Below are 71,470 nucleotides of genomic sequence, written 5' to 3'. Positions count from 1 at the left end.
GCAGCTGGGAATGTCAGAACACAGCTCATTATCTTTTTTCCCAAACCTGTGCCCCCTCCAGACTTCACTATTATTTTCACGGACACCAGCATCATTCTGGAGGCCAACATTTGTAATGATAGCATAGGTAACTAAGCTATGGGGACCACTCCTTGGAAAAGGAACATAAATATTCTTCCCAGTGAAGTAGTAATTTGGGGAAGTCTGTTTTATGTCTGTGGAGTCTACACTGTGTGATGATGATGAGTCCCTTAAGTGGGTGAAGAGCTGGCAACTTATGGGTTGTTATTGTTATTATTGCTTTTGGGAGGGGGAAAGGTAGGGCAATTGGGGTTAAGTGACTTGCCCAAGGTCACATGGCTAGGTTTTGTGTGTGTGTGTGTGTTAAGAGTCTAATATCATTGTTGTTATCCTCATTATTGGCATTATCACCATTGTTGTTATTATCACCAACATTCATCTTCGTTGTTGGTATCATCATCATCATCACCTCATCATTGTTGTTATTATCGTGATAGGAAGAAGGACAACATACAAAAGGAAGCTTGGGCAAGGCAGGGATGGAGGCTTTGGGGAGGAAGTAGCCAGCATGATGGAGAAGTCCAGAAAGGGGGAGCCAGGTGGAAAATAATGAAATGACTGCCTGAGCACCAACCTCACTGCTGGGTTTTTGGTTTGTTCTTTTTTTGGAGGGGGGAAGGCAGGGCAATTGGGGTTAAGTGACTTGCCCAGGGTCATACAACGAGTAAATGTTAAGTGTCTGAGGCTAGATTTGAACTCAGGTCCTCCTGACTCCAGTGCCGATGCTCTATTCACTGCACCACATAGATCCCCAGGTTTGGTTTTGTTTTTAATTCGATTCCACTCTTCCCATAGACCTGTGTGAATCTTGGGTAATGTATGTCCCAGGCTTTTATGGGAGAATGGTTTGTACTGACTGTCCTAGCTGCATCACATCAGTAAGTTTGCTTGCTAGAAGCTGTCCACTGGATGATTGATAAGAAGAACAACAAATAATAATAGCTAACATTTATATAGTGCCTACTATGTGCCAGGCTTTGTGCTAAGCACTTTATAATTATTATGTCTTTTGATCCTCATAACAACCCTGGGGCTTAGGTGCTATTATTGCCCTCATTGTATAGATGAGGAAACTGAGGCAAACTGAGGTTAAATGACATGCCAGGGTCTCACGGCTAGGAAGTATCTGAGACCACATTTGAACTCAGGTCTTCTTCACTCCAGGTACAGTGTTCTTATCTCCTACACAACCCAGCTGCCCCGTTAATGGAAGTCACTCATAGATGAGAAGTGTACTGGTGAGTGCTGTCAATCAGTCAGTGAATGTTTATTAAGAACTATGTGCCAGGTTCTGTGCCAAGTTCTGGGGATACAAAAAGACAAGTTCCTGCCTTTGAGGATGTCACAGTCCATTGGAGAAGACAACAAGCAGGCAAGCTATACACACAGGATAAGTAATGAAAAGAGAGAAGGCAGTATAATTTAGAGGGCCTAGGAAAGGGTTCTTATAAAAGGTGGGATTTGAGTTGGGACTTAGAGGAAGTCAGGGGAGCCAGGAGGCAGAGGAGGGAGAGCATTCCAGGTCTGAGGGACAATCAGAGAAAATGTCCAGAGCGGAGGGATGGAGTGTCTTGTTCAGACAATAACCAGGAAGCCAGGGTCACTCCAGGCAGAGGAAAGGGTGAGGTTGTGAAGGGCTTTGAATGACAGGATTTTGTACTTGATTCTAGTGGTAATAAGGAGCCCCTGGAGTTTATTGAATAGGGTTAGTATGAAGGGAAGGTGTAACATAGTCAGATCTGTGCCTTAGGATTGATGGTTGAATGGAGGATGGATTGGGTTGAGGAGAGACTTGAGACAGGCAGATCCACCTGCACCAGAGGGGTGGCAGGGTCAGAAGAAGAGGAAGGGGAGTATAGGAGAGATATTAAGAAGGGAAAATCGACAGAACAGAAACACCCCTCCAGGTCACCATGTTTCCCTATATGTGTTGTCTCCCCATATCAGAATCAATCAGTCAAGAAACAAGCATTTATTAAGTGCTTATTGTCTCCCAGGCCCTGTGATAAGGACTGAGGATACAAAAGGAAAAACAAAAAAAATAGAGCATATCTTCAGGGAACTCACATTCTAGGAGATTTAACAACATGGGAATAACTAGGTATGTATAAGATATATAAAAATATAAGCCCCTCGATGCCCATCAACTGGGAAATGGCTGAACAAGTTGTGGTATACAATTGTGATGGAATACTTTTGTGCTATAAGAAATGGTGAGTAGGTTGCTCTCAGAGAAACCTGGGAAGACCTACATGAACTGATGCAAAGTGAAGTAGGCAGAACCAGGAGAACATTGTATATAGCAACAGCAATATTGTATGATGATCAACTGTAAATGACTTAGCTATTCTCAGCAATATAATCATCCAAGACAATTCTAAAGTATTCATGATGAAAAATGGTATCCATCTCCAGAGAAAGAACTGATAGAGTCTGAATGCAGATCAAAGCATACTTTTTTAAACTTCATTTTTCTTGAGTTTCTTTTTTTGGGGGTCTGTATTTTCTTTTACACTATAATATGTAAATATGTTTTGCATGACTGCACATGTATAACCTATGCCAAATTTCTTGCCTTCTCAATGAGGGGGGAGGGAGAAGAGGGAGGGACCAGGAGGGACCAGAAGGACCAGAGGGAATTCAAAATTTTTAAAAAATTGTTAAAAGTTATTTTTACATGTAATTGGGGAAAATATATGTATGTATATGGTATATATCAACCATACATATACTTATACATGAATACATGTGTGTATAGCCCTTGAGGAGTGCCTCATTTTTATATTGATATCTCTAATACTTAGATTAGCATGTAGTAATGTAGTCATTCATTTGTTCCACCATGACTTTGAAGTCAGTGGCCTTTCCAATGAAACATGGAGCCATTTGGGATGAGTGACTGGTTGGTTGGTCAGCCTGCTGCTTAGAAACAATGACTTTCTCAAATGTGTTCCTTTACATAATTGCTTTGTGTTTCTTCAACAGAGCATCCTAGCTGACCAGTAAGACCAAACAGGAGAATTTTCCATCGTATTTGAGAAAGGAAAGTTTGGCATCTCTGCCAAAGCACAGAGAGAGGGCTATTGAAAGAGCTCTTGATTTCTTTTTTTTTCCTTGATAGTATCTGGCCCACCACCTTGGGTTCTTGCCAAACTAGGCACCTTATGGCTAAAAATACAAATTAAATTGCTCCAAGGTAACAGCCTATTGGTCTGTCTGTTCTTCACTCAAGTCTACCCCTCCTCCCCTCAGCTGCCAAGCTGACCTTCCTAAGGTACCCCTCCTCCATCCTAGAAAATCCCCATCACCTCTAGGCTCACCCTTGAGTCCCAAACCTGGGTCATGTGTTTGTGCTTACTGTTTTTCCTTTTTAAATGTTTTATTGGTCTGTTTTAAAGTAAAAAATATTATTATGAATTTAGTAATAATCATCAACCAACAAACCTAGGCTGTTAGGAAGAGTGATGTCAGGAAGACCAGAATTCAAATCCAGCCTCAGTCACTTACTAGCTGAGTGATCCTGAGCAATTCACTGTCTGTCTCGGTTTCCAAATCTGTAAAATGAGAATAATAATAACTCCCAGGAGAGTTTTGAGGATTGCTCTGTCAGTCAGTCAATAAAAACTTATTAAGTCCCTACTATGTGCTAGGTGGGTAGCTAGGTGGTGTAGTAGATAGAACTTGGGGCCTGGAGTCAATAAGACTCATCTTCTGGAGCACAAATCTGTCCTCAGAAACTTACTAACTGTGTGACCCTGGGTAAGCCACTTAACCCTGTTTGCCTTAGTTTCCTCCTCTGTAAAATGAGCTCAAAAAGAAAATGGCAAACAGCTCCAGTATCTTTGCCAAGAAAACCCCAAATGGGGTCATGGAGAGTCAGACATGACTGAAATGACTGAACAACAGAGAAGCTGTGCCAGGCTCTGCATTAAAGATCAAATAAAATGATTCTTGTAGAGTGTGTGGAAAACCTTGAAGCCTACATAAATGCTAGTTATTGTTTATTATGGACTTTTCAGTGAACAAAGATTGCATATGAACATGAAATTTTCTTCCATATAGTTTGGGGGATTTTGTAAAGTGTATATAAAATTTAACTGAGTAGCGATATTGAGGTTTAGCATGTTGGAATTTAGAGGTGTTCGGGACCCCAAAATACTGACATGCCGGATCCTGCCCAAATGAATTCAACCCAAGCCTTCTTTCAGCCAAAGAAAAACAAAGTTCACTAAAGATTCACCACCATATTGGGTAGACTCTTAAGGAGCCTAAGCTTTTGTGATGCTTGTATTGACAAGCCAGCCAGATTGAAACTCATATAGATTAAATCTGAGCTAGATTGAATCTGAGCATCTTCCTTCTTCATGGAGTCAAGATGGATGTTACATACAGAAAGACTGTGGAAGGGATCTAGGGGAGGTCTAGTAGTCTGGGGTGATGGGAGGAGGGGTCCAGGGAGGATCTTGATGGAACTTCGATGACAAGAGGTCAGAAACCAGGACCCTCAGGAATGGGATTAAGGTTGGGATCAAGGGTGGGAAGCAGGGGGAGGCAATCCAGAGGTTACAGACAATGGAGGGCTAGGTTGGGTTAAGGGTAATAACAGAACTTCTCGAATGGGAGGCTTGTGTCCTCAGGAGAACACCAGATCAAATGGGAAGATTCAATGAGAGTTCAGGGGGGTTCCCAGAGCCTGTACCCCATCAAAAACAAAATTGCCTCATTTGTATAACCTTCTAAAATTTTTGTTTTCATCTGGGTACTTTAAAAATACTTTATTGACGTTCTTTTTTCTTTTTGGGGGGTGGTGGTGGTATTTCTATTCTTATTCACACCTCCCCTACCAACAGAAGCTCTTTTTTGTGACATGTAAGTGTAATAAAGCAAAACAAGTCAACAATTGAAAATCTCCATCTCCTTTTGCACCCCTCATCTGTCATCTCTCTGCCAAGAGCTGGGAAGGATAACTCACTTTTATAGTCTTCTTGAGGCCCTGATAGGTCATTTCATTGATCAAAGTTCTGTAGCTTTTCTTTCTGAGAAAAACTAATTTTATTATGATTTTAAACATTAACAAACGTTGACATTTCAATAAACAAAGAAGAATGGTAAAGAGGATTGTATATGAAACGTGACTTAGTTTCTGAGGATATTAAATGTACAAAGCTGACCTGTTTGACTGTATCTTCTTCTGAACTTTCTTTTGTTCTGTTTTCTTGTACTTTCTAATATTTCATTGTTTTTTGTTTTTGCCTCACTCTCATAAACCACTCACTCCATTCCCTTCCACCATGGAATGGAAGCAAGGGCTATGATATCATACAGGGAACTCCCAGGTGAGGATCACTACCTTCTTTGCAATTTAACATCTCAATTGATGCCCAGAGCAGTGAGACATTAAGCGATTTGCTCAGGGTCATGCAGATAATATGTGCTGGAGGAGAGACCTGAACCCAAGGACATTCCTGGCTTCCAGTTCAGTTATCTATTCACTGAGCTACAGCCTCTCAAGTTTATTTAAGCAAAGCAGATCAGTTTACTGGCTGTTTGTAAATGCTTGCCTCTTTCCACATTTCCAATTCTACCTGCTTACTTCCAGTCTATCATCCCTCCTCTGCCAACATGTGGGAAGCATGTTGAATCAGCATTCTGAAGTCATTATTGATCAGAGCTCTAAAGTCATTTGCAATTTTTTTCTTTACATTATTGTGGTCATCATGTACAATGTTCTCCTGGTTCTGCTCACTTCACTCTGCCACAGTTCATACAAATCTTCTCCAGATTTCCTAAAACTGTCCCTTTCATCTCATTCTATCCTCACAACAACCCTCAGAGGGAGGTGCCATTTTTATCCCCACTTTAGAGATGTGATTTTCTTGCATTACTCTTATGTCCAATATTTTCCTCTACCAATCTAATCTTTTTCTTTAACTCTTCCAGGAATTCTTGTCGAATTTGGATACAGTTAGCATTTTTCTTTGAGGTTTTGTTTGCAGATGGTTTTACATTGTTGTCTTCTTCTAAGTTTATGTTTTGGTCTTTCCTACCACCCTAGTAGCTTACTCATTTTCCCGGCCTATTTTTTCACTTTGAACCTGATGTTAAAGTTGGGCCCTGCTCACCTGGGCGGAGGGGAGGCAATGTGCCAAATTTCAGGCTTTTTTGTGCTCCTATTTTCAGAGCTAATTCCGGGAGTCGGAAAGTTTTCAGTGCTTTCAGGGTGATATCCTGGGAGAGGTATAGTCAATGCTGTAGATGAGACTGTAGTCTCAGTCTGTGCTCTGCTCTTTACCTAGGAAGGTCCCCTTCTTCTCCCCTGAAACCACAAGTGCCAGAGCTCCTCCTGGACCTGGAACTGTGACCAACCCCCAGCACTTGTCTTCACCCTGGAACGGCAACCTGAAACCACATATGGGCAACAGAGATGCCAATCAGTACTAGCTGCACCCAGTGCCAGCAAAGGGTTCCCTGTGATCTCTTTCTGACCAGTTGTCAATCCCAAAGCTGCTGCTGCTGCTGTAACTGCCTCCAAGGTTCACTGCTGGTGTTGCTGCCACCTCCTTAATTTCTTACAGCAACACATTCATATACCATAACTTGTTTAGCTTTTCCCCAGTAGATGAGCATTCCCTCAGTTTCTAGTTCTTTGCCACCACAACAAAAAGCTGCTATAAATATTTTTATACATGAATACTTTTCCTCTTTCTTTGATCTCCTTAGGGTATAACTACAGTAGCAGTATCGCTGGATCAAAGGGTATGTATAGTTTAATAGCTTTTGGGGCATAGTTCCAAATTGCTTTCCACAATGGTTGGACTGGTTCATCACCTACTGTGATGAGTGTTTTCCCACATACCTATTTTCCCACATCCCCTCCAGCATTTGTCATTTTCCTTTTCTGTCATCTTCACTAACCTGATGGATGATAATCAGCTCACATCCATGCCCTCTGTCAATGCAGACTTTTTAAAAACTATCCTAATAAGCAGAGAACAGCATTTTGATAGGATCAAGGGTGGGAAGTAGCAGAAGGGATCCAGAGATAACAGACAATGGAGGGCTAGGTGAAGTTAAGGGTAACAGAGAATTAATAAGGGCAGTGATAATGAAAGGCTTATAGCCTCAGGCCCATAGAGAAATGGGACCCAAATCCTTTTGGGGCAAGGGGCAAAGGTCTCTGCTTGGTTCCCATACCCCATCAATAGGAGAATATACCAGACAATACAGACTGAAGGAACTCTCCCATTGGGAGCAGAGTGACTCAGCTCAACCAAGAGAGTCCTGGATCTCATCTAAGAGGAAAACTTCCTTCTGTCTCTGGTGAAGCAAACTAGAAATAGAGACATGATGGAGCCTGTTGGTTCTGATGAGATATAGGCTCTGGGAGCCCCCTTGAGCCTTCCTTGAGTCCTTGAGGTATAGGCTCTGGGAGCCCCCCTGGAACCCTGATTAAATCATCCCATTTGATGAGGCATTTGCATAAGGCTGTAAGCCTTACATTGTGGCTAGGTCCAAACCTCAGTTACTAGACTTCCCATCCTAGAACTAGCAAAATATCAATCCACCTTGAAATGGCCTAGTCCACCATTGTCTGTAGTCTCCAGGTAGCCTCCAGCAACTTCCCACCCTTAATCACTCATTGACCCTCCCCAAACTCCTCCCCTAGACCACCCCTAGATTCCTCCCACAACCTTCTGTATATAAGACCCCATCCTGTCTTCATGTTTGTGAGAGCGCCGCAGAATGACCTAGTAAGGATTTACTGTGTCTAATACAAGCGAACTTTTAATAAACTTTACTTTTCTTTGGCTGAGAAGACTTGAGTTGAATTCATTCGGCAGGATCCAGCATGTTGGTATTTTGAGGTGTCCTAACACTCTTTATGGGTAACCTCTTCAGTTCCACTCATGTCTTTCCAGTCTTTTCCTTCAACAAGATGAAGTGGGGTTGTCCTTGTCCATCTTCTCTCTCAAAAGTGGAAACCAGAAGGGTAGGGCATTTATCTTCACCAATAAAAAGACTTCTATACCAATGAACGTTGAGACAGGGGTTACAAATAACTTGGTCATTGGTTGTTTTTCAGCTGTGTCCAATCCATTTGACCCCATTTGGGCTTTTCTTGGCAAAGACACTGGGGTGGTTTGCCATTTTCTTCTTCAGCTCATTTTACAGATGAAGAAACTGAGGCAAATAGGGTTAAGTGACTTGCCCAGGGTCAGGAAGATGAGTCTTCCTGACACCAAAACCAGCACTCTACCCACTGCTGTCTAACTAGGCACAAATACTATAAGGAACAAACAATTGATATACAGAATAAATGGGAAATAAACAAGGGAGGGAAGGCACTAGAATTAAAAGGGATATTAGAAAGGCTTTCCTGTAGAAGGTGAGATTTTATCTGGGATTTCAAGGAAATCAAAGAAGTGGAGGAGAGAGAGCATTCCAGGCATAGAGGACAGCCAGTGAAAATGCCTAAAGCCAAGAGATAGAGGGTCTTGTTCAAGCAGTAGCCAAGAAGTCATTGAGTCAAAGAGCATGTGGAGGGGTGGATGAAGTGTAAGAAGAATGGAAAGATGGGGTGAGGGGAACTAGGTCACAAATGAATGGGAAAGGTGAACACTTCTCAGCCCATAAGTTTTCTTGTGGGAGTCAGCCAGAGTTCCGGCTCCCCCCTTCCCCCTTCTTTCCCCCTTCTTTACTACTGCCACATCAACAATAGGCCCCCTTCAGAGGTTTTCGACCTCCACCCTTGCTTGTGACCTATTCCCCTCCATGGCTTTGGCATTTGCCATATAAGGACATGAACAATACCCTGTTCCCTGCCCACCTCCCAGTCAATAGGCAATAGTGGCGGGCTTCTTTTGCACTCAGATTGTAAGCCTGCCTCCCAGCCAACGGGAGAAGGGACGGCGGTGGGAGGGGGCTTGACTGCATTCCTTGATCCACCATGGAGAAGACCGTCCTCTTCATGGGGGAAGAGAATAAAAATTTCCTGTTTTTATCCTGAGAAACCTCCATGTTCTTTTTGTTGTTGTTTTTGCTTTTTGGAGAGGGGAAGGTAGGGCAATTGGGGTTAAGTGACTTGCCCATGGTCACACAGCTAGTTTTGTGTTAAGTGTCTGAGGTCGGATTTGAACTCAGGTCCTCCTGACTCCAGGGTCAGTGATCTATTCACTGCTCCACCTAGCCGCCCCTGCCTCTGTGTTCTTGATTAAATTTTGAATGGAGTTTTTCACCCAACACACAAAGGACTTTGAATGTCAAACAGAGGGTTTTATATTTAATCCTGGAGGTGACAGGGAGCCATTGGAATTGTTCTGTGTGTGTGTGTGTGTGTAAGATGAGCAGACATGCATTTTAGGAAAATCACTGGTGGCTAAATGGAGGATAGACTGGAATGGGGCCAGGCTTCTGGTACACAGACCAAACAACAAGGCCTTATTGCAATAGTCCAGACGTAAGGAGGCCAGGGACTTGTTTTCTAAGAGGACCCTTGTGACACAGGGGTGATGCCTTCATTTGCAAGTGACTTGTATTTAAGTGAGGTAGAGTGGCACAAAGTCATCAGCCTCACTCCCTATTCCTGAGTCACTGGCAAGACAAAAGTCAAGACTACTGGCAATGGCTCAGGATGCAGAGGATCACAGTTGGCATCTTCCATGTCTGACCAAGTTCTAAGTGCCCGACAGAGCCTGCTTCAGCCACCTTAATGGCTGTTGGAACAAACAGTTCTCATCTGCCCATTCTGCTGGAGGAAGTCTTCTCATGCTTGGGGAGACACCCCCCAACTCACTGATTAGTTTGAGGCCTTCAACCTGGTTTAGCCCATCTGCCAAGATAGTTACTGGAATGTGCCCTCTGTGCCTGCTACAGCGTCTTGGGGCCACAGGGGAGAGTAGAGTGGACACCAAGAATGGTCCAGAAAAGGGCAGCAGAGGTATGAGGCCTCCTTAAACACCCACCTGTACCAGAGTGGTGGCAGAGGAGGGGTACCAGAAGAGACAAAGGAATATATCTGAGGTGGTGGCAAAAGAGAAACCAGTAGGCTTCAGCAGCAGATTGAATATGGGCACAATGAGAGAGAGTGATGAGTTGTGATGAGACCTACTGGGTGCAAGCCTGGGGGCCTGGGAGGATGGTAGTGCCCTTGACAGCAGGAGGAGGGAAAAGTGTTTGAGGAGAAAGATGATGAGCTCTGCTTTGAACATATTGAGTTTAAGATGTCTAGGGAACATCAACTTGAAGACATCTTATGGGCATTTGAAGAAGTGAGACTGAAGGTCAGCAGAGATCATTAGGGCAAGATAAATAGATTTGAGAATCATCAGCATGGACATAATAATGGAATCCAAGGAAGCTAATGAGATCATCAAACGAAGTGCCTTAGAAGGGAAAGAGGACCCAGGACAGATCTCTATGGAACTTCCATGGTTAGCAGGCATGACCTGGATGAAGATTCAGTAAAGGAGACTGAGGAGGAGAGATTGGAGAACCAAGAGAAAGCAGTGTCCCAAAAAACTAGAGAGAAGAGAATATAAAGGAGAAAAAGGTGACAGAGTCAAGGGCTGCCGAGAGGTCAAGAAGGATGAAGATTGAGAAAAAAACATTGGATTTGCCAATTAATAAATCACAGTGACTTTGAAGAAAGGAATTTCAGTAGAATGAAGAGGTTGGAAGCCAGATTATAAGGAGTTAAGAGGATGAAAGGAGAATAAACAGAGGCATTGATCATAGACAGCCTTCTCAATTCATTGAATGGAAAATGTTACCTGCTAAAGAAAATCTGTAAGAGCCTATCCTCCCTTCTCATATTTTCATCCAGGATACTCTGTATAAGTGTGTTGACCATTCTTTAAAGATTTTTATGGAGATAAGACTAGGTCTACGGCTTGGTAGTTGCTAATTCTTCTCAATCACAGAGTTGTTATAATATTGCTTATTATTTGTTTCTTTTCTTTTGCTAACCTCCCTTCTTTGAATTATTATGAAACTTGATTTTTCAGTGTTTTGAAAATATGCTACCTCCAGTACAGATCTTTTTAGTATCTTCTCAATCTGGTCCAGTCTCCCTTCCCAACTTCGTTTCCTTAAAAACTACATATAAATTGGGTACTTACATGTTGAAGTCCAAACATGGTGCTGCTGCTGTCATCGATGACGAAAATAGATCACTATAGAAACTATAACAAACCTGTTCCATTTTTGCATCTTTCTGGATTTTGTCCCTCTTCCAGTTATATCTATAAATGTTCTTGGGATGATTTGACTTAATAGAATCTCATACTTTCTTCAGACTTGTTTTCTTTTCCACTTACTTTATTTTTTAAAAAAAATTTTTGGTCTTTATTAATTTGTTTACTTTTAGTTTACAAGATTCAGTCCCACAATCCCTTGAGTTCCAAATTTTCTCCCCTTTCCTCTCTTCCTCCCTCCCCCTCCCCCTCTCCCCCATGGGATGCGTGCAATCAAATATAGGATCAGCAAATACTTGCACATTAAACATTAGTCAGGTTGTAAAGAAGGATTGTAACCAATGGAATGAACAATGGGAAAGAGGAAACAAAACCAAACAAGAAAAAGAAAGAAAGCACTTAGTTTGCTTCAAATCTTCAATCTGCATTCAAACTCTGTTCTTTCTAGTTCTTTCCCTGAAGGTAGACATCTCTCTCCATCATGATGTCTTTTGGAGTTGTCTTATAACCTTGCATTGCTGAGAAGAGTCCAGTCCATCAAAGTTGGTCATCACATATATATTGTGTCTGTAATTGTGTACAAATTTTTCCTGGTTCTGCTCTTCTCACTCAGCATCAGTTCATATAAGCCTCTCCAGGTAAATATGAAGTCCATCTGCTCCTCATTTATTATAGCACAATAGTATTTCATTACATTCATATACCACAACTTGTACAGCCATTCCCCAATTAATGGGCATCCCCTTAATTTCCAATTCTTTGCCACCACAAAAAAAGCTGCTATAAAATATTTTTTGTACATGTGGGTCTTCCTCCCACTTCTATGATCTCTTTGGGATACAACCCTAGAAGTGGTATTGCTGGGTCAAAGGGTATGAAATCATTTATAGCTCTTTGGGCATAGTTCCAGATTGCTCTCTAGAATGGTTGAATCAGTTCACAACTCCACCAACAATGCATTAGTATTCCAATTTCTCCACATCCTCTCCAGCATTTGTCATCTTAGACAATAAGTGAGATGTGGTACCTCAGAGTTGTTTTGATTTGCATTTTTCTAATAGTGATTTAGAGCATTTTTTCATATGCTTATAGATATCTTTAATTTCTTCCTCTGATAACTGCCTGTTCATATCCCTTGACTATTTATCAATTGGGGAATGACTTGTATTCTTATAGATTTGACTCAATTCTCTGTATATTTTAGAAATGAGGCCTTTATCAGAGACACTGGTTACGAAAATTCTTTCCCAATTTTCTACTTCCCTCATAATCTTGATTACATTGGCTTTGTTTGTACAGAAACTTTTCAATTTAATGTAATCAAAATTATCCATTTTGCATTTTATAATGCTCTCTAATTCTTGTTTGGTCATAAAGTCTTCCCTTTTCTGTAAATCTCACAGGTAAACTATTCCTTGCTTTCCCAGATTGCTTAGAGTATCAGCCTTTATACCTAGATCATGCACCCATTTAGACTTGATTTTGGTATATTGTGTTAGATAATGGTCTATGCCCAGTTTCTGACATACTATATTCCAGTTTCCCCAGCCGTTTTTGCCAAATAATGAGTTCTTATCCCCAAAACTGGGGTCTTTGGGTTTATCAAACAGTAGATTACTATAGTCATTGACTACTGATTCTCATGTACCCAATCTATTCCATTGATCCCCTACTCTATTCCTCAGCCAGTACCAAGTAGTTTTGATGACTGCTGCTTTATAATACCGATTAAAATCTAGTATGGCTAGTCCACGATCCCTAGCATTTCTTTTCATTAATTTACTTGATATTCTGGACCTTTTGTTCTTCCAAATGAATTTTGTTACTATTTTTTCTAGCTCTATAAAGTACTCTTTTGGTAGATTGATTGGTATGGCCCGATCCTGGAGTCAGGAAGACCTGAGTTCAAATCCAGCCTCAGACACTTAACACAAAAACTAGCTGTGTGACTTTGGGCAAGTCACTTAACCCCAATTGCCCTCCAAAAAGCAAATATACATATAAATGTAATTTAATTTAGGTAAAATTGTCATTTTTATTATATTAGCTTGACCCAGCCACAAGTGATTGATGTTTTTCCAGTTAGTTAGATTTGATTTTGTGTGAAAAGTATTTTGTAGTTGTGTTCATATAGGTCCTGGGTTTGTTTTGGCAGGTAGATTCCCAAATATTTTATAATGTGGACAGTAACTTTATTTATTTATTTTGCTTTTTGGAGGACAATTGGGGTTAAGTGATTTGCCCAAGGTCACATGGCTAGTAAGTGTGTCAAGTGTCTGAGGCCGAATTTGTACTCAGGTCCTCCTGACTCCAAGTACGCCACCTAGCCGCCCCGACAGTAAATTTAAATGGGATTTCTATTTCTATCTCTTGCTGTTGGATTTCGTTAGAAGCATATAGGAATGCCGAGGATTTATGTCGGTTTATTTTATATCCTGCAAGTTCACCAAATTTATTTATTATCTCAAGTAGTTTTTTACTTGATTCTCTAGGATTCTCTAAGTATATCATCATATCATCTGCAAAATGATAGCTTGGTATCTTCTTTGCCTAATTTGATTCCTTTGATTTCTTTTTCTTCTCTAATTGCTACTGCTAACATTTCTAGTACTAGATTGAATAAGAGGGGTGAGAGTGGACATCCCTGTTTCACCCCTGATCTTATTGGAAATGCTTTTAGCTTATCCACATTACATATAATACTTGCTGATGGCTTTAAATAGATGCTACCTATTATTTTAAGGAAGACTCCATTTATTCCTATACTTTCTAGTGTTTTTAATAGGAATGGATGTTGTATTTTGTCAAAAGCCTTTTCTGCATCTATTGAGATAATCATATGGTTTCTGCTAGTTTTATTGTTGATATGATCAATTATACTGATGGTTTTCCTAATATTGAATAAATCCTACCTGATCAAAGTGTATTATTCTTGTTCCACTTTATTAAGCAATAATACTTCTAATTTTATGGTATCCTCACTAATACCCTGCTGACAAGCTTGTCTTCTAAAACCATTGTTGCCCTTGGCTATCATGTCTCTCTGTTTAGCAAGGGGGCAAGGATTTCCTGGAAGAGAGGCAATTTCTTGGTCTTCTTGCTATGGTAACTACAGTGGTTGAACTTCTATAAGGAATGGTGATAATTGTTACCAATGTGTATGTTTGGAGGATTTCGATAAGTGATTTGTAGAATTTTCCTACCAAATGTTATCTTCCTCTCCTTTTTGCAGAGGTGGGGAACTATCAGTATGGAACAATACACATACATTTGGTTTTGATGATGCAGTAGTTAGTTTTTGTGATACAAAACTGAAATATATTAATAACTTAAAAAAAGAGATTTCTCTACTATTTTGTCCTCTGATGCAGAAGTTAGCACATAAGCTAGAGGTGGTACTTTGGTCTGCTCTTGTCCATCATGAGCATTGCAAGACAAGATAAAGAAGTGTCCCATGGAATGATGCTCCTCATTGCCTTGGAGCCCACAATGAAACCAACTCCATCCTGTCTTCACTTGTCTCTCTGCAGGAGAATCTGAGTCACCACTGTATTTGACCTCAACTACTTTGCATCTTCTGGTTTCATTTATAGTGGGATTGTCATTATGACAGATGAGTCGTGTGACTAGCAATATGGCAGAACAGGTATTCAGACAAAGCTTTTCAATTCAAAGGCTTAAAAAAGGAAAATAACTATGTGCCAGAGATAGGAGGATTACAGCTGATTCCAGAAGATAAGACAGAACAACTCGTACTACTTACAAACCATTTGAGTTTACATCTGAGAACTTGAATATTTAGAACTCTCATTCAGTGTCTGCCCCTCCCCTATTCAACTTCACAGGCTGGCCACAAATAATACTAGGAAATTCATAGACTTATGCCTGGGGAGGGCCTGGCCCTATGGATTTCAGGTGGTTCTAGTGATTTTGCCCAACACTGACCCCCACTCTATACCCACACTCGGCAAAGAAATGGCAGACACTGATTCTGCAAAAACTGGAGAGCAAAAGGAGGATATGGGGGGCTGAAAACATGCTATGCATGTAGATCTGCTCAGAATTACAGGCTGAGGCAAACAAAGCATTGGGCCTGAGGCCAAGGAGACTAGAAAACCACCTGGGGTCAGTCATCTCTTCTCAGAGATTCCTTTTTTCCTGTAGTTTATTTATTTTTAATTTATTTAGTATTTTATTTTCCCCCAGTTACATATAAGAACATTTTTTAATATTCCTTTTAAAAACTTTGAGTTCCAAATTCTCTCTTTTCCTCCTTTCCTAGCCCCCCTACCCTCACTGAGATATTGGTTATACATGTGTAGTCATGTAAAACACTTCCATAATAGTCATTGATGGGGTGATGGGACCTGGACCCCTAACAGGAAAAGAACCCAGTCCCTGAATTTCCCCACACATTTCAGCAGCCGGTGTCAGGACATCTCACTGAAGGCATCTGCACCACCCCAGTCCACCTAGATACTTGATAGTCCTTTCACAGACTTCCTCTTGGCCTACCCCAGGCTATTTACCACTCAGTCTCATCCAGATCTTTCCACTCTCCGTTTTTTGTATATAAGTATCAGCCTCACTTCCTTTAAGTTGCAGATTCACTAGGAATCTAGCCTATACTCTTTTTTTTTTTTAAGCAATCTGGGTTAAGTAACTTGCTCAAGGTTACAAGGCCAGTTATTTCTGGGTGTGGTGCTGAGTGTCTGAGCCCGGGATTTGATCTCCAGGTCGTCCCAACACTGGAGCTGGTGCTCTTACTCGCTGAGCCACCTGGCCGCCCCTAAGCAATTGGGGTTAAGTAACTTGCTCAAGGTTACACGGCCAGGTGTTTCTGGGTGGGTGCTAAGTGTCTGAGCCGGGGATTCGATCTCCAGGTCTTCTCAACACTGGAGCTGGTGCTCTTACTTGCTGTGCTACCTGGCCGCCCCTAGCCTATACTCTTGACCTTGCCACTTTGACTGGAAGAAGGTTTAAGCTCATGAATTCTTTCCAGGTGGAAGGCGCCCTGTACCATGACATTTCAAGGTTCCCAGCAGCCCAGATGCCAGACCTCAGATAGATCACTCAAAATGAGAACTCAGAAAGACCTTAGCTTAAAAAGGACAAGGTCTCCCACTGAATTCTGGGCCATATCCAGTCATCCTGATCTCTACCTGGCCATGGGACCCAGATGGCTCTGGAGGAGAAAGTGAGACTGGTGACTTTGCACAGCCCTCCCTCACTCAAATCCAACTCAATTGCAAATCATGTCATCATTTTCCTGATGTCATATGAAGGACAAACCACAACTATGCAAGGCTCTGTGCTAAAGAGTGAGGAACATAAAACACTTTAAGGATTACAAAGTGCTTTGTTCACAACAAGCCTGTCTTCTTGCAATTTACAATCTGCTGGAACTATAACTAGGGCAGAGCTACAAGTGCTAGTCCTAAGGGTTAGTAATATTAGTTAGACTAAGAAGTTCCAGCAGCCCCCTCTCCTTCAGGTGGTCATTTTTCTCAGACCCAGCCCTGCTACACCCAATCAGTATCTTCCAGAGCAATGGCGTAGTAGTGACTCTGAGTTCCCCCTACCCATGTATATTTCATGTATCTTCTCCAGGGCTCAAGCATAATGAGCACTTAACACCCATTTTTATTTTTATTAGGTGATGAATTTTTTTTTCAGTCATAGCAGCCCATGAAAGCATGAAGTTTAGAAGGGTTTTGATATTCATGGTGGTAAACTGTTTAAATTTTTAGTCATAGAGGCAGCTAGGTGGTACAGTGAATAGAGCACTGGAATCAGGAGGACCTGAATTCAAATCTGGACTCAGACAGTTAACACACTTAACTAGCTGTGTGACCTTGGGCAAGTCACTTAACCCCAATTGCCCTGCTCTCCCCCCTCCGAAAAGCAAAAAAAAAAAACAAATTTAATCATAAACTTAATTTTTTTTGGAGGGGAGAGACAGGGTCAGGATCTATGATTTTGTTTCAAAATCCATCCCCATGAATTTCATCTCTGTGAGGGCCTCCCAATCTGGAAACTCCATCTACCAATGCAGAGCAGAAACTCAGCTGAAGTTAAGGGACTTGTCCAAGGTCTCAGAGGCACTATGTGTCAGAGGCAGGATCTGAACCCAGTTCTCCTTGGCTTCAAAGCCAGCTCTCTATCCAAGATGTCATGCCATCTCTCACATACATTTTAGCCAAATAAAATCAAAGAATGGTATTGAACAACCCACTTGAGTAATTAAATTGCATCCATGCTTCCTTCCAAATTTGGCAGTCTTTTTATTACCTTTTGTTTAATATTCTGTTTTCTCCAGTTCCTGCTCTGCTCTGGTCTCACTGGTCTTACTTTTGCTTCTATCTCTTCCTGGATTTCCTTGGATTTTTCACATTTATTGCTTTTATGGCCCCAGAATGTCCTATTACATACATTTAAGAGAATTTTTAAAGCCATTCTCCATATATTAGGTATACAGACTGCTTCTTCCTGCTTACCCCCCAATAAAATTGGATGCCCCCTTTTGAAACATCTCTCAATGTCTTTTATGGGAGACTTTTCAATTTGGTTCAATTTAATACTCATGCCGGTCAATAAACTCAGTATGACACAGGTCTAGACACCCTCAGCTTTTTCCAAACCCAAGGATAATGCCAAGGCACCACTGATTCCCTAGCCAAGATTTGGGCGGAGTACCCCAGCTAGGTCCCTTCTTAGGTCATAATCAGCATCTGTGATGTCATCAGCAGCAGATATATATGCATGATCTTGGGACAGAGGAGGCCAACCCCTACATGGGAACCCAACCAGGTGGCTTCCTGCCTTATTGTCTAGAATTCAAAGTACTTCTCTGCACTCACCAACTAAGTAAAAGATATTAACATATTGTGGGTCACTCCTCTGCTCAAAACCCTTTCCTAGCTCCCCTTTACCTATGAGATAAGAGTTAGAGACTCCCTCGCCTGACATTTGAGGTTCTTCATATGACTCTCTCAAACACTATTCCCTTTGACAAGATCTTAGGTGTGGGGTTTGCAGGTACCTACGAGGTCATCTAGTTCAACCCCTTTATTTTATAGATGAGGAAACTGAGGCCCAGGGAGGTTATTTTCCCAAAGTCACACAGGTAGCGTCAGAGGCAGGATTTGAACCTGGGTCTTTCTGAACTCTAGATCCAGGGCATTCTTTACTATACCATGTTACTTCCTATAAGCCACGGTCCAGATAACCTTGTCTAGCCCTCTTTGGCCCCTAGGAATTCCCACAGGCTGTCCCTTCTCCCTTCTATTTGTTGTAGTTCCTCCAGTGGCAATCTCAAACCCGGGCAAACATTAGTCACTTAAATAGAAAAGGCCTAGCTTTGAATTCAGGGTCCAACACTAACTGTGATTTGGAACAAGTCTCAGTCTGCCCATGAAAGGTATAATCCTGGTGCTGATGCCCACCTTACAGAGTAGTTGCAAGGAGAGTTTTAGACTTGAAGATCCTATGGAAATGAGTGTGATTGTGAGAGGCAGCGTGAATGGAATGCCAAACTTATAGCCATATGATGCCCTGGGTTCAAATCCTGCTTTTGATACATTAGCTCTGTGATCATGGACCTGTCTGAGGCTCAGGCCTCTTCCTAAGGCTTATCCACTAAGTTATAGATGGACCGTTCTCATCTCTGTTCTTCAAACAAGGTCTTTCAGTCTCCTCTCTGTATGCCTTCACAGAAGCTGTCCTCCATGCCTAGAATGTCCTCTTTCCTTTTTACTTCAAGACTCAGCTCTGCCTTCTTGAAGCCTTTCCTATCCCTCCTGTGCCCCCCAATTATTCGTATCCCTCCCAAGCAATATATATAAGCATCATACACCCTGATAGAATGTAAGCTCCATGAGGGCAGGGACTGTCCATTTCCTCATGGACACTGGAGAATTCCTCACCTTTAGCCTCCGAACCCTCCAAATAGCTTATAACTATTCTATGATATACCTTATACTTTAGGGTTTGGGGTTGTTTTGGCATTGGTCCCAATAGCAGTTTCATTAGTAGGGAAACCTTAGTGAAGAAATCAGTGGATCAGTCAACACCAATCACACAGGCAGGTCCCACATTAGGTGCTGGTGACAATGAGACAAAACAGAGGCACTGTTCTATTCTAGGAGCAATGGGGTCAGCTCCTCTTGGTGCCCCATCAGCTTTGTCTAAAACTCTCCATGCTTGAGTCCTTAGTAGCTTGGGGCTCAGGGTCAGAGTATGAACCTTGTTATACAGCTCAGCTGAGCTAGTGGAGCTGAGGATGGTGGCAGTGGGGAGGTAGGAGGAAGGGGGAACAGCTGCCTGTGCTGTTCCATCAGCATTTGTCCCTCCTTCAAAAATACTGGTTCTAGAGGCAGCTAGGGCCTGGAGTCAGGAAGACCTGAGTTCAAATGTGACTTTAGTTACTGCCTAATTAATTGTTTGACCCTGGGCAAATCACTTAACTTCTCCTTGCCTCAGTTTCCTCAACTGTAAAATGGGGATAATAGCACCTCTCACAAAGGGTTGTTGGTAAGATGAAATGAGATATTGGCAAAGCAGTTAGCACAGTGTTTGGCACATGGTACATGCTTAATAAAAATTCTTGTTTCCTTCCTTTCTCCCAGAAAATGCATGGTGGGACAGATACCTCCTACTGTATTGGGATCTTCCATTTCTATTGTATTTAATACTAAACACTAAAGTGTTGAGTATTTAGTGTTTAGTATTAAACACTAAATACTAGAGTTTAAGACTAAAGAACTTTGATCAACACAATGACTGACCATGATTCTAGATCAGAGGTTCCCAAACTTATTTGGTCTAACTGCCCCCTCTTCAAAAAACTACTCAGTGACCCCTGGAAATCTACTTTCTTTAAGCCTTTAATGGCTTTTTTTTTAATTGCATCATTTAAAAAATATATGATACGGGCAGCTAGGTGGTGCAGTGAATAGAGCACAGGCCCTAGAGTCAGGAGGACCCAAGTTCAAATGTGACCTCAGACTCTTGACACTTACTACCTGTGTGACCTTGGGCTAGTCGCTTAACCCCAATTGCCCTGCCTTCCCCCCTTCCAAAAAAGATATATTTTTTAAATGATGCATCTTAAATTTAACAATTTATTGTAAATTTGTGTGTTTTTTCCCTGCATTGAATTGCATCATGTAACTGTAATGGAATCGTACTGTAAACAAGTTATTACATGCATATATTCCTGCTGTTACATGCTGGACTTCCTGACAATGTGTGACATACTCACCTGCCAACACTTGCTTGTTAAAACCTGTCAGGGGACTTGACCACTGATCAGTTGTTAGAACTTGGATTTTGTATGTTTATTTGGAAAATAATGTAATCACTACGACTTTAACTCTGTTATACAACAGATGAAACATGTATGGTTTTTCAAAATTTTCTTCTCTTCTTTCCTTATGCTTCCACCACCCCTTTATTTTTATTCAATGCCCTCCAATTGTACCTGAGGCTACTACCACTCCCCTGGATCAGTCTAGTGCCCCCCAGGAGGCAGTATTGTCCACTTTGGTAACCTACATAAGATGATCAATGATAAAACATGCTACCTTCTGACTCAGAGGTGGTGGACTCAGGGTGCAGAGTTAGACATATCCAAGTGATAGTGTTACTCTTCAGGAACATTCCCTCCCCTTTCTGCTACAAGTCTATCCAAAGAATATACAAAGTCAATGCAAAGTTAGTTAGGAAAGGAAGGTGCTAGCATCCCTACAGGATTAAATAGTTGAGGGTTATGTATGATGGGAAGCAACACTATATTCTTGATAACACTGATAACATCATATCAGGCTTTTTTGCAAGATTAAAAAAACCAACCATTTCAGGTGATATTTCATTATGATCATTACAACTGACTATTGTTCAGATTGAAGGGGGTTGGCTTTTCTATAGAGGTATTTATATCTTTTATTTTTACCTTACCATCATTTTCAATTACATCCCTCTTCCTTGGCCCAGAGAACCATCCCCTGTAACAAGGAATAAAGAAAGAGGAGGAAGAAGCACCCTAACAAGTCTTTAACCTTCTTAAGATCCCTTTCCAGGACCTCGTTTTATTCACTTTTATTCATTATTTTAATATTTTTTAATATTATTTAATCTTTTATTCATTATTTATTCATCCATTCATTCAACAGGCATTTATGGAAGCACCTACTATGTGCCTGACCCTTTATCAGGAACTGCTAGGGACAGAGAGACAAAAGTGAAACCCTTTTTGCCCTTAAGGGAGAAGAAACAAGCATTTATTAAGTACCTACTATATGCTAGGCACTGTGCTAAGCACTTTACAAATATCTCAGTTAATTCTTACTTACAACAAGCCAGTGAAGCAAGTGCTATTATTGTCTCCATTTTACCATTGAGGAAACTGAGGCAGACAAAAGTTAAATGACTTCCCCAGGATCACACAGTTAGTATAAATGTCTGAGGTTTGATTTGAACTCAGGTCTTCCTGATTTCAGTGTCAGTGTTCTATCAGCTGTTGCCTATTTGGGAGCAAACAATATAGAAATGCAAATGCAAACTATGTACAAAATATACTTGTAGTAAGTGGGGGTGGAGGGGAAGGGGAGAAGGATGGCCCTAGTAACTTGCTTTGTCATTCTGTCATTTTTTTCATTCGTGTCAGACTCTTTGTCACAAAGTTACTTGGAGTGGTTTGTCATTTCCTTCTTCAGCTCATTTTGCAGATCAGGAAACTGAGGCAAACAGGGTCAAGTGATTTGCCCAGGGTCACACAAATGCGTGAGGCTGGATTTGAACTTGGGAAGATGAGTCTTGCTGACTCCAGGCCTGGCCCTCTCTATCCACTACCTCACCTAGCTGCCACTTGGGATCTTATCTGGCTAAACCTCTTGTAGGTGGTGGTAGTTCAACTCACCATAAGCAAAAGTGATTGACAGATGAAGAAACCTCAGAGAGGGGCAGATAAATTCAACCAACAATGTGGTCAAAGTCATTTTCCTGCTGAACAGGTCTGAGTGTAACTGCTCCGCTCAGGAATCTTCAGACACTTCTCTCTGCCTACAGAATAAAATGCAAAATCCCAAGCCTGATATTTAAGACCTTCTATGACCTGCCTCCAAGCTACTGTTCGAAACATAGCCCACACTCCTGTCCTTCCCAGATCCCCTGTACCTTTCACTCTCCCTGTTTTCCTTTGAGACCCAGCTCAAGCACATTGGGTTGCTCTGATCAATTCAATGATCCAAGACAATTCCAAAGGCTCCAAGATGAAAAATACTATCTACCTCCAACTGCTGAACACAGAAGGCAGATATTACTTTTTTTTACTTCCTTTATAGCTTTTGGTGAGAGAGTGTGTGTGTGTGTTTCCAACATGGCTAATATGGAAATGTTTTGCATGACTTTACATGTATAATTGATATAACTTTGCTTGCCTTCTCAATCGGTGGGGGAGGGGCAGAAAGAAGAGAGAATTTGGAACTCAAATTTTTTTTCTTTTTTTTTTTCAAATGCTTTATTAACTTCTGGTTTACATCATTCATTTCCGCCAGATTTTGAGTCACAAATTTTTCCCCTGTTTTTCCCCTACCCACCGCCTCAAAATAGCAGTCCCACAGGATATCCCCTCCTCCAATCTGCTCTCACCCATATCTTCTCCCATACCCCCTTCGACTTTTCCAGTGGGCATGGTGGATCTCTATGCCCTCAGTGCCTGTATATCTTATTTCCCAATTACATATAAAAGAGTATTAATAATAGTATATATATATATATATATATATTTTTAAACATTTGATTTTAAAACTTTGAATTCCAGATTCATTCCTTTCCTCCCTTGTCACCCACCCTTACTGGGAAGATAAGCAATTTAGTATAGGTTGTACATGTGTGCTATGCAAAACATTACCACAGAAGATATATTGTAAAAGACTGACTATATTTCCCTCCCTCCTATCCCAGCTCCCACTTGTTCTATTCTCTACTTTGATCCTGTCCCTTTTCAAAAGTGGGTGCTTCCAACTTCCCTCCCCCCCAGCCTGCCCTCCCTTCCATCATCCCCTTCCCCCCTACTCTCCTGAAGGGTGAGATACCCTATTTAGTGTGTATGTCATTCCCTCCCTGAGCCAAAATCAATGAGAATAAGGTTTTGCCTTTTTGCCTTCCTGTTCCCCTCCATTGTAACCATTTTCCCTTGCCTCTTCTATATGAGATAGCTTACCCCATTCTGTCTCTCCCCATCTCCTCTCCTTATATTCCTCTCTCACCTTTTAATTTCACCTTTTAAGTATTATCACTTCCTATTAAATTGGTCCTGTGCCCTCTATCTATGTATACCTGTAAACATGTAAACATATATACATACATTCACATATGCATTCATACGCCCATATACCCTCCGATATATATATATATATATATATATATATTCCCTTCAACTATTTTCATACTGAGAAAAGTTTCATCAGTTACAATTATCGTTTTTCCATTAGGAATGTTAATAGTTCAACTTTAATAAGTTCCTTATGATTTCTTTCCCCTGTTTACCTTCTCAAGCGTCTCTTGTTTCTTGTATCTGAATGTCAAATTTTCAATTCAACTCTGGTTTTTTCATCAAGAATGCTTGAAAGTCCTCTATTCCACTGACTGACCATATTTTCCCCTGAAACATGATACTCAGTTTTGCTGGGTAGGTGATTCTTGGTTTTAATCTCAGCTCCTTTGACCTCCAGAATATCATATTCCAAGCCCTTCGATCCCTCAGTGTAGAAGCTGCCAGATCCTGGGTTATCCTGATTGTGTTTCCACAATATTCAAATTGTTTCTTCCTGGTTGCTTGTAATATTCTCTCCTTGATCTGGGAATTTCAGAACCTGGCTATAATATTCCTAGGAGTTTCCTTTTTGGGATCTTTTTCAGGAGGTCATCAGTGGATTCTTTCAACCTCTATTTTGCCCTCTGGTTCTAAAACATCAGGGCAGTTTTCGTTGAGAACTTCCTGGAGGATGATTTCTAGGTTCTTACTCTGATCATGGCTTTCAGGTAGTCCAATAATTTTTAAATTATCTCTCCTGAATCTATTTTCCAGGTCAGTGGTTTTTCCAATGAGATATTTCACATTACCTTCTATTCTTTTATTTGTTTGGATCTGTTTAACAGCATCTTGATTTCTCATAAAGTCATTAGCTTCCATTTGCTCCAATCTAATTCTGAAGGAATGATTCTCTTCAGTGAGCTTTTGAGATTCTTTTTCCATCTGGCAAATTTGGCTTTTTAAGGCACTCTTTTCCTCATTGCCTTTTTGAGCCTCTTTTGCCATTTGAGTTAGTCTATTTTTTAAGGTATTATTTTCCTCAGTCAGGCTGTTGACTCTCATTTCATAATTTTCTTGCATCATTCTCATTTCTCTTCCCAATTTTTCCTCCACTTCTCTTATTTGCTTCTTAAGGTCCTCTATGGCCTGTAACCAGCTCATATTTTTCTTGAAAGCTCTTGGTGCAGGAGTTCTGACTTCACTGTCTTCCTCCTGTTCCATGCTTTGATCCTTTTTGTCCCCCAAATAGGAGTCTAATGTTGGATTGCTTTGCTTGGTTTCCTTCCTTTGCCTGCTCATTTTGCCACTCAATTACTTGACTTTTGGGCTTTTTGCCACAGTAGGACTCTGCCACCAGACAGGGGAGTTTCGTACCAAATGCTGTGGTTTTCTCAGCTGCCAAAGGTATTTTTGTGAAGCCTCCACACACTCTGGCAAGCTGGTCACACACCACAGGACCTCCACCCTAGACTGCAATCCAGATCCAAGCAGGTTAAAGCAAGAGCAATTACCCCTCAGACTGGTCGCTTGGTCCCCATGAACTCTGCAGGCCAGGAGCTGAAGCTGCCACGTGGGGGCGGCTGCATGGCCAGGGCTCCTCAGCAGCTTCTCGCCCCGGGGGAAGAGGCTGACACACTCCCAACTACTGGATCCCAAAATCTACACTGCCCTGACCTCTCACTTTGTCCTTCGCATCTATGTGTTCATAATTTTGGAAAGGGCCACAGCTGCTGATGATCTGGAGTCCTTCCAGCTGGTGGTTGGTCAGGCCACCTTGGGGCTAAAACACAGCGTGGGTCTGGGCTCAGCTCCCAGAGCACTGCGCTGGCTGATTCCTACCAGCCTGCCGGGCCGTCCTCAGTGGGAGGTTAGCTTCTCTGTGTCATTTGGTGGGTTCTGTAGCTCCAAAGTTTGTTCAGAGTCCCCTTTTATATGAATTGGGGGAGGTGGAAGACGGAGCACTGAGGAAGTCCTGTTTGCTGAGAGGTTTTCTTAAATATTTTTAAAACAGTGAACATTATAAGGATAGTTCAAGCACCACTTTCTATGCCCAGTGAAAATGCCTTCCCTTCCAAATTGAACTTGTATTGCTTTTATACATTTTTTGGAAATATTTGTAGAACAAAGGAGGAATGTTCCTTTAGAGTGACACTATCAGTCATGTATGTCTCACTCAGCACCCTGAGTCTACCACCTCCCACTAAGGAGGTGGATAGCATATTTCATCATAGATCATCTGGCATCATGATCTGACATTGTGTTGATCGAAGTTCTCTAGTCCAGTAGTATTAAACTCAAATAGAAATGGATCCTTGGAGGCAGCATATCAACTTAGAAAACCACAAATTCACATTATCTATGCTTTACTGTATTTTTATTTATTTTGTTGACCATTTCCTAATTATATTGTAATCTGGTTCAGGCTGCACTGGGGAGTCAGTTTGATACCTCTGATACAGTCTCACAGTTGTTTGTCTTTGGAGTCAGGGGGTCACTGGATAAATTGTTTTTTTAGTTCCTCTCATTCACTCTGCATTCATTCATGTATCACTTTATCCTTTTCAAAGCAATTTCCCTTCTGACTTGTCATTTCACTTTTCCTGACACATGGCGCTGAGAGGGGAGGCAGTCACCATTACCCTACTGTATAGCAGAAGAAACGGAAGCCCAGAGAATTAAAATGGCCTGTCCAAGGTGGTACCCTAGGTATGGCACAGCTGGGGCCGGAAGGGGGGTCTCTGGTGCCTTCTTCAGCATTGAGTGTTCCAGACTATCGGTCCAATTGACAACAAACCTCCTATTTGAAGAGCCAAGCAAGGGTTTGCTTCCTAGGGTAAGGCTATTTCCCCTGTCATATGTGTGTGGATACACACATGCATAGACATACACACACTGATCCTGACATATGTATATAATGGCCACATGCCACCCTAAGACCTCCACCTGCATGTATACCCCCCCTTTCCTTGATGGGAAGAAGATGTGTAGAATGTCAGAGCTTAAAGGGATCATCGTGATATTAAGCAATGAGTATTGACAATAATTATCATAGATAACATTTATATAGCACTTATATACCAGGTTCTGGGCTAAGTGCTTTACAAACAACCCTGTGAGGTAGGTGCTATTATTAATATCTCAATTTTGTAGATAAGGGAACAGACATGTCCAGAGTCAGACTGCTAGTAAGTGTGTGAGGTTGGATTTGAACACTGGTCTTCCTGCCTCCAGGCCCAGCGTTCTATCCCTTGTGCTACCTGCTCATGACAAGCATAGATCCAGAGCTGGAAAGGACTTTTGGGATCACCTATCAACCCCCTTCATTTTATAGATGCTGAAACCAAGGCCCAAAGAGGGGAACTGATATGTTCAAGGTCTCACACATGTTAACTGGCCGGATTAGAACTCAGGTCCTCTGATTCCAAATCCAGAATTTTGCATGCAGCATCAAATTGGAGTCTCAAAATAGCCCTGTGAAGTCGGTGTTATTATTCCCAATTTGCAGATATGGAAACTCAGAGAGCAAAAGTAGCCTGCTCTGGTCACATAGCTTAGAAGTGCTAGAGGTAGGATGTAAGCCCAGATCTTCCTTACTCTAAGTACAGCATCGGATTCCACACTGCTGGATCATCTAAGAAAATAGCCTGGCAACTGGAAGAGACCTTGAAATCATCTCATCCAAGGCTTCCTTTTTAGATGGGAAAAGTGAGGCCCAGAGAAGGAAGTGATTTGCTTCTGGATACACAAGCAGCATCAGGGCAGAGGTGGGATTTCAACACGTTTTCTTGACTCAGGCCTTCTATTCTATCTACTACATCCAGCTGTTAGAACATACCTTAAAGCAGACTGTAGGAGAAAGAAGGGACCTGGAAATCATCAAATCCTACCCTTTCTTTTACAGATGGGGGAAATGGAAGCCCAGAGAGAGTGTGACTTAACAGATGTCACACAGCAAGATAGCATCACAATCTATGTCTTTAGACCAATGGGAAGTATATAAATTTGAGCACAATTGGGCATTGTCTTGTTCCCCCTGTGCACAGAAAGGGATTTATTTTTTCTAGGATAGTTTTTTTTTAATTATTTATCTTATTTTCTTTACTCTTCCCTCTTGAGACAGCTATCATTAGACACAAATATGTATCTATATTAATATATACACGTACACACATGTGCATATATGTGTACACACATGTACATACACATACCCTTTTTTTCACCAGTTCTTTCTCTGGATGCTGATAGCATCTTCCTTTGTAGTTAGATATTTATAGTAGTCAATATGACTTAGTCACTCAAAGTTGTTCTTCATATATATAGCATGTATATATGTGTGTACATGTGTATGTGTGTAGAAGTATATATGTGTGTATCTATACATACATACACATACACTTTTTTTGTTGCTTAGGATTTAAATTATAACACCAACCCTGCCCCCCATCCCTTTCCTTGCCAGTCGTACGCTCGTAGACTCAAGCATTCCAAGGAGCAGCACCCCAATTCTAGGATATGATTATATTGAGGAAAGCACTCAAACTCACAGATATTAAGCCTCAAATTAGAACACAGGGAAGGGAAGGGGACTTCTCTGCCAATTTGATCAGTATTCAGCTCAGCAGTCCTAGGTTCCATAGTGAACAGAGTGATTAGAGGGATCTGTTTATTTCAGCATTTCCACCCACCCACCCTGGTGCCTTCTGAAAAGCAGGCCACAGCCTTGACTTCTCCCTTTGCAAGGAACAAATCCATTTCCAGACTGGATCAGATTGACTACACAGGACGAAGGATTTGACCATACTCACCCTGAAATCAAGAAGTCATCCCTTATGAAACGTGTGCTCCAGAGATTTGAATCAATCAATTTATTAATCTAGCTTTTATTAAGTACCAACTACATGCTGGGGAAACATATGAAAGTGAGACAGTCCTTACCCTCAAGAAACTTACAGTCTTGGGTGAGTAGGAGAGTGGCCATCCTATTCACAGATAAATAAAACTCTGGATACCCACAAAATAAAGGTAAAGAATGGGGGTGGGGGTGGAACAGATAATTATTGGATCACAAAGAGAGGCAAATTTCAGTTCTATACAAGGAAGAATTTTTTTTTGGAGGGGCAATTGGGGTTAAGTGACTTGCCCAAGGTCATATGGCTAGTAAGTGTTAAGTGTCTGAGGTCACATTTGAACTCAAGTCCTCCTGATTTCAGGGACGGTGCTCTATTCACTGCACCACCTAGCTGCCCAAGAATTTTCTAACAATTAGAAATGACCAGCCCTTAATTACCTGCACCATCTACCTATCCCACTTCCATTCATGCACACTGGCTTGGTCTACAAAAATGTGTGTTATCTAATTACTACTGGGCCCTTATTAAAGCAAAACAATCCTTCTGCTCTTCCCTAGTTGACTACCAAGGCAGTTTGGTGGCATAGTGGATAGAGTGCTTGGCTCGGAATCAAGAAGACCTGAGTTCAAATTTGGCCTCAGACACCTACTAGCTGTATGACCCTGGGCAAGTCAGTTCACCATGTTTGCCTCACTTTCCTCATCTGTAAAATGATCTGGAGTAAGAAATGGCAAAACACTCTAGTGTCTCTGCCAAGAAAAACCCCTGTAAAGTCATGAAGGGTTGAACACCACTGAGCAAGTTAAAGGGATTGACAACCATTCTCCCCAAGCTGGCCCTTCCAAATGTTCACTTCTCTCCTCAAAACTACTACACACCACTCCTGGCCCTGCCTGCTGAGAGAATCTTGACTCATACTTTACTGGGCCAATGGAAGCCATTTGCTATGGGCTCCTTCTTCGCTCTGTCATTCTCTTCTCCTTTGTCCCAGTGTCTGATGAGAGGGTGGGAGGTTTCTTCCAGAGCTAAACCAGAGTTCTTCATCTAATCCCTTCCATTCCCTCCAGCATCTTGTCCCTTCTGTTATGCCCCATGTCTCTCTCTATCTCCTGGTTCCTTCTTGCCACCTACAAATGTGCCCAGGTGCAGCCCTTTAAAAGCCCTTATATAACCCTAGCATCCTATGAAGCCATGATGATCTTTTCTTAGTTCTCCTCCTTTGACCTTTCTACAATTTTTGACACTGTTGACCACTCTGGTGACTTCAGGGCTCAGCTAGGCTTTTTCTGATTGGCTGATAACAGGTGCTTTATCTTTGCTTAAACAGCCTTTTAAAAGAACTTCAAGGGTGTAAATTTCCATTTAACCAACCCAAGGGATGGTTCTTAAATCGATAGTTGTTGACCCTCAAAACCAAGACACAGTCGTGGAATGTTATAACTGGAAGGTGCCCTCATGGTCCACCTTCTCATTTTACACAAGAGGAGGCAGCTCCCAGAATGCAGGATGGAGCAGTAGTAACAGATTTGGAGTCAGAGGATTTAAAACTCCCAGAGCCTTATTTTTGATAGTAAAATGTTAAGGGTTTAGGGCTAAATGACCTCTGAAGTCCTTTCCACCTTTAGATCCCAGATCCTCTGATCTATGGAGATAAGAAATCATTTAGGAATTTGCATTATCACATGTTTAACTGAAGTCTCTAAGGTAAACCTAGATTAAAGTGTGAATATGCACAAATTTCATCTCTGAGGAACCAAATCGCCTCCTTTATCAAACGGAGAGGCTGGACTAGATGGCCTCTAAACTCAATGATCCTAAAAAAAACCCTCCCAGGCATCCTAGAAATCCGAAAGGTGGTGGTGGGTGGCAGTGGGGAGTAAGGGCTTTGCAGGCAGGGCCCTGCACTGAAGGTTGGACATATTTGTATTTCCTCAAGCCTGGGGGGAGGGGGTGCTTTCTAGCCTCCTGAAGCCTGGGGGTGGCATGCAAATTAGCACTCTGGGCTAACCTTTTTGCTTATCTTCTTCATCAACAAGCTCAACCCCCAGCAGGCACTTGACATTTCATGGTCTGCACCGTGAACAGCATTCCCAGAACCCCTGGGGCAGTTACAGCTATAACCAATCAGGAGGAAGATCATTTGGTGACTGGTCCAGGCTAACAGAAGGATGGAAAGTTGTGGCTCCAGGAATCAGGTTTGTGTTTGCTGTCTTCTTCCATCTGTGTTCTTCCTCACAGACCAACACCCAACCCCCCAGCACTTTTCCTCTTCCCCGGGGGTGTAGTCCTGGGGTATATCTATGCTCAAAGGGATAAAGTCAATCAGCAGATAAAAAAGTAGGATGTCAGAGCTGGGAGGAACCTTAGAACACAGAACTTGGAACAGCAAAGGTAGGAGAAACCCAAGAATAGGTCAGAACCAGAGAGGTTCTTAGAACATAGGAGACAGTGTCAGAGCCTGAAGGAGTTTTCTAGAGCCTTCTGTTACAGATATTGGAGTACTGTCTTATCTCCTCTCCCAAACTGGGAGAGTTTGTACAATTTTCTTCTGTACAATTTCCTGGATCCTACAGCAGGGTACTCAAGACATGTTTTGAAAGAGATCTGGGCTCTTTTTGCCACGACTTTGCCCTGTGACCTCTGGCAAATCCTTTCCCCAACCTGGGCCTCAACTCACACTGATTAAGCACCCTTGCTTAAGGAACATTGCCAGCAGTTGGAGACATAAAGACAAATCTGAAACAGTCCCTGCCATTTTGGAGCTTACTTTCTACTGGGATGCTTACATGTAGAAGTAAATAGGTGGGAATTTGAGGACCGACAGAGCAGCAAAAATCAAATACATGGGAAGCCTGGGGGACCTAGAAAGGCTTCACTTAAGAGGTGGTGGCAAAGCAGAGGTTTAAAACTAAGGATTCCAAGGGGTGGAAGTCAGAAAGGGCTGTATACAGCTAATAGAGGGGGTTGGGGACCTGACTTCGAAGGGAGAGGCGTAGAGTGATATAAAATAGGTAAAATATGGAGGGACTTGAAATACTTCAAGTTTCCCTATCTGTTTAAAAGAGATCATTGAACTAGATCCCCTCAGATTCTAATAGTAGTAACACTATGTTTTCTTAGGCACTATTTATTCTCTAAGTAGATCTGAGGAAGACAGTGCTGGATTTGAAAGTACACAGCCTAGTTTCCCAACAGGATATTAGAACTCCCCTACCTTGGAGAGGCAAGCATGGTACAATGGAAAGAATACCATCTTGCTATGAAAAGACACAGGCTCAAAACCCACCTCTGTCGTTTGCTACCTGTGATCCTGGACAAGCTGTTTAATCTGCCCGAGCTTCAGTCTCCTCAGCCTCTGAGGTCCAGTCCAGCTCTAGAGGTAGGATCCTGGGGTGGTGGTGGTGGGGACACTTTTTCTCCTTTTGAACAACGAATCTGCATGCCCTGAGTATCCACCCCACCACCAACTGGCAGCGGAAGGGAGAAAAGGGGACACGAGGGAACCGGCCTAGGATTAACAGCCACAAATTGAGCAGATGTTGGGCACCAGCTTCTCACGAAGCGCCAGCCAACGTGCATGCATGCACACCCAGCCCGAGGGGACCCTAGTGCCACCCCCACCCCCAGTCGAAGGAATAAGGAGTTGGGTGTCTATCTACCAGGGGTGTCTTTGGGGTGCGCAGGGGCGGGCATCCTAGACTTCGTTTCGCGTGGGCTTGGTGATAGTGGGAGGTCTACATCAACGGGAGGAGGTCCTGTTTATAAGGGGGCTCTTTGTGCATCTGCCCCACCAGTCTTGGTGACCTAAAGGCGTGTTCGAAGGTCGGTATCGTCGCGTGAGAGCGTGAGGAAGCCTGGGCGCTGTTCCTGGACTGACCAACCCAACTACCGTCCGGGCAGCCAGTCCCGAAGCCTAGGCAGCCCCCTCCTGCCCCGCCCCTTCCCGACTCCCATGACTCCCTACTTCCCTTCTCTTCCCCCCTCCCCACTCCGTCCCGTCCCGTCCCGCCCCGGGCCCCGCCCAGCCGCGCCGGGCCGCCTCTCCGCCGACATGTGGGACGGTGCAGAGCCCGCGCGTGCGCCGTGTCCCCTGACCCATTGTTGGGCTGAGGGGTGACGTCACGGGCTCCCGGGAAAGGCGGGGCTGGGGGGGGCGGCCGGAGGAGGAGGAGGTGGAGGAGGAGGGAGCTTCCAGCCGCCGCCGCCGCCGCCGCGCTGCCCACCGCCCTGCCCACCGCCGCCGCCGCCGCCGCAGCCCCCGCGACCGCCGCCGCTTCCCGCCCCGGCAGCCGCAGCCCCGCGTAGCCGCCGCCGCCGCCGCGACGAGCCCCAGCCTCAGCCCCAGCCCCAGCCCCAGCCCCAACCCCAGTCCCAGCTCGAGCCCGGAGCGAGCCCGCCAGGCAGCGGCCGCGGTAGCGTCGGCGGCCGCGGCGGCCTCGGCGGCGTCGGCAGCAGCGGCCGCGGTAGCTTCGGCGGCGTCGTCGGCGGCAGCAGCAGCAGCGGCGGCCGCGGCCGCGGGCGCAGCTGAGCCTCCTGCCGCTCCCCCGGCCCCCTTCTTCCCCCCGCTGCTGCTGAATGCAGGCGGCCGGCTGGAGAGGAGACAAAGGAGGAGGAGGAGGAGGCGGGGGGCGGCGGCAGGAGGAGCAGGAGGAGGAGGGGGCGGCGGCGGCGGCGGAGGAGGAGGAGGAGGAGGAGGAGGAGGGGGCGGCGGCGGCGGAGGAGGAGGAGCAGCAGCAGCAGCCCGGGGAGCGGCGGCAGCGGCGGCAGCAGCAGCTGCAGCGGCGGCAGCGGCTGCGAGGATCGGAGCCCCGAGCCCTGCCCGGGCCGCTGGCCGCCTCCCCTCCGAGGGCCCGGCTCCCGCTGCTGCAGCAGCAGTGGCAGCAGCAGGAGCGGCAGCGGCAGCAGCAGCAGCAACAGCAACTCCGGGGCTAGCGAAGCCCGGCTCCCCGCCGCCCTCCCCGCACCCGGCCATGCCCAGCTCCATCTACCAGCCTGAGGGAGGGGAGGCGGCGGCGGCGGCGGCAGCGGCGGCCGCGGCGGGACCTCCCCACGGCGGCGGCCTCGGGATGCTCAGCCCCGGCCCTGGACAGCAACAGCAGCAGCCCCCCGCTCCACCGCCGCCGCCCCCTCCCACCCCACCGCCGCCCCCGCTCCCGGACCAGGGTGCAGAGGGGGCCGCCCCGCCTGAGCAGGAGGAGGCGGCCGCCGCCGCCTTGAGGTTCGCCCTGGACCAGCTCTCCATCTTGGGGTTGGAAGAAGAGGAGGACAACGAGGAAGAGGAAGAGGAGGAAGAAGGCGGGGTGAACGGCGAGGCCTGCGCTGGGGAGGAAGAAGAAGAGGACGACGATGAGGAGGAAGAAGACGAGGCAGCCGACGGCGCCTTGGAAGACCTGGACCCCGCTACGGGGCCCGGCCTGGACGCCCCCGGAGGGGTGGCCGTCGGGGCGGGGGGCGTGCTGGGAGCGCTGCAGATGCTGGACACGGAGGTGAGCCCCCCGGCCTCCACCACCACATCCCCACCAGATGTGTTCAGCAACTTCCACCACCACCCTCACCTGAGCCACCACTCCATCCTGGCCGAGCAGATGAGTGTGATCGGCAGCCGGAAGAAGAGTGTCAACATGACCGAGTGTGTCCCCGTGCCCAGCTCGGAGCATGTCGCCGAGATTGTGGGGAGACAAGGTAAACTCCCTCCCTGGGCTTGGTCGGTACCTTCTTCCCCTCCCCCCGCGGCGCCTGGGATCCCTTTATCCAGAAAGTGACACTAGCAAAAGTGGCTTGACCGCCCCTAGCGTGGAAGTTCTGCCACACTGACACTCCCTGTAGAATCGGGGGCATGGAAATGACAGGGGATGTAACTCTCAGGAGGGGCCCACGGCAGCCCCCTAGCAGTGGAGTTTGGGGTCAGCATGTGGCCCAGAGGCTTTGGTGAGCTTGACATGACGTGCACCCCCAATTTAGGACAGGAGATCTGGGCTCTCCGGGAAAGAGGTGCACCCCCCCCCTTTCTGTATCTGGGTCACTCTTGTTCCCTTTGTGCAGTGCCTGGAGAGTTTAACTTGGCAGAAACCCTCCTCTCACCCTGCCAGCCTTGATTCCCCCCTCCCCCCATTCCCCTGTCCTTGGCCCTGGCTGCCCTCCACCTTTTGTCTGCTGCGTGGGTTTGGTGGTCCCGGGCTGGAGACCTCGCCTCTCTAACTAGGGGACCAGCCAAAGTTTGAGATCGTGTTAGTGATCTGAAGAAAGAGTTCCAGGGGATGAGTGGGAGAGGTTTTGTTCTGCTTGGGGCTTCAGCCCTTTTTTTTTTTATTTTAAGAACCATCCTCCACCCCACCTTGTAAATAGAATTGTCAAAAAACTGATGGAGAAGGGAGGGGGGTGTCATCTGCTTTGCAGAGAATCAGTCACAAAGACCCCTTGTATCTCAACAGCTAGGGATGCTACAGGAATAATGAGGGGGGGGTATTGGGGGTGGGGGGGCGTTGATGTTTTTGAGGAGATCTTTGAGTCGGACGCGGATTATTTGATATTACAGTTGGGGTTGTATGTGTTCCTAAATGTATTGGTCTGGTAAGCTGGTGGGTATCTGGAGTGTGGTGCCTTCACCCCCCCACCCCCACCCTGCTTTGCACAGTCCCTGCTGGGGTGGAAGAGGGGGTGGTCTCCATTCTATCCCAGGCTAGAAGGCTGGGGCCAGCTCTATTGTCGGAGGGGCCTGGGTGGCTGGCTGCCCTATTGTTCCCTTTGTTAGAGGACCATGCTGCGATTAGCATGGTGACATCAGGCCCAAGGCTTCCCATTGGTGGCTAGGCTGCCCTGAGCCAGCCCACTTCCCCCCCTCCCCACTCCTTCCTAGCTCTACTCAGCCCTGGCCCAGCCCAGCCCAACCCAGCTTGGCTGCTGGTCTCAACTTTCTGTTCCCCCTTCCCGAACCCCTCTCCTGCCATGGATTCTCCCCTCCCCCCCCCCATTCCCTTGCTTTGCCTAGCTCTTTCTTTGTGTCTGGGGGGGTGGGCTGGTTTGGGAAGCAGGGTGGGGTCAGGCTGGCAGCATTGGACTTGGAAAAACTGCCCAACTCCCTTTCTGCCCTCCATTGTGGCATTCCAGGTCTGGGATAGAACTCCCGAGGTCAAGCCGGTCCCAGAATGACAGTAACCTTGGTTTCAGTCTGGCTTGTCTGCTCATTATCTCCATGGCAAAAACAGATTTATTGCTGTGTGACTGATGAGGAAACTGAGTCCCATATGGGATGGTTATTCAGTCCATCTTTCTCATTTGACACATGGGGAAACTGTGTCCAAGAGAGATGAAGTGATGCCCAAAGTGATGGAAATCTGGATTTGAACCCAGGTTCTCTGCTGTTCCCAATCTAGAACCCTTTATTTTATTTTATTTTGCATCTCGCTGGTATTGGCTCAGTTTGGCCTCATTTCTCCTTGAAACCATTTGCTCCCATGTGCCCGAGTGTAGGGAATGGGCTGATGGCTGGACTTGGGGTCAGCTCCCTCCTTGGGAGCTAGCTTTGGGCTGGCTGTTGGGCAAGCCAATTATGCTCCTTCAGGTTCGGTTTCCTGCAACATCTGACTAAGAATAGGACCCAAGTCCCGGGGTGGTTGTGAACTTTAAGGGGGATCTTGGATGCTGGTTCAGTGGATCGCCCTGCCACTGTTGCTACTACAGCAGGGTCTAGTTAAGGCCAGCTGGTTGCTAGTTTAGGTTTAGGATTCCTGGTGCTCAGAGAGATATCTTGGCCAAGGTCACTGGGCAAACGTGGTGGCAGGGGAGCATGGAGCTCCCATCTGTGGAGCATCTCTAGTAGCTTTTCTGCCCTTGGCTCCTGAGTGCTTGGGGCCCCACCCTAATGGGCACTGGGGAGTCGACTGAGCGATCAGGATGGAGTGTCAGGAGCCTTAGATTAGTCCCCTGTGCCTCTGGGCTTCCCTCAGGACCCCTGGGAGCTGGATATCCAGGCCCTTTCCCAGTCAAAGGATCACTGATCCAGAGGTAGAAGGCACCCCAGAGGGCAAGGTCACACAGGTCATAGGCATCAGCATAGGCTGAACAGGGCCAGCGCTGCAGCTGGTATATTCAAACCTAAGACAACCCATAACCATTGCTAGTGACTCCCCAAATGACCTTGGGCTAATCATTTTTCAATTAGGTCTCAGTTTCTCTGTTGGTCATCCAGGGGATTTGTCTAAGGTCACTTGATGAGTCCCAGTAAATCTGGGAGCAGACCCATGAAGGCCCGAGTTCTTTTCTTACCTTGGCCTCCAGTCCAAAGGTCAGTCTCTGGTGCCCTAGATGAAGCTGACTGACATGCCTGTAGTAGCTAAAGCCTGGATTTCTATTTAGACAACCTCTTCCCCCCCACAGACAGACAAACACATACACACACACACACACACACACACACACACACATACACACATACCTTTGTTTCCCTGGCTTCCTCCTTGTCTGCCTGTTCTCAGGTTAGGCAGACATATGACTCCCACTTTGGCCAAAAGCAAACTTATTCTATGAAAATCTGGGTTTTATACAAAAAGAAAATAGTCCATTCTTTTGTAGTGCTTTACTTTCTACACAGCCCTGGATAATGCAAGGATTATTAACCTTATTTTAGGTTGAGGAAACTGAAGCCCAGTGCCCAAAAGTCAGTAAATGACCTGAGGCTGGATTAGAACACATCTTCTGAGACTGATTCCAGGGCTCTGTTCTGTTGCTGAGATTGACAGAGAGGATTCACTCCCTAAATAAAAGCATCCTTCTATGCTAAAGGAAACCCCACAGGAATGGCCAGCTCCCCTTAGATGCATCATAAAGCAGGAACAATTTCTAATATCTGTCAGCCAAGTATGTATTAATCCTCTTTATGGGCAAGATATGGAGAAACACTTCTGTTGGGGAAAGCAAAATAATGAGCTTGGAAAGTCTGCTCCCCAGGGGTCCCAATCCCCAGGAAATTCATGGCTTCCACCTTAGGAAGGATGAAGTCAGCTCTCTCCCTGGCAATCTGGGGTTCACACCTGGGCATTGAAGGTGGCATGAATTAGAGCTCTGTGCATGTTTCAGAGGGGCCTGGCCTTGGTAGCTCACCAAGCAATAAGGTGGGGAAGAAAGGGTTGTTGACCAGTGAAGGTCCCAGAATGGAGGAACATTTATAATCTAGGGCAGGGGTGGAGACCTGTGGCCTGGATGCCAAAGGTTCCCTACCCCCGATCTGGGGGATTCTCTGCCCACTCTAACTTGGAAGATCTCTTCGTGAAAGAAGGCCATGGGTCTAGGTAAGGTCAGGATGGGGATAGTGTGATTGGGCTAGGGGGTTGGATCTCATCTTCCCAAACTCTGTTTCTTCCCCCAGCATTCTGACTCCAGACCTGTACCAGACCCCCAGTGGGCCAGTTTTGCCCTCAGAGGGCAGCGTGGCATAGCAGAAGTACAGGTTTAGAAGGGTGGGGCAGGGGGTAGGGGTCTATACTACCAACTTACTGTATGATCTTTGGTAAAATTACTTTTCTTTGGGCCTTGGTCAAACAAGGATAAATCACAGCACCTGCTGCACAAGGTGGTTGTGGGAGGATCCTTCTCAGACCTTAAAATGCTATATCAGTGTGAGATGCAGCCAGTACAAAGCCCTAAGTGCTGGGAGAGGAGAAGGGGGCTCCCTGATCTTGGAGCCTAGGGAAAGCCAAAGGGAGGTAGGTGCCACCTACGGGAGTAAGAGACTCAGTCCTTTGTTCTTCTCCTCCTTGACTTTGAACTTCCCCATCCTCCCCACCCTCCCCACCTCTGCCTTTGGAAATCCCTTTCAAGCTCCCTGCCTCCTCTGGGAGGCTTGCCCTGCTAGGTTCCCTCCATTCTCAGGAATGAAAAGCCATCTGAAGGATGGTAGGGATCAGGAAAGTCTGGGCCCTGAAGAGAGGAGCTTGTTTCCCTTTGGAAGGAAGAGAATAAATATTTATTAAGCACCTGCTTTCTGCCAGGCACTTTGCTAAGCATTTTACAAATATCCCATTTGATAATTAGGGGAAAGGTAGAATTTAAGGACTTGTAGAAATCAGGCCTCTGAGGCTGTGGCAAAGGGAGGAACCTCAGGATTATAATTTTAATTTTATTTATTTTTTGCAAGGCAGCTGAGATTAAGTGACTTGCCCAGGGTCACACAGCTAGTAAGTGTTAAGTTTCCGAAGTCAGATAGGATTGTAATTCTTGAAGGGTTTGGAGGAGAAGCCCCAAACAGGCAGCCTAGAGACTCAGTCTTGAGTTCTAGGCCCTTAAGCAAATGCCTCCCTTTTCTGAGCCTCAGTTTCCCCCTCCAGATGGGGGAGGAGAAGAACCATTCTGCTCCCCTCTTCCCAAGGCAGTAGTGAGGAAAGTGACCTTGAAAGAGTTATTGTTGAGAGAGGTGATTGTGGGGTATGGGGGAGGGACTGGGACCTACCCTGCTTGTAGAGGACCCTTTGGTTTCTCTGAACCACCCCTAGCTTCTTCCAGGCTACTCCTCTTGAAGGTGATATGTCCTACTGAGAACCCAAAGAAGTAGTCAGGGATAACTTCCAACTACCTCCCCCTCCTCCCATGGCCCCGTCCCTTCCCCTCATCCCCCCAGCTGCCTGACTGTGCTAGGGCAGATTCCCAGCAGAGTGTCCTCTTCCCTGAATCCTCTGACCCATCTCCAGTGCCACCTCTGGGAAGTCCCTAGTGATTTAACCTTCCAGGTCCCAGGGAGGGAGGGAGGGGATTCCTGGTAGAGGCACATGGGTCTTTTATAATTTATTTATTTTTAGATTTCACATTCATTTCCACAAGATTTTGAGTTACAAATTTTCTCCCCATCTCTCTCCAACCCCCCACCCCAATACGGCAAGCATACTGATTACCCCTTTCCCCTTCCCCCAGTCTGCTCTCTCTTATATCCCCTCCATCCCCCCCCCTTACTTTCTTGTCGGGTAAGATGGATTTCTATACCCCATTGCCTATATATCTTATTTCCCAGTTACATGTAAAAACAATGTTTTAACATTTGTTTTTAAAACTTTGAGTTCCAGATTCTCTCCTCACCCACCTCCACTTGTAAGGCATGCAATTCAATATAGGTTGTACATGTGTAGTTATGCAAAACATTTCCATAGTAGTTATATTGTGAAAGACTTTCCCTCCGTCCTATCCTGTCCCCTATTTATTCTATTTTCTCCTTTGACCCTGTCCCTTTTCAAAATGTGTGCTTCTAACTACCCTCTCCCCCCATCTGTTCTCCCTTCTATCATCCCCCCTCTTATCTCCTTCCCCCCTACTTTCCTGTAGGGTAAGATACCAATTGAGTGTGTATGTTATTCCCTCCTTAAGCCAGGTCCAATGAGAGTAAGGTTGACTCATTCCCTTTCACCTTCCTGCTCTTCCCCTCCATTGTAACAGCTTTCTCCTACCTTCTTTATGTGAGATAATCTACCCCATTCTGTCTCTCCCCCTCCCAATATATTCCTCTCTCAGCTCTTAGTTTTACTTTTTAGATATCATCCCTTCACAATCAGCTCACGCTGGAGGCACGTGGGTCTTAAAGGGCATTGTGACTCCAGTGAGCCTAGGATGGGATGTGCAGGAGGGTGTTCTGGCTGCGTGGGGGGGAAGCAGAGATGAGATCTGCAGAGGTAGATGGGGTGTGTATATGGGGGGGAATACAGGAAGGTGCCAGCCAGGAATTGACTGGAGCGGCCCCTTTGCACAGGCTGCTCTCTCTGCCTGAGATGTGTTAGCTTCCTTCAGAGGCATCTGGGTGGCCCAGTGGATAGAGTACTAGCCTGGAGTCAGGAGACCTGAGTTCAGATGTGACCTCAAGACACTTTCTAGCTGTGTGACCTGGACAGATTCCTTCCTCTCTGTCTGCCTCTGTTTCTTCATCTGTAAAATGGGGATAATAATAGCATCTCCCCTGACAGGCGTGTTGTTGGGATCAAATGAAATATTTGTAAAGGGCTTAGTGCAGTAGGTACATACTTGTTGTTCGGTCATTTCAGTGGGGTCTGACTCTCTGGGACCCCGTTTGGGGTTTTCCTGGCAAAGATGTTGGAGTGGTTTGCCACTCTTCCTTCTCCAGCTCATTTTACAGGTGCATACAGTATGCTGGTTTCCTAACTTCAAGGCTTAGCTCAGGTGCCTCCCAGGGAAACCTTCAGGTCCCCTCCATGCTCCAGGGCCCTCCTACCTCCTGTGCATACTTGTTTACCTGACCTGTCCTAGCAGAATGTAAGTTCCTTGAAGGCAGGAACTATTTCTCTTGATTTTTGTGTCATGTGCCTTCCATGTGGTAGATGTTTAATAAGTAAATGCTAATCAGATTGCATTGGCTTCAGAAGGAGGAGGCCAGGTTGGAGGCAGGAAACCTTAGTCACCTCTGTCCTTACAACTGTGTGATCTTGGCCCTGTAGCAATCCCTCCCCTCTTTGGGCCTCAGTTCCTTTTCTGAGACTAGGTGCTTAGGCTAAATTTGCAAAGCCCTTCTAATTCAGAGAATTCTGCTTGTGGGGCTTAGTGGACTAAAAGGAGCTAATGCTGATTTTGGAGGAGGAGCCACATTTTAGGAAGGTTCGGTCATTAATTATTAGGTGCTTACTCTATGCAGAAGCCTAATATTGCCAAAGCTGGAGGTAGAAGATTCTGTGGCACTCACAGTTGAGTAGGATGGATACTGTACTCAGACACTCATAGATCAGACACACCCTGAGAGGGAGAGGGCTGGTTAGAGATGTTAGTGGTGTTAGAGAGGGCAGAAGGGATGGTCACTGGGGTTTCTGGGGTATCTTCTTAGAGGAAGTGTCTGGGCCTTAGAGAATGGGAAGGTATTGGACATGGGCAAAGGACCGGAGGTGGGAGAGCTGTATCTACACAGGCTGTGTATGCACTGGCTTGGCTGGGGTATAGTGGAGATGATTCCAGCACTCACACAGAATGGCTGGAGTTGGGAAGACCAGTGAAAAAGCAGGCTTTGTGGTCTCGGCAAGAGTGGCTGAGCCCAGGCTAGGGAGGGGCTGGATGGGACCAGAGAGAAAAAGAGGTCTGGGGGTGGTTTTGTGGCTGGGGCAGAGGCAAAGGTGGCTTCAGGAATGTGCGTTTGAGGGAGCTGGGATAGCAGGTGACAGGCATGGACAAAGCAGGGAGCCCCTGGTCCAGTGTTCATGCCAAGAGGCACTTGGGAAGGGGAAGAAACACTGGATTTAGAGGTGGCCTAAATCCTAGCTCTACCACATATGGCCTGTGGAAAGTCATTCCTGTTCTCTGGACTTCATTTCCCCTTCTCTAAAATGGGAATATTCATCCTTCCGTTGCTTACCTCATGAGGCCATGTTTATAAGCAAATGTAGCAATACACATAAAGTAGGCCCCGCCGTACATAGAAATGGGAGATGTTGCCGTTCTTTTGTTAGGGATTCAGCTGTCGATGCCCTATTGGCCACGGAGTGACTCCATGTGCTTGGAGGAAGCATGGAGTCTGATCTGGACTCCCAGCTGTGCTGTGGGATCTTGCCCCAGTCCTTTCATTTCTGTTGAAGAGAATAAAATTAGCCCTTCCCTGAGCCTTGGCCTCACTCGGCAGAAAAGGTTACTTTGGCCTCCTTTTTAAAAAAATGTATATTTAGTTTTCAGCATTCGCTTTTATTTGGTCTTGTATTTGGAAAGGCCAGTGTGGCGTGGTATTGTGGACTGAGCGCTGGGCTTGGATCAGGAAGACTATGGTCCAGGTCCCAAACTCTGACTCTCATTGACTGCGTAACCTTGGACAAGTCACTCTCAGGCTCATCTATACAATAAAGATCATAGTGACACCTTACTGTCAGCAGTGGTTCTTAACCTGGGGTCTCTGGATAGATGTCAGGGGATTCACTGAAAGTGACATCTTGATTTCAAAATAATTAATTTCCTTTATAATCTTGTGTATTTTATTTGATGTAAATAATAATATCCTTCTGAGAAGGGGGCCTCAGGCTTTACCAGACTGACTGCCACAGGGGTCCAGGGGTCCACACAAAAAGATTAAGAACCCCTGCCTTATGGGTTTGCTGTGAAGATCTGTGTCCACAGAGTGCTTTGCAAATCATAAAAACTATAGATGGTGAAAACTGATTATCACTGACCCCTTTTCTCCTTGCACTTTCCCTGCTCACCTCTTTCAAAGTTGGAGAGTTTCCCTTCATCCGATCTTAGAGCCCTGAGTTCAGATCCCCTCTCTCTACTGCTTAGCTGTATGACCTTGACCAAATTCCTCACCCTCTCTGGACTTTAGGCTCCTCATCTGTAAAATAGAGATAATAATTCCTGCACTACTTGGCCTCCCAAGGCCAGCAGGAGGAAAGTGCCCTGTCAGCTGTGAAGAGCTCTGAGAAACAAAAGCTGTTATTATTTGCTGCTGAGCTGAGGGAGTGTCTGGGGGATATAGGAGGGCCTGGGGGAGGAGGGAAAGGGTCATGGACTTCCAAGTGGCAGCCTCTTATTTCAGAGGCCGTGGGTACAGTGGAAAGAAAAGGGGCTTTGGAGTTGAGTACTTGGGTCCTTCACTACCTATGTGACCATGGGCAGCTCAATGAACCTTTGCCTGTCAGATGCATGGTTGGTTGGTCTATGGGTTGAGCTCTCAGTCTGGCTTCTCAGTCTGGTCTTCATTTCTAAGAGCTGTCTTTAGAAGCCTCTTCTGGGGGCTGCTACAGATGGACCCTAGGCTAGGCACTGTGAGGAGAGGGCTGTGAAGATAGATATGCTCTGTTCCTTTGAGGGGTTGGAGTGTCTGGGGAGAGCTCAGCTACCCAGAGGAGTACAGTATAATCAGAATGTGAGCGCGCCTGTGCCTGTGTGTGTATAATTAGAATCAGAGGACCTGGATTCAAATCCTCCCTCCAGCACTTATTAGCCATGTTGCCAAAGGGCAAGTCACTTCTCTGAGACTGTTTCCTCTTCAGTAAAATGAGGATGGTAATGGATGCATGATCCCTCTCACAGAGGGGTCATGAGGGGAGGGAGTTAGGGTGCTTCAGGGTGGCATGACCGTTCTGCTGCAGATTGCTCCGCTGGTGTGGGGGATATGCATCCCCAGCTTTGCCCTTGTGGCGGGGTTCAGTCATGTCTGACTCTTTGTGTTCCCACGGACCACAGCCTGCCAGGCCTCACTGTCCTCTACTGTCCCCTGGAGTCAGCTTTGCTCTCTTTCTGACCCTAAGCCTTCTCTGGAGTCCTTGGTCTTAGGCATTTAACATATCAGGTCCCTTCTGATTTTTTGTGACACTTCTCCCTCTCAGCTCTGCTTCCAGCTGCCTCTCCATTCCAGCTTGGCCTAATTTGCTGGATTGCACACCTCATAATTGTGGGGTATCCCTGGTCTGTACCCTCTTCTCCTTCTGTTCGTTCTTATGTGACCATCTCACTATTTCCCATGGGTTCAGTTCTCATCTCTTGTCCTGAATTATCACCTGCCTGTTAGACATTTCAAGCTGCATGTCCTGTAGGCATCTCCAACTCATCATTGTCCAGCACAGCTCAGATTATCTTGCCCTCCCAAACCAGCCCTCTCCTGAATCCTTCTACATCACAAGTCTGCAGCCTCAGGGGACTCCTCATTCATCCTGACTCCCAAGGATCTAACAATTGCCACATTTTCTGTTCCCCCCACCCCCATCTTTCAGACACACCCTCTTCCCATTCACATGGCTGTCACCCTCATTCAGCCCTTCATTGCCTCTTGCCTGGACTTTCTTTTTTTCTTTTACTATTAAAAATTTTTTAGAAGTATTTTAACCAATTACATGTCAAAACAATTTTTAACATTAAAAAATTTTTTTGAGTTCCAAATTCCCTCCCTCCCCTCCCCAGTAAGAGAGTAAGCAATTTGATATGTTATGCATATGCAATCATGCAAAACATTTCCATATTAGTAATGTGTAAAAGAAAACACAGATCAAGAAAAAAAATATGGGGAAAAAAAGTGAAAAATTGATCTCCATTCTGACTCCCATCAGTTCTTTTTCTGGAGGTGGATAGAGAGCATTTTTTTTTTAAGCAATCCGGGTTAAGTAACTTGCTCAAGGTTACACGGCCAGTTATTTCTGGGTGTGGTGCTGAGTATCTGAGCCTGGATTTGATCCAGGTCATCCCGACACTGGAGCCGGTGCTCTTATTCGCTGAGCCACCTGGCTGCCCCTAGAGAGCATTTTTTTATCATGGATCTTTTGGAATTATCTTGGATTGTTGTGCTGCTGAGATCATTCATTATTGATCATTGAACAGAGTTCTCCTGGTTCTGCTCGTTTCACTTTGCATTAGTTCATGTAAATCTTTCCATTGCCCACACTGTTTCATTAGCCTCCTAGGGGCCATCTTTGCCTCAAGTCTCTCTACTCCAGTCTGTTACCTGCACAGCCACCAAAGTACAGATCTAACTTTGTCATCCTTCTGCTCAGTTAAGTCCTATGGCTTTAGAATCAAATATAAACTTAGCATTTAAAGCTCAGCACTTCCTGACCTCCTCCTACCTTTCCGGCCTTCTTCCACATCACCCCCCCTCCATACACTCTATGACCCAGCCATCTGGGCCCACATAGGATGGCTCCCCACCACACATGGTCTTCTCCCCTTCCTCACCTCCAAGTTTTATCTTGAGCCAGATTCCTTTTGTAGAAGGCCCTTCCCAATCCCCACCCCCCACTCTTAGGCTACCTTAAATCCACTCCATGGAGCTGTATCTGCTCTTTCTGGATTATCCAGTAGGATACCATTTGTAAAACTCTTAGCACCTTGCCTGGCACCCAGTAGGTGCTTAATAAATAATACAATGGAGACTCTTTTCCTTGAATGTATGACTTGCATGAACCTATGTATATTTATGTTGTCTTCCCCATTGACATGTAAGCTCCTTGAGGTCAGTGACCTTCCCTTTTTATTTATATCTCCAGGGCCCAGCCCAGTTTGTAGAAAGCACTTAATTCTTGTTGAATGATTGATTGATTTCCAGAGCCCAGTGAGCAGCAAGCCTTCTAGGTCCTGGGAGCTCCCCCTGGATTAGGAGGAAGATCAGGCTTACTTATCTCTTAAGCTAGGGCTTTGGGCCTCCTGACCTCTGAGGTCCATTCTCCAGACTACTCTTTAATTCTTGTTGGACTTTCCTGGGTAAATCACCACCAGCTAGTACCTCCCTGAACCTCAGGCCTCTTTTGCATCAGGGCAAGAGAAGATGGGCCTTTGACCAAATCATTGAAGGGAAAGCTGAGGCAGGGAAGGGACTGGGCCCATAGTGGGTGGATGGGTTCGTGAGTCAAACTGGGGACCTTTCCAGACACCAAGTCCTGTGTCATGCATGTACCAAAGAAGGATGCATGGAGCTCAATGTGTAAACTGAAGTGTGAAGGGCTTCTTGGGGGATATGGACTAATGCGGAGTTTGAAGACGGGATGGGATCAGGTCTGGAAAGGTGAGGTGGGAGTTGTGTTCATAGACTAGAGTCAAGACCAGTCTGGTGAGAGCAGAGGGAGATGAGGGGGCTCTGAGGGAGGATTGAGGCCAACCATGGATGGCGCGGAAGGCCTTGAATGACATGGTTAGAAGTCTGGGTCTCTTCCTGTATAGGTAATCAGTCAGTAAGGGTTTATTCAAACATGTGGCTGTGCTATGTCAAGCCCTAGGATATGCTTTTTCCTAAAGAGCAGGACTGGTGGTTTCATCTCCCCTCTAATCAGTTAAATACAGTGGCTCCCTATTATATATATATTTTTAAGGCCTCCCCCCCTTTTTTGGAGGCAGTTGGGGTTGAGTAACTTGTCAAGTAAGTGTCTGAGGCCAGATTTGAACTCACATTGTCCTGACTCCAGGGCTGGCTCTCTATCCATTGAGCCCCCCTGCTGCCTCTAGGATCAAGGATTCTAAAGTCTTCTGCTGAGCATTGAAAACTCTTCACCCCCAGGCCTCTTCTTATCCTTCCAGTTGTATAATTTACTCCCTCACACATTCTAGGCTCTATGAGCCTTCTTGATGTTTCTTAACCAAGATACTCCCATCTCTCCTCTCCAAGCCTTTGCCCTGGCCTTGCCCCTCACCTGGGAATGCTCTCTTTGCCTCCTGCCTTGCTTGGTTCAGATCCCCTGTGCTGGAGGAGGTAAACCCCCCCCCCCCCCCCCGCCCCAGGGTCTTCCTTCAATGATTACCTCACACCTTTTCTCTCTCTTGTATGAGTCTTGTTGTTCAGATATCTTTCCCTCTCCCATTAGACTGAGTGCCTGGAGAGCCTGATCTTATTTTGGCCTTTCTTTGCATCTCCATGTTTAGTAAGGTGCCTAACACATAATAAGTGAAGTGTCTGGCAAGCAAAGATGTGATCGTGGAATTTAGAGGTGAAAAGGGATCTTAAAAGTCATCTAGGACAATTCCCCCCTCTCAACTCCCCACTTTATAGATGAGGAAAATAAGGTTCCAAGGATGGAAGTGACTTGTCCAAGGTCACTCTGACTGAGCTTTAAGAGATAAGAGCTGACTTTTATTCTGTACTTTGGGGTTTGCTGAGCATTTTGAATGTCTTTTGAGCCTCCTGATCCCCCAGGAGAGATAAATATCTGGGATAGAATTATCACCCTTTAACAAAGGAAGAAATCATAGCTATTAATAATAGCTAGAATTTCTGTAGCCAAGTAAGGTTTGCCAGGCTCTTTACATCTTAACTGTGGGGTGGGAGAGAGGTACTTGATTATCCCCATTTTACCCTTCAGGAAACTGAGGCAGAGTACCCTATGTCATACACATTTCATGGGTGTACTGAAACCTAAATCCTCCCAGCTCCCAAGTCTAGCCCTCCGTCCACTCCGTTGTGGCTGTGCTGGAAAACCCTGAATGGGAAAAGGCCAGAATTGGGGGAGGTCAGGGTGGCCCAGCAAGGGCAAAGGCAGAGAGGAGGCCAGGTCATTGGAATGGAGAGCAGGTCAGGGTCACCTTTGTAAGGGAAGCTTGGGGAAATGCCGTGAGCCTGCCTCCATCCTCGTAGGGGCACTGTGTCAGCCTCTGTAGCTTTTGGTTATGGTTTGGAAGGATTGTCCATGGGCCCTGATGTTCCAGCTGCAGGCCTTGCTAGCTGTCAGACCCTAGTGCCCTGGATTGCCAGCATGTATTGATTAAGCACTTCTTGTGTCTAGGCCCTTTGATAAAGGAAAGAATGCTTGGGAACCCTTGGGAGGAGGGTTGAGTGCCCTTGCTTGGGTCTCAAAGACATGGACTTCGGGGTTGTATTTGTAGGGGGAGTCCTGGCCTCCCCACACTCTTCTAGGACTTCTAGGTCTCAGGACCTCCCCTCTAGCCTACCCATAGGCCCTTTTCCTAGGTTGGTTCATTGACAAAGAAAATGAAAGGGTCTAGATCTGGAAAGAGACCTAAGGAGGTCTGGGATTCAGCCCCTTATCATCCAGAGGCCTCCTCACAACATCTGAGCACATGGTCAGCTGGCTTCCTGCTTAATCATGGGAAACTCACTACCCTGGTAACATTTGTATTGCATTTTTTAAGGTTTTCTGAGCACTTCATACACACACACACTCTCTGCGTGCTCTCTCTCCCTCTCCCTCTCTGCTTCTCTCTTCCCTCTCCTCTGTTTCTGTCTCTCTGTCCCCCCCCCCCCACTGTGGTTCTCACCATAAGCCAGGCAACCCATTTCCACTCTGAGATAAATGTTAGGAAGCTTTTCCATGCCTTGGCTCCCCTAACCCTTCCAACCACCCACCTAAGCCAGTCCTCCCCAGATTCTCTTGTTTCTGCCACGGAGCAAAACTTAGATAAGATATCTACTGAAAATGACCTCAGAGACTGTCCTAGCCAGCCCTCCCCCTTTTAAAGATGGGGGAATTGAGACAAGAGATACTAAGTAACTTCCTCAAGGTCACACAGCTAGTATGTTGCAAATCTGGAATTCCAGGGCAGGGATTTGCATTCTGAATCTTGTGGCTCAGGGCCAGGGCTTTCTCTGGGTTCCAGCCTTGTTGGTCTGAAAGCTGCTGGGCCTCCTGCCCCCTCCCAGACTTTGGGGTGATGTCTGGGCTGGAGCCTTCGCCCTGCCTCAGAACCTGCAGTGCCTACATGGCCTGATGCCTGTTTCTCTGGGTACTGCTCACTGTGGGAAGATGGTGGAGGGGCCCAGGAGGAGGCAGCCCTGACCAGGTCCTTCACTTAGGAAGGTGGCAGAATGAGAAGGCACCCCAGAGGCCATTGAGTCCAGCCCGTTCTTTTTATAAGTGGGGAAACTGAGTCCCACAGAAGGGAAGTGATTTGCTTCAGGACCTGTTTTGTTTGCATTATGTAAATTGGAAGTATTCCACCTAGGGAAGGCATTAGCATTAAGTAGACTTGGGGAAAGCTTCCTGTAGAAGGTGGGGTTGTAGCTGGGGCTAGTAGGAAGCCAGGAGGTAGAGGTGAGGAGGGAGAGCATTCCAGGCATGGGGGACACCAGAGCAAATGCCTGGAGTCTGGACATGGAGAGTCCAGTGGGAGGAAGAACCAAGAGGCCAGAGGCTCTGGGTCAGAGTACATGGATGGGAGGTGGCAGAGAAGCCTTGGGGGTATCAGAAGACTAGAACAGAACCAGAGTATATAAAGGACTTTGAATGCCAAGCCAGATTTTACATTTGATCTAGAAGAGGTGATAGGAATACCCTGGAGTGTGCCGAGTAGAAGTCAGCCTTAGCACCATAGGCAAAGAGCCACCCTCAACCTGGAAAACCTCAGGTCTCACCTGTGGCCACATGCTGGCTGTGTGACCCTGGCCAAGTGCACAGTGGTCCAGGCAGACTCACGCAAACGTGCCAGCATTCCCCCATCCAGGTATTCCCTTTGCCACCAAAGTTACAAGGGCAGCCCCTATCCCTGTATAGTGATTTAAGACTCTCCTGTGACTGTCCCAGCAGGCTTGTCAGGTAAATAATGCTGGTGCCCTCACCCCCATCTCATAGATGTGGAAACTGATGGCAGTAAGTGGATTTCCCCTCTTCCGTCCTTGACAGTGTGACCACCCCCCCACCCCCTCCCAGCCCCAAGAACACTCCAATGGAGTGGTCAGTGACCTCAGTTCTATTGAACTTAGAACTGGCCAGGGATCCAGAACTCCTCCGATCCTCACCTTGTGCTTTCTCTGTCACCTTGAGGAAAGAGGTGGGGAAGGGGGGCCCACAGTGGAAAGAGAACTGGCTCTGGCTTCCCAGGACCCGAGTTCAAATCCCGCTCCAGATGTTTATGATCCATGTGACCTTGAGCAAGGCTTTACCTCTCTCTTGGTCTTAGTTCCCTCCTCCATAAAATGAAGGGGTTGAGCCAGATGGTCTCTGAGGTCCTTCCCAGTTTTGGAGTCATGATCCTGATTCCTCCGTCAAAACCAAAGCCAGGAGGAATTACATTAATTCAGTGGCATCTGAAATCAGCCCAGATGCTGATCTCTTTCCCCGTTGGTGGCTCTTGGGGTGCACAAAAAGCTTTTTTTCACAATAATTCCCTTTCAGGCAAGCAGTGCAAGTTTCATGATTCCCATTTTATAGAGGAGGAAACTGATTCAAAGGACTTGTCTCAGGTCAGATGATCAATAACAACAACAGTAGTATAACCTGCGTTTGTATAATGCTCTAACCTTTGCAAAGCACTAATACAAAAATTCTCTCATTTGATCCTGACAACAGCCCTGGGAAGTAGATGCCATTATTATCCCCATTTTAGGGTTGAGCAGACTGAAGCAGGCAAAGGTTAAGTGACTTGCCTAGGCTAGTGATAGAAATCAGGGGTTCAATTCCCCATCTTTTGGTCCCAGGCTGGGGTTTTTGCCCAAGAAAGCAGGTGACTACCTTGTTGAAAATCATACCCAAATGTCATGTCTTCAGTCCAGCCTTATTAAATAGCATTGCTTCCTCCTGTCCGCCACCCCTCTCTCTTTGGGGCACATCAACATCTGTGCTGAAAATGGGTGGGATTTAAGGCTGAGAAAGTGAACCAAGGATACCCCCGGGAGAAACACACTCAACAGACGGCTCTTCCAACTGGGGACTTTACCTCATACTTCACTGAAAGAAACCGAGGCCCTTCAGGAGAGATCCCTTCTTCCCCCTCCTCCTTATCTCCACCCTCTGATGTTTTCTGTCCCATCTCTGCTATGGCATCCCCGCCACACACACAGGCGATCGCATCTTCTCTCCCCTCTCATCTAGCATTTCTCTCTAATCTTCCATCTTGCCTGACTCCTGGCTTATTTTTACTGCTGCCTATTACCGCACCTATGGTTCCCTTAATGATCATTTCAGCCATCCCCACTAGCTTCATCCTGTATCCCTCTTCCCCTTCTCTGCCAGACTCCTTGGAAGCTATCTTGAGTGCCTCTACTTCCCTTTTCCTTCCTCATTGCTTAAGTCTTTGTGGCCTGGCTTCCAGCCTCATCGTTAAATTAAAGTGAGCAGTGATCTCTTAATTGCCACATGTCATGGCTTTTTCTCAGTGTGTGTTGTTCTAGAGCATTCTAGAGCTTCTGGAGGTCTGCTTTTTCTGGATATGCCTGCCTGGGTTCTCTCTTCTGGTTCTCCTTCAGTCTCCTCAGCTGGATCTTCCTCCAGGCCCTGCCCACTAAGCTATGTCTTCCAGACCTCTGTCCTGGGCCCTCTTCTTCTTCAGCTGGTGACATCAGCTTCCAGGCCTCTCCATCCAGCCTCACCCTCCCTCCTGACCACATCCCACCAGCTGCCTCTAGAATACCTCAAACTGGATGTCTCCTCAGCATCTTAAACCCCGTGTGTCCCAAACAGAACACATTCTCTTTTCTTCCCAACTCTCCTAACTTTTCTGTCACCATCAAGGGCACCACCATCTTCTGTCACCAGGGCTCGCAACCTAGGGCTCATTGTCAAGCCTTCTCTTGTCCATTCTGTCCTGTTTCTCCCTTCACAAGGCCTTGAGGATCCAGATCCCCTTCTCTTCATTCACATAGCTGCCCCCCAGGACAGGCCTCATCACCTTGGCTAAGCCAGTGCAGTAGCTACCTTCTGGTTGGTTTTGCTGTCTCAGGCCCCTCTCTGTTCTCTCAGTTCTCTCAGTAATTTTCCTAAGTCACGTTTGTCTCACACCCTTGCCCCAAATCAATAAACTGGTGGCTCCCCACTCCTCCCCGATGTAATCCTGTTTCCCATTGGGAGTCCTTCACAGCCTGTCCCTGTCTTACACTTTTCTCCTCTCCAGTGATATTGGCATCCTTGTTGGCTCTCGAGCAAGAGCCCCTGTCTCCTGGTTCTGTGCCCCCTTCCTGGAATGCTTTCCTTCCTCCCCTCTGCCTCCTGGCTTCCTCCGAGACGTAGCTCAAGCCCTGTCTTCTGCAGGAGGCCCCCTCCCCTCCACACACGTTCTGCTAATGCCTTCCCTCTGCTGCTACTTAGAGGTTCTTTTCTCTGTCTTATATAGACATGGCTGTTTGTGCGCTGCCTTCCTCAGTAGAATGTGAGCCCCTCTAGGGCAGGGATTGTGGCTTTTTGCTCTCTTTGTAACCCCCCCCCCTCAGCACAGAACCCAGTACTTGGCACATAGCAAACACAGAAGAGACGCTTGTTGACTGACAGCCACTAGAATTAGCCTTGGGCCATAGAACACAGTATGTCAGAAAGAGCAGGCCCTTTGAACAGAGAATGTCAGAGCTGGGAGGGGCCCCATAGAACACAGGATGGCAGGGCTGGGAGGGCCCTCAGAACATAGGATGGCAGAGTTGGCAGGGCCTTTAGAACACAGGATGTCAGAGCTGGGAGGGCCTTTAGAACAGAGAGTGTCAGAGCTGGGAGGGCCCTTGAAACACAGGATGGAAGAGCTAGGAGGGCCCTTAGAACCCAGGATATCAGAGCTGGGAGAGCCCTTAGAATACAGGATGTCAGGGCTCTTAGAACAGAGAGTGTCAGAGCTGGGAGGCCCCTTAGAAGACAATGTTAGAGTTAGAAAAGGACCACCTAAGGCTGGTTTACTGGACTTAGGGTTGAAAGACCTGGATTTGAATGTTGCCTCTAGCACATGCTAAGTGTAGTCTTGTATAAGTCATTGAATGTGTTTCTGAACCTCAGTCTCCTCATTTGTAAAATGGGTCTAATTATATCTGTAGTATTTAACTTGCTGGCTTGTTGTGGGGGCTCAGATGAGTTTCTGGGCCTGTGATTTCATGGGTAGAGGAAACTCCCAGGTAAGTAAGTTCTGTCGTACCGCACCCTCAGTCTTAGAGAATTGCTCACAGCAGAGGGGTCACTCGTTCCCTTGGGCCTCGAGGCCTACAGAACTGGACTGCAGCCCAAACCAGTTGAGAATGTCCTTGGGAAAGGTTAAACAGAAACAACACGTACAGCCAGTGCAACGTAGACATTGTGGGTTTGTGGTTTCACAAACAATCTGTAGCCCACAGGGACCTTTTTTCTGGTTGAGTTTGCCCATTTTGGCCTAGAGCGCTGAGAAAGTGAAGTGACTTGCCTGGGGTGACTGAGCCAATATGTGTCAGAGTTTAAATTTGAGCGTGGATCTCTCTGGCTTTGAGTCCAACTCTCTCTGAGACAGACAGTACTGAAGGGACTTGACTAGAGTCACACAGCTAGTAATTGTCCGAGGCAGGATTTGAACTCAGGTCTTCCTGAATCCAGATTGAAAGCTAACTTAGGAAAGGCTTCCCAGCAGCACCTCAGCTGAGCCTTGAAGGAAACTAAAGATTCCGTTGAGGGGTGCAGTCATATTCTAGGTATAGGTGAAATGCCTGTGCAAGATGCACAGGTAGGAGGAGTTTGTGGAACAGCTAATGGACTGGTTTTCTTTGAGCCTGTAAGCAGTAGGGAGCCATTGAAGATTCTAGCACACAATCACAGCTGCAATGTCAGGAGGAAATAAGGGACTAGAAGAAGAAAGAGAAGCTGGGCCCCAGCACTCCCATGACTCAGTAGGTCCCTCTGTTCAGTAAGGACTGAGGATTCTTTTATGAGGTAAAGGGTATGAGCTGTGGGGTCAGCACACATGGGTTCAGGCTCAGTGTTCTGCTGCCAGCTGACTGACTTCGAGAGCCAATGTGGTGCAATAGATAGTACTTAGAGTCAGGGACCGACACCCCCCACCCCCGCCTTCTACAAATGACAGCCAGGCAGTCAGTGACCATTTATTAAGCACCTACTGTGTGCCCATTTTTAAAGCACTGCTGACATGAGGACCCGGGGAGGGAAAGGGCCTGACTCCAGGTCCACCTTGCAGGGTTGTTCTGAGACTCCTCTATTTTTCAGGGGGCTAGGGAGAGGTTGGAGATTTTGGGGGGTGCAGGGTAGAATGTGAGCGTGTGAGAGCTTGGTATGAGGTTCTAGAAGTGGGAGTCTGATCATTGTTTTTCTTCTCCCACCTCAGGATGCAAGATCAAGGCCCTTCGAGCCAAAACCAATACCTACATCAAGACCCCTGTGCGAGGCGAGGAGCCGATCTTCATTGTGACTGGGCGCAAAGAGGACGTGGAGATGGCGAAGCGGGAGATCCTGTCGGCCGCTGAGCATTTCTCCATGATCCGGGCCACACGCAACAAGGTGAACGGCCTGACGGGGGCTGTGCAAGGGCCTCCCAACCTCCCCGGGCAGACCACCATCCAGGTCCGAGTCCCCTACCGAGTGGTGGGACTGGTGGTGGGGCCCAAGGGCGCCACCATCAAGCGGATCCAGCAGCAAACCCACACGTACATCGTGACCCCGAGTCGGGACAAGGAGCCTGTGTTTGAGGTGACGGGCATGCCTGAGAATGTAGACCGGGCCCGTGAGGAGATCGAGGCCCACATCACCATGCGTACGGGCTCTTTCATTGATGCTGGTGCTGAGAACGACTTTCACTCCAATGGCACTGATGTCTGCCTCGACCTGCTGGGCGGTCCTGCGGGGCTCTGGGCCAAGGCGCCAAACCCGGCCCGGCGGCCGTCAGCCGGCCTGCGCGCAGACAGCCTGGCCCCGGCGGAGGCCTTCTACAGCAGCCGGGCCCCTGCAGCTGAGGCCAGTCCCACCAGTCCGTATGGTCCTGGCCCCGGCCCGGGGGGCGGAGGCGGATTCAGCTTTGGGGGGGATAGTCAGTCTGCTGCCCCACCTGCCCCACCCCTGGGCTCTGAGGACTGTGACTTTGGCTTTGACTTCCTGGCCCTCGACCTGACCACGCCAGCTACCATCTGGTCTCCCTTTGAACGCACCAACCCCCTGCAGGCCTTCGGCGGCTGTCCTTCGGTTCCTGGCTGCCCCCAGCGGAGGAACAGCGGGCTCAGCGGTGCCGCCACCCCACGTCACTCCCCTACGCTGCCTGAGCCAGGGGGCATGGGCCTTGAGCACCCGCTGGCCCGGCGCATCCCCAGCGAGCCCGTCAGCGCCCTCTCCTGGCTCCCGGGGCCCCAGGGCTCTCTGTCATCCTTCTCCAACAGCACGGGCTACTCCTCCTCGTCATCTTCCTCCCTGCCAGGCAGCGTGTCAGCAGCCTCGGGCTCCCCTACAGACTCCAGCAGCTCGGAGGGTGCCCGCAAGGCCTCCCGGGACTGCATGGTGTGCTACGAGAGTGAAGTCATTGCCGCTCTGGTGCCCTGCGGCCACAACCTCTTCTGCATGGAGTGCGCTGTCCGGATCTGCGGGAAGGCTGAGCCGGAGTGCCCCGCCTGCCATACCCCAGCCACCCAGGCCATTCATATCTTTTCCTAGCTGCCCCCGCCCTTCAGCTGGGGGGGAGGGGGGACTAGGGGCCAGCATAGACGAGAGGAGAAAGGGGGACCTCCCTGTCTCCCACTCCTCCTCCTCCTCTTCTCTTCCCCTTCCTTCACCCAAGCACCCCTTTCCACTCCGACCTTTTTATTTAAAAAAAAATGACTCCCAGGGGGAGGAGGAGGAGGAGGAGGGATGGGGGGAAGGGAGAGGAGCTTTGGGGGAGGGGGGCTGGGGCTGGGGGGGAGGGAGAGCTGGTCAGGGGGAACAGGGGGAGGTATGTGAATTGGGCTTGGGTGGGAGGAAGGGGGGAATAGAAAACCACAGAGAAAAAAACAAACCTCCAATGTTTACAGAATAGCTTTAACTTGGACCCCAGGTGTGGAAGCTGCCGGGACTAGGCAGACTGGCTGTCCTACAGTTATTTCCAAATAACAGTATTCAGTTGAAAAGTTAAAATAAACAGAGAGAAGAGGTCCAATGGCACTTTTTATTTAGAACACACAAGGGTTGTCTTTTTTATATTTCTAAACCTTTTGGGGGGGCGGGTTTTATACAAGCATTCTTTGCTAGGCTTTCCAGTCACTCCTTCAAGGGCCAAGGGCTCTCTCCGCCTGGTTGCCCACCTGCCTGCGGAGAACATCGTCTTCCTTCTTTCTTTTTTTAAGAGAGGGTTTTCAATTTGGGGTCCCTGGGCAGTGTGGAGGAGGCCAAGCTGTCCCAGGGGGGGGAGGGGAGGGGGGAGGCGGGTTCCAGTGCCACTGGGGGGAGGGGGACTTAGCGAGGATGGAACCACAAGGATCGGACAGCAGGGATGGGAGGCAGTACAGACCACACCTGGGCGGGAGGGGGGGCCACTTGGGGTGGGGAGGGGACAGAACTGTCATGTCACAAACAAAAGAAACCTACCTTTTTTTAAAAAGAAAGTTTCTCCTTTTGCTGATTATGTCTTTAAGTTTTTATTATTTTTTTAGTTTTATTTTTTTATTTTTTACCTTGTGTATATGTAGGGAATTTATAGGAAAATATGTACTTTATTGAATAAATTTTAAGAACTAAAATATATTTTATTTTAAAGAAAATAACGGACCTTTAACCTTACACAGCTAAAGTACTGATTATATATTTGCTGAGCTGACTTGACGGTTAAGAAAATTGTATCAAGAGTTTTATTTTTTGACTTCAAAGCCTTCTTAATAAAGTCTTTTTACTCTATATAAACATTCCTGCTTGGCTTGCTCTCTAAGGCACAGAGGGAGAGGAGGCGGGGGCCCTGCAGTTATTGGAAGGTGAGGGGCACAAGTCCTCTAGTCTCTTCTCATCCCCTTATACACCATTCCCATACCCTATACACTGGACAAGTTATAGGGGCTCAGACCCTGAAGGAACTTTAGAAGATTGAATCCTCCCTGGGAGGGAAGATATAACATAGAACGTTGGTGCTAAGAGTGGTCCTAGAACACAATGTCAGAGCTGGGAGGGCCCTTAGAACACAGAATTTCAGAGCTGGGAGGGCCCTTAGAACACTGGATGTCAGGGCTGGGAGGGCCCTTAGAACACTGGATGGAACAGAGAATGTCACAGCTGGGAGGGATCTTGGAACATCCAATGGCAGAGCTGGGAGGACCTGTAGAATTTATAATATACACTAAGTATAGTGTTACATGCTTATAATCTCTACTGGTGGATCTCTTGAGCTCTGGGTTTCTGAGCTACAGTAGGGCCATGCCAATTGAGTATCCCCACTAAGTTCAGCACCAGCATGGGAGGTCCCTGGAATAATGAGACCACAAGACCTGAAGAGATCCAGGTTGGAAATAAGAGTAGATCAAAGCTTCTATGCTGATCAATGGAGAGATTGGCCTATGCCATCCTAGGGGAGGATAAAGGAGACCCAATTTCAAAAAAAATTTGAACATGACCGTGGAATGTTGGAGATAGAGACCTTGGAACTCTTATTAGAATTAGGGTGGGGATGCCGGGGGGAACCACAGAAGTTAGAAGCTACAATATCAGATCTGTGAAGGGCCTTAGACTATCCAAGGCAGAGCAGAACTGGGAGGAATCTTAGATCTTAGAATGTTAGAGTTGGCACCATGGATAGAGCACTGGACCCAGAGTCAGGAAGACATGAATTCAAATTCAAGCATTAGCTTTGTGGCCCTGGGCAAGTCACCTAACTACTATTTGCCTCAGTTCCTTATCTGTTAAATGGGGACACACTAAAGAAGGAAATGACAAACCAGTATCTTTGCCAAGAAAACCCGTGGATTTTTCATGGAGTAACAGAGTCAGAAATGACTGAACAACAATATGACACTATAATAATGCCTACCCCGCTCCCCCAGGGTTGTTGTAAGGATAAAATGGGATCATATTTATTTATAAGGTGCTTTGCCAACTTTAAAGCTGTAAATGCTGACGACAGAATGTTGAATTGGGAGATGTAAGATCTCAAAATGTCTGAGTAAGGAGGATGTCCAAAGATCAAATCTTATGATTTCAGATGAGTAAACAAGTCTAGAGGGAGGCAGTATCTTGGCCCAGGTCACAGCACGTGAGTGAAAAGTTAAAAAAAAAAATCCAGATTTCCCGAGTGGGTCAGTAGCTGTATTACCTCTGGGTTCAGCTGTGTTCATACATTTGTGTGTCTGTGTGGTTTATTTCCACCTGAAAGTGAAAATTTCGACTGAAAGTATGAGTGTCCAGTAGGTGGGGAGGGTCCAGAGTCCTGGTGCTCCTTAATGAGAACCAGAATGGATGGTGAGGAAGGTCAGGGGGCCTTGTGGGCTGCTTCCTGGGAGCAGAAACTGGAGGGGGCCGAAGGCAGCTGAAGTCCTTGACAGAGGTCCTCCTGTTTGGGATGGGCCTCTCCATAGAGAAGAACCACTTAGAATTGGAACAAAGCTACAGTAGAAGGGAGGGGGTTGGGAAGGAGAGACCATCAAAGTGCAAATCCATAGAGTCAGAGCCATGAAAGATCCAAGGTCCAATCAAAACTTGGAGAGATCAGGTTGGGAAAAGGGCCTGCCCATCCATTCCTGGCCTCCTGGGATTTAGACCTGGAACAGCCCCTCAAAGTCAAGCCCCACCCTGCTCTCAGGCCAAGAGGGAGGTCAGTGGACTTGTCCATGATCACACAGGTCAAAACCTGGCTGGAATCCAACCCAGTTCTGCTGATATCACCTCCAGCCTCCAGCCTTTCCTCCAGATTCCACCAGGGATGGACCATAGCAGTGTTCTCCCATAACTCCCCACCCCCACCACTGGAGTTAGTAACTGAACCAAAGGGAGCCTTCAGTAATCTGGGCAGACCCAGCCATGAAGAACCATAGAGAACGTTTCTGGGAAAACTGTGGCCGACAACTACACAGTCTGAGAAGGTGCAGGGGTGGGGAACCTGCAGCCTCCGTGCCACATGTGACTGTCTAGGTCCTCAACTGCGGCCCTTTGACTGAATCCAAGCTTCACTGAACACATGAAGGGCCACACTTGAGAACTTAGAGGGCCACATGTGGCCTCGAGGCTACAGGTTCCCCACCCCTGGTAGAGGAATTTTCTGTTCTATCAGAGTAGAAAGAAATACAGGTCCTGGATTTGTGAAGCCTGGCTTGTGGGGAATATTTTTTGAGAACTTTTCTATTTCCTGATTCAATTAAAAGGGACATTTTGAGATTGGGTAGAAGAGGTCTCCCAAAGTGCCATGTATCTGGAATCAGAAGACACAGGTGTTTCTTACCATCTGTGTGACCTTGGACAAGTCACAGTTTCCCTGATTCTCAGTTTTGTTACCTTTAAAATCGGTAAAAATAATTTCTAAGGTCCCTTCCAACTCTAGAGGGTATTCCTGCTTACATGGATTTGACGGCCTCTTGAGAGTGGCTTCTGAGTCCAAGAGCCTATGACTCTGCTGTTGGATTGATCAGGGAAGACTTCCTGGAGGCGGTGAGTGGGTGAGCCAGATCTAGAAGGAGATGATGAACCTGGGTTAAGGGAGGATGTCAGAGCGGGGAGAGGGGTCCGAGAGTGCCTTTAGATGTTCTTGGAGAGGCAGGTTTTCCAATACTTCTCAGACTTGATTGGGAGGCCTGGAAAAGCATTAGGTAGTTAGGTGGTACAGGGGATAGAGGGCAGGACCTTGTAGTCAGGAAGACCTGAGTTCAAATTCAGCTTCAGATACCTACTAGATGTGTGAACCTGGGCAAGTCACTTGATCTCAGTTTCCTCATCTGTAAAATGGGGATAATAATAGCACCTCCATTCCAGGGTTGTGAGGATTGAATGAGGTAACATTTGCAGAGCATTTATACACTGCCTGGCACAGTGCTATATAAATGTCAGCTATTACTTAAAGCTTTATAAAGATTTGCAACAATCTCACCTTATCCTTACAACAGCCCCAGGAGGGAAGTGCTATTTTTGCAGAGGAGGAAACAGAGGCAGACAGGAGTTAAGTGACTTGCCCCAGGTCATACAGCTAGAAAGGGGTCAGAACTTGAACTTGGGTCTTCTTGACTCTCTATCCACCCTAGTCTAGACACAGCTTTGGTTCATGGGCAGAAACTTCTATCCATCCATCCTTTTATCATAGGATCATGAATTTAGAACTGGAAGAGGCTAAAGATTCCCATTCACTTTATAGATGAGGAAAGTGAGGCCCGCAGAAGTTAGGTGACTTGCCCAGGATCACGCAGCTAGAAAGTTTCTGAGAAATAAGCTTCTTGACCTTAAATCTAGTACGCAGCTTCCTTGTGCACGCTGTACTTGGGGTGCCTGGGGCCCAGAGCTACCCCTCTGCTCCCAACAACCTTCACAAAGACAGCAGAGTGTAGTGGCCTTGAGGGAGGAAGGCCTGGCTTCACCTTGGGACACTCATTGCAGCTATACCACCAATCATTTTTCTAGCCTTCTGTTTCCTCATTTCGAAAATAAAGGAATTCGGTTCTATCCCTTCCAACCTCCTTCTAATTCTATATGCCTGATCCTAGGAGGATTGGAGCAGCTATGCCCTCATAGAACCTCGTGGGCCTTGGGTTCACCCTATGCAGTGCTGGCTCAGGTGCGGGCACATGGAAAAGCTTTGGAATCCCAGGTTGGGGGCGGTGAAGGAAGGCTGCCTTCTGAAGACTTCATTCTTTTCTGGGGGTGATGTTGTGGGATGGAGGTGTGGTCAGGGGTGTCTGCTCATGTGGGCACACATGGGATTATTTCTGTGGGGGCCAGGGTGTGGATGTTGGATGCACATGTGTATTTACGGGTGTTAACTGTCCTCTTGGAATATATGTGTAATGAAGGCTCTTTCCCACCAGGAGGCGCCAGAGCCCGCTCTTTGGGCAATGGGACACCTCTTTAGACTCCTATCTGGACCAAGGATGCCACCGACTGTGGCCTAGGTGGGCCTTCTTAGGAAGGTTTCTTAGAACATCCTGGAGAGGGTTGATTGAGGTGGGAGAGAAGCTGCTTTGGAAGCATCCTATGATTTTCTAGGTTTGGGCCCCAATTGGAAAACTCAGAAAACAAGTACTCATAGGGGATGATAAGATTCAGAGCCAAGAAGGACTTCAGCAGTCATTCATCCAAGTCCATCACTTTACAAATGAGGAAACTGAGACCCAAAGAGGTTCCCAGATCCCGGATCACATTCTTCGTAGAATTAAAGTTCAGAGGGCTCTTCAAGGTCACATAGCCCAATCCCTTCATCTTTTAGATGAGGAAACAGACCCTGAGGATAGATCAGACACTTAACTGTGGTCTAGAGTGAGGTGAACAGGATGGTGAAGGGATTCCAGTTCTTGCCATGTAAGGATCACTTGAAAGAACTAGGCAGGTTTAGCTTGAAGATGAGAAGACTTGGGAGATAGACATATAGCTGTCTTCTTGGAAGTCTGGTGTGCAGAAGAGGGATTGGTTTTATTTTGCTTGGCCGCAAACGGGAGAAATGGGAACAAGGGGTGAAAGCTGCCACAAAGTACATTTAACCTTTATAATAAGGGAAAACTTCCTAAGAATTCTAGCTGTCCCAAAGTGGGATGAACTGCCTTGTAAGGGAGGGAGCTGTCCTTCACTGGAGGAATCCAAGCAGGGGCTGGGTGAGATGATCTGTGACATACTTTGATTCTGTGTCCTCTGGGGCCATCATGTCCAGGTCCTTACTGAACAAGAATGTCCTCTGTAGCATCCCTCTCCAGTGGTCATCCAGTCTTTGCTTGTAGATCTTCAGGGCTGGGGAATTCACGACTTCCCAAGGTAGCCCCTTCTTCTTTGGGGATCACTCCCATTCTCAGGAAGCTTTTCTTCACATCTATGAAACTCCCAGTTTTGCTCTAGGGGGTAGCTTCTTGAGAGTAGGGCCTGGGTTGTAGCTATCTTTCTGCAGCCCCTAGTCTAGAATCTCAACTATGAATTTATACAGGTTTAGACTTGGGGAGCTTCTCGCAGATCTTTGGTCTGTGTCCTCAGGTAGGCTGAAAATTCAGGATGTGAGTCGTTTTTTCCCCTCCTTGAGAATCCCTTGGGAACATCAAAATACAGTTCTACAGAAAAGATAAAAAGTCTTAGCTCCTGTTCAAGCATTCAGGCTAACGACATACTGAATATAGGACAGTCTTTATTTCCCCTCATTTAGATAGCACTTGAACAGGAGCTTATACAGAAACAGTGAAGGACACTCACTATCCTCCCTCTCTAATAGCTCCCTATCCGTCAGAAGCCTAGATAGCCCTCCAGATGTATATGGCATTACCCCATGGTCTGGGCTCCTCTCACATAGAGAAAGAGCACCACGGGTTACCAGAGTTGGCTCCCTTCCCCCAGATGTGCATAGTTCACATAACTCAAGGTTGTAGTTAGTGGAGGACAAAGTCCAGTTTTTTTTTCTCCACTTCTCGCTGCCTTTCCTGGACCTCTCTTGGTCCCAGAGCTTTTACACTTGGTCCTGAAACTCAGCATTAAACAGGAGCTTTACCATTTCTCTCAGGTGGTTTGGTTTAAATCACTGCCTCTGGCTGCAGCCATCTCTAGGACCAGATGGTTCTGGAGCCACACAGTCCATGCAGACTTTTCTCTCCTTCGCTCCCTCAGCTCTGGTTCTCTTCCTTCCCTCCAGCTCCATGTCTTCTCTCCCTTCTGGAGGTTCAGAGGTTTTAGAGTACGCCGGTCCCTTCAATCCATTCTCCAAAGGATTGTCAAAGTGACTTTCGTATAGCCCACTTCTGCCCGTGTACCTCCTTCCTTAGTATTCCAGGTGTTCTCCGCTGTCTCTACAACCCGGAGCCTTCCTACCTTTCCAGCCTTCTTACCCTTCATCCTCCTCCACGAAGTCTGCAGGTATTCAGGTCTCTTGGCATTCTTGCTGTCCCTCCCACATGGCCCCTCCTTCTCCGGTCTCCATGTTTCACTGTCCTCCATTCCTGGAATGCTCTTTCTCCCCACCTCAGCCTCCTGACTTGCTTCAAAACTTATGTCAACTACCACCTTCTAGTCTCCCCACCTAGTAGCAGATTACTTGGAAGCTACTCTGCATGTATCTTATATGTATTCATTTATATACACATCTTCTCCATTAGACTGGGAGCTCCCTGAGGGTAGGCACTGTTTGCTGTTCTTGGCAACCTCAGCACTTAGCCTGATATACAGTAAGGGCTTGATATATGCTTATTGATAAACGCATCTCAGTCAGGGGGTCAGTAAGGATCCAAGGCAAGAGTCCTTCTTGGACTCTGTCATAGAAACGTCATATCATCAACATTCCAAATGCTATGTCAGTGGGGAGGTATGTAGTCAGCCAGTAAACTAACATTTACTAAACACCTATTATGTGCTGTATGTACACGGTGCTAAGTACTGGGGATTCAAAGACAGGCTTTGCTTTCCCAGCCCCTGCTCCCAAGGACCTCACAGTTTAACGGTAGACACAACAAGCAAACACATTGTAGACAAGGACAAATTGGGGGTTATCAAAAGAGGGATGGCATGGGGAGTAAAGATTTTTTTTTTGCTTTTTGGAGGGTAATTGGGGTTAAGTGACTTGCCCAAGGTCACATGGCTAGTTTTTGTGTTAAGTGTCAGAGGTTGGATTTGAACTCAGGTCCTCCTGACTCCAGGGCTGGTGCTCTATTCACTGCAGCCATCTAGCCACCCCCAGGAGTAAAAAGGATTAAGAATACTTCTTGCAAGAGAGACTTTAGCAAAGCTTTGAAGGAAGCCAGGGAAGGAGAGTGCATTCCAGGAATCAGGGACAGCCAGGAAAAATGGCCAGAGCAGGGGGATGGAGTATCCTGTGTGAGGAATCTCTGGATCCCAAAGTACGTGGCAGAAAGTAGAAGATAAGAAGACTGGAAAAGTAGGAAAGGGGCAGATTATGAAGGTGGTTAAAAGCCAAACAAAACTTTGTATTCCATCCTGAAGGTAATAGGAAGACACTGGAGTTTATTGAGAAAGAGAGTGAGGCAGGGGTATGATTGGACCCGAATTTTAGACAGAGCAGATTTGACAGCTGAGTGGGGGACTGATTGGAGTAGAGACCTGACTCAGGGAGACCAGTCTGAAGATTACCACAATAGTCCAAGTATGAGGTGATGAGGGCTCTGCCAGGGTGGTGGCAGTGTCAGGAGAGAAGGAGGTATATACAGGCCATGTACTATGAAAGCAAAAACAACAGGACTTCAGAACTGATTAGATATGGTAGGTGAGAGTGAGGGGTCAAGGATGATGGCTAGGGTGGGAGCCTGGGTTGGGAGGCTGGGAGGACGGTGGTACCCTCAACAGTAATATAGAGGGATTAGGGAGAGTGGAAAGTTTTAGGAGAAGCTTAGTGAGTTTGGTTTTGGACGCTGAGTTTAATATGTCTACTAGACATTCAGTTCAAGATGCCTAAAAGATAGTTGGAGATGAGAAAGTAAAAGTTGGGAGAGAGGTTAAGCCTAGAAAAGAAGATCTGAGAGTCATGGGCATAGAGATGATCATTACAACCATGGGAGTGGATGGGGTCACCAAGAGAAATAGTATAGAAGGCCAGATTGAAGGTAAGTGAGAAAGGGAGAAGGGCCGAGGAGGCAATCTGCCGGGAAAGAAAGACAAGGAGAAGGGCCGCCTACCTCTTCACGTGAGACGGGGGCGAAAGAAGAGTTAGCATCAGAGGGGATCTGGGACTCCCGAAATGAGGAAGAAGGAAGAAGTGAAAGCTCACTGTTAATAGCCTTGATTTCTTTTCTGTGAAACGAAGCAGGGCTTTTGGCTGAGGTGGCACCGGGAGGAGAAGCTTGAGGAAGCACCACCATAGCCTTGAGACAGTGAGGGCTCAGTTGGGATTATGAAAAACAAAGCTGTAGTGACATCAGTCAGCAGGATTTCATGATCTCCTTGTTCAGTAGCAAAGGCAGGGGATGGGAGGTGTAATCCTTTACTGGACAAGATCTTCAATAGGATAAAGGGGAAAAATACACAAGGAAAGAGGACAGTGTAGAGTTAAACTGGCTTACCAAGGCAAGAAGGGAAAGGGAAGAGGGTGGGGCCGGTGTAGGGAGGTTAGCTTGGAGAACATGCTGCAGGGGGAGGCCATCTTCACCAAAGGTCTCATCCTTCACCTTGCCCACTTTACCCAACCTCTTCTGGATTTCACCCTCTGCATCTCTAGCCCCAGCACCCAAAGACAGTAGACACAGAGCCCCAGGTCTCCAGACGCCCAGCCTTGAGCTATTTCTATGAGGTGAACAGGTGATCTCCAGAATCTTTCCTTAAGTTTCTACCTCCATCCAAGAAGCCAATCTAAATTTTCTCTCCAAACCAGTAAACAGAATTTGATACCTCTTCTGGGCAGGAGGATGGATGTTTGTGCCATACCAAGGGTCAATCAGCCCTGCCCATTCTCCAGGGACCATCACCCAGGATCATTTTCCAAGGTCCATCCACGTGGTTTACCCAAGCAAGCCAGTCTCTCTGTCCCCAGAGTCTGCTCTAGAGATTGGAGACCCGCCCTGGCTCTCAAGACTCAGCACCAAGACATTCGATCCCATTTCCTCCCATTCTGTTCTGATGTAGGCTGCCCCCGAATGGAGGACACACTCCTAAAATGAGATTCCTTTGGGTGAACAAAAGTCTTTGTGCAGAATTGCAGTATGAAAGATGGAAAAACTAGAAAAGGTGCTTTTTAAATCTCTTTCAACACAAGAAAGGAGATTTCTTTTTTCATATTTATGATCTTGAAAAGAGAGCAGTGATGGGAGGCTATGTGGTTTGGTTGTTTCTTCAGTTAGTATTAGGAGAAGCCCTTATCTAGGAGTCAAGATCTGGGCTTCAGTCCCAGTGCTGACACAGCTGTGTGGGCTTGGGGAAATTTTATAACCTCTCTGAGCATTAGTTCCCTTATTGGTAAAATAAGAAAATACAACTAAGTGACCTTTGAGCTCCTTTTCAACATTGGTCTAAAGGACCTAGAAGCTCTAATATTCTATGCTTATAAATAATAAAGACCAGAGCTGGTCTGGGGTGGGGGAGTGAGGAAGCCCTCTCCCAGTTAGAGACCCTCAGCTTTGAGCTCACTCATGAGCTGGGCCAGTCCTAGGGGAACAGGACCTCTACAGAGAACATCATGGCCTTTTTCTCACACTCACTGGTTCTCTATGCCCTACCTTGGAGCCCCAGGGAAAATCACATACAGGAAGCTTAGATTTGGTTGCTATCTAGGGTCTCCCCAAATGAGACATTCACAAAAGACACATACCAGTATACAAGGTCGATCAGGTATTGGACAGCTATTTATTTCTTCCACACAAAAGAAATGCTGAAAAATCACAAAAGGCTCATAGGTATGCAAAGACAAGATGAAACAAGAAACTGTAACTCCTAAGGGGTGAAAACTTAAAACACGAGACATGTAATGGGACTGGTGAAACCGCTATTTTGCCTTCCTTGGGCTCTGCACTATCTAAACAACTCCCTGGAGGGCCACGTCTTCCGAGATCCAGGGCCCATTCCCTTGGCTGTGGTTATCTTTTCCAGGGAGGGCAGAGTTACAGAAAATACCTCCCTCTGCCACTCAACTCCAGCTGAGAGACTCAGGACCTTCTGATCCCTCAATTCCTGGAATTGCCTCGAGGGCTGGAGACATCCATCTCAGGATTCTTATCAGGTCACCTGTGCTCAGGGAAAGAAATACAAAGCAGAAAGGCTGACCAGCAGCCTAGGGCCCAGGTTTAGATCTGCATAAGCAATACATATTTGAGAAGCTGCTATGTTTCAAAGGGTCTAGAATGGGAGGGACTCCCTCATCCCTACAAGGGAGAGATCTCCTGCAGCACCTCTGCCCTCAGCTCATGGGAACAGAGAGAGTCCCAGATGATGGAGTTATACTTTTAAAGGTTGACTTCTTCATGACTCATTGGCCAGTCCTTTTCAACCTAGTCCCATAACAGGGGATTGCTTTGTATTCCCAAAGTACAAGTCCTTCAGTTCTGATCACATAGATTCCCTGTGAGGGGGTGAATGTCCCACCCAGGCCTATCTCCACCCATGCTCCACTGGGAGTGAACTCTACCATCATGTATACATACACACACAAATATGTATTTATTACAATGTAAGTTCTGAACCGTCTCCCTCGCACCCTCTGCACCCTGACCTAGAGAAGGCCACCGCGTGACTCCGCTATAGATGGAAAAGCATGCTCTGCACACTACTTGTCAGTTCTTTCTGTGGAGACGGATAGCATCTTTCTTCATAGGTCCTCGAGTATTTCTAATAGTAACTTAGTCAGTCACAATTGTTCTTCAAACAATATTGCTGTTACTGCATACACATTGTCTTGGTTTTGCTCATTTCTCTATTCATTATTTATACTCATTATATATATATTTGCTTTTAGAGGGGGGAAGCCAGTGCAGTTGGGGTTAAGTGACTTGCCCAAGGTCACACGGCTAGTAAGTATTAAGTGTCTGAGGTCAGATTTGAACTCAAGTCTTCCTGATTCCAGGGCTGGTGCTCTATTCACTGTGCCACCTAGCCACCCTCACCATTTATTATATTTCTTTTTTTTTTTTTGGAGGGCAATTGGGGTTAAGTAATTTGCCCAAGGTCACATGGCTAATTTTGCATTTATTATATTTCACTGGACTCAGGGTACACTTTTTTCAGCATGAGGGAAATGTGAGGGGAATTCGGGTATGGCAAGGGAGGTGGAGACGGGAAGGGGCCCTAGAATCAGAGGCTCCTGGGGTACCTCCCCTTCTCCTGGTTCCCCTGTTCCTTGGGTCCAGGTCTTCCCCTTTAGAACAATGGGACAGTTTCCTTGGCTGTGCCCTCACTTTGACCTTGGCAGCCAGGCAAGAACACACCAATAATGGACTCTGATTCTAATGCCTCTTCCTGTTTCTACCTCGAGCCCTCTCTCCAGTCCCCCAACATACTCACATTTGCCTCAGGCGGAGGGGCACATGCCCAATGTCCAGTTTGGCGTCCTGATTCTTGACTTGGAGTTCCAGTTCCCTGACTCACCCACTCTGGAGCCTTGTCCCCCCATGCCCCCAATTCTACCTCCCCACCTCCAGCTTCTTTCCCTTCCTCTGCTACCAGTGAATGGATTATGTGACTTGGAATGAGCCCTCTCACACCTTTCCCTCTCCTCTCACTCTCACCCTCTCCACTCAGATGCCAAATGCAACACAAAGACATGGTTATCGCAAGGCACATTCCTTGTGCCAATGGAACTTCTGTAGGACTATGCTTGGCATGCACAGGTCAGCACAGGGAGAGTGAAGCCTGAAATTTGCCCTCCTTTCCCTGCTTCCCTCTTCCATGTTCCTCATTCCAGCCTACCCTAATACATGAGGTCAGGCCTGAGCTTTATGAAGTGCATGGGGGATCTTGGAGCATGAGCCCTGCCAGCTGCTACCCTATCTTCTTAGATCTGCCAGTCATTTTTTAAAAGGGGTGATTACTTTTCTCTGGTTTTTAATCAATGAAACAAGAATCTCCTGGTCCAGGTAAAAATGGGGAACCAGGGCCTACCCTCTAGCCATGAAATCTCTGATTAAGACCTCACCAACCATTCCTTTGTCTGTTGAAATAGGATCACAGATGCTCAGGGAGGGAGGGGACTTCAGAGGGCATCTGGTTCAACCTAGGCCAGAGTGGGAATTCCCCTTCTACACTGAGTGATTGTCCAGGCTCCACCTGGTGGGAGAATCACTCCCTCCCAAAGCTGCCCTTCCAGAGAGCTCTAAGTGGGAGGAAAAGATGGCTCGAGACTGAGTCCAAATCTGCTTTTCTGCTACTTCTTTCACTAGTTTTACTCTTTGGGGAGAAGCAGAATTTTGAAGGCTCGAAGAGCTCCCAAGCTTCCCCGGCCTAGATTTTCTGCCCCCAGGCCAAATGTCCTTCAAAAGCTTGATTTCCAGGTCTCTCCCCATCCTCATCATCTTCTCTGTCCTCATCAAACTGTCATACCCAGAGCTGAATTTCCAGTCATCCAGATGGGGTTGAGCAGGGCAGAGGACAATGGGACAATGAGTTCCCTCCTTCTGGACACTGTCTTGTTTTTTTTTTTTTTTTTGCAGCCTAAGATTTAGTTTTCTGGCTCTATACATTCACGTGACCTTGCATTCCACTAAGACCCTCAGTCTCTACCTGAGGTCTTCAGCTTTGGCCCTAGTATGCTGTAGGAGAGTGCTCTCTAGAGGGTCTGGAGTCAGAAAACCTGGGTATGCATTGAAACTTTGCTATGCACTAGCTATATGGCTTTAACCTTTCTGGACCTCAGTTTCCCCAGTTGAGGAATTGAGATTGGACTAGAGGGTTCCTCCCAGTTCTAAATCCTATGATTCTATGAGATCTCTGGGACCCCCGTGTGTGAGAACTGACCCTTAGTTAGACACAGGATGGTGACACATCAGTCCAAAATCCTAGTCCCTGAAGCCCAGACTGGTTCACACTGAGTGCCCCCCCCCCAACAGAGTGTTCACACTAGGGTAGAGTCTTTCCCAGAGCTGCCGGTCTTTCGACTCAGCACCCCCCTCATCTCCTGAGCCACCCCATTCCAGGGTCTGGCCCGGGCCCCCAGCAGCCCCGACTCAGCTGACAGCGTCCGGTGCATTCTAGGTGCCCCACGGTCACCCTCTTCAGCAGGCACAGGATTCCCTGTGGGGAGTGAAGAGGCCAGGTGGGGCCGAGCCTCAAGGAAAGGAGGGTAGGAGAACTCCCGGTGGATATCGGGTCGTGCCCTGCCACCTGGGGCCTGTTTGTAGAGGTCCCTGGTGGGGCGGGTTGTGTTGTTCTCATAGAGGGTGTGGGCTGGCTCAGGCAGGCGACGGTGGGAGGCCTTTGATGCCCTGAGCAGTATGTGAGTGAGGGTGATTAGCAGGACCACTATCCCAGAGGACAGGATGCAAGCACTGACGATCCCTGTTTCCATTTCAAACAGCAGCAGCATGTAGATGGACAGAGCTGGGAGGAGGAGGAATAGACACATTACTTCCAGTAATGGTAGTAGTGAGTGGCCCAAAAATTAGGGCTGGAAGGGACCTCACAGGCCATCTGGTCCAACCCTCTAATTTTACAGAGGTATTTATGTAGCACAATGTATAAAATGTTGAGCTTGTGGGGCTCTTTGCAGGTCACTTAGTCTCCATCTGCCTCAGTTTCCCCAACTGTAAAATGTGGATCATAAGAGCATCTCCCTCCCAGCATAGTTATGAATGAGATAATATTTGAAAGCATTTTGTAAACCTTAAAGTACTATGTAAATGCTAGTCATTATTATTGTTATTTTAATTATTTTTTGAGATTTTAAAAATTGTTATAAGGTTATTTATTGTTATTGTTATTTTTAACAGGATGAGGTACATGGCAAACCTGCAGTTTTGTCTGCTGTCACTGATCCCACAGAGGGTGAGCCTACATCCCAATACGTTCACTCAAGCACAAAAAGCAGGTATTTTATTCCCTTCTGCAATAGTCCACCGAACATTAAAATTGAAGGCATCCAGGCAGAATGGTGACTTGTCCCAAGACTGTCTTGAAGAGAACAAGATAATTATCCATGAACGTTCATGACATAGGGGCGAGAGCCCTGGAGTCAAGGAGACTGGGTTCAAATCTCGACAACATGGTGTTCATGCCATAGTCAACCTTGGGTAAGTGACTATACTTGCCTGAGCTCAGTTTCCTTATCTATCAAGTGGGACGGTTGGATTAGATGCCCTCCAAAGTTCCTTTTGACTGAGAATCTAAGTCAGGACAGCTGACTCCATCCATTCTGATCTGAGTAATCTTAGAGGAGACAGAGCACTTTCTGGGGCCTCAGTTTCCAAGTTGGAAATTTCTGGGCTGCACCTCTTATACTTTCTAGTTGTGAGAACATGGCCATATCAGCTCACCATTTGGAGTCTCAGTTTCCTAATCTATAAAATGGAGATAATTATAACTATTGTGCCTCTCTCCTAGGGTAGCTATGGAAGTCCAATGAGATTGTGTGTTTTTGGAAAAAAAAAAACACTACAGAAACATCAACTTTTATTCCTACCATTTGATTTCATGTGGAGTTATATATTGAGAGTGAGAAGTCAACCCTTCATTTCATCTATGAGGAAAATGGAGTCTAGAGAGAACAACTTAATCAAAGTCCCCTAGATACTAAGTAAGAACCAGGGTCAGAACCCAGACCCTGTGACTCCAAACACAGAGCCCTTTCTACTGCCCCACACTGCCTCCTTTGTCTAAGCCTTGTAACACCCCTGTAAGATAAACAGTACAAGTATTGAATTATCCCCATTTTACAGATGAGGAAATTGGGGCTTAGAGAGGGGACAGAACTTTCTCAAGGTGAAATAATTTGTAAATTGTAAAATGCTATCGAAATACTACCAAGAATGTCCAAGGAGTCTATCACTTCCAAACATCGCCTAATTGTGCACCTCCTCAGGTGAGAAGACCTCAGATCACAAACTAATTCCCTCTCCCGCTGCCTTCCCTTATAAAACCTTACTCTCTGGACCCCATGACTCCTAATCCCTAGATCCCCCAATTCCCTCCCAGGCCATCTCTGCATTAGCCACTCTCTCCTTGTAATGGCAAGCAAAATAGAATTTTTTTGCTGTTTTTCTGGATTGAATTTTAGTTAATCAAGTGCCTTTGAGCCTCACCTTTCTAACAAGAGTCTTTGACTGGAAACAGTATACATTGTATTGCTCTTAATAGACCTAAGGGATTTTGAAGATCTCCTCTGCCCTTAATAGGCTGAATGTAATCATTTGGGAGCCCATGGTGGGAGGAGCTTGCCAAAAGGGTGGAACAGGAAGAATTGGACCAAGAAAAGTATGAGCAGGGACTGGGCAGAAC

General features: G+C 46.4%; 2 protein-coding genes across 2 annotated transcripts in view; one reads left to right on the top strand and one right to left on the bottom strand.

Moving 5' to 3' along the window:
- The first annotated feature begins 33,253 nt into the window (after positions 1–33,253).
- On the top strand, positions 33,254–55,357 carry MEX3D (mex-3 RNA binding family member D). The gene is made up of 2 exons (XM_069070152.1): positions 33,254–34,121; positions 53,829–55,357. The coding sequence occupies exons 1-2, from the start codon at positions 33,410–33,412 to the stop codon at positions 55,139–55,141; spliced, it is 2,025 nt and encodes a 674-aa protein (XP_068926253.1). The 5' UTR covers positions 33,254–33,409; the 3' UTR covers positions 55,142–55,357.
- Positions 55,358–65,877: 10,520 nt separating this feature from the next.
- The window catches only part of TMEM221 (transmembrane protein 221), a 22,423-nt gene continuing 16,830 nt past the window's right edge, over positions 65,878–71,470 (bottom strand). Inside the window, exon 3 of the mRNA XM_069070035.1 lies at positions 65,878–69,577. Coding sequence (XP_068926136.1) covers positions 69,093–69,577 — 485 coding nt within the window. The 3' untranslated portion in view covers positions 65,878–69,092. The remainder of the gene's footprint in view (positions 69,578–71,470) is intronic.

This window comes from Petaurus breviceps, unplaced genomic scaffold (assembly GCF_028583685.1).
Source record: "Petaurus breviceps papuanus isolate PSGF00001 unplaced genomic scaffold, PetGlider_PUasm1.0 108, whole genome shotgun sequence".
Classification (NCBI taxonomy): domain Eukaryota; kingdom Metazoa; phylum Chordata; class Mammalia; order Diprotodontia; family Petauridae; genus Petaurus; species Petaurus breviceps.
This window is presented reverse-complemented; position numbering and strand designations above follow the sequence as displayed.

Excerpts from the sequence above, each read along its gene's own strand:
- MEX3D (XM_069070152.1), top strand. The coding sequence starts at position 33,410 with ATGCCCAGCTCCATCTACCAGCCTGAGGGAGGGGAGGCGGCGGCGGCG. Across the intron at positions 34,122-53,828 it reads CGAGATTGTGGGGAGACAAG|GATGCAAGATCAAGGCCCTT; the intron begins GTAAACTCCCTC and ends CTCCCACCTCAG.